The following is a 72,089-nucleotide window of genomic DNA, read 5'->3' on the forward strand; positions in this document are numbered from 1 at the left end:
AGTCCATATGCGTCTCAAAGGGTAAAAGTCCTCATAGGACTTCTGGAGTTCAGCTGTCATTGTGGCCAACATGATACATGCCACTTTGGTAGCATCTCTCTCATGTACCCTAAAGTCAACGATCTCCTCTGGAGTAGCAGTTGACTCATCAATTTCTTTCAGCTCCTTGTCGAGGACATATTCCTTGTCCTCGTAACGCATGACCATCTTGATGTTACTGATCCAATCATTAAAGTTGGAACCATCAAATATGACTCACCCACAAAGGTTCATGAGAGAGAAGGAGTTGGTAGGGTTTAAGCCAGAAGCAGCATTATTGGAAGACATCTGAAAATAAGAAAGACAAGTTTAGATTAGATATAGAATCCTTAATAAGACACCCAAATGTAATATTAAGGATAGTTCCCAACACAGTACTTTATAACTTGGAAGAGGGATGTCGTAATCCAAGCTACAAAATATTTAAAGGTAGGCGAATGACGATTCACCAATTTCCACCATGAAAAACGAAATGAATTATTAGGTTTAATTGGGTTGAAACTCCTAGATTCTTTTGAGATTCATTAAGCTTTTCAATGGCATGTTTAAATCTCGATTGTTCCCTCTCAAGTTTGTGATTGGGATGCCGAGGATCACAAATAAGGTGTGAATAACCATGCAAATTAACTTGGTACCCTTAATCTTTATCACTTAATCGAAATGCGCTCCACCGATCTACGATAAACATTAAGTCACCCTTGCTAGTCCATGTTAGTGTGCCGGTTACCCACACACGCTCCACCAACGACTTGTTAAGGTACAAAGTGTAATTTCATGGGAAAGCACCAATTTCACATTTTCCTAAAGTAACTAATATTGGGAATTTATAAAAGGTTTAGTTACTTTTCATTATACTTTTAATGAGAATTATACTCCTTGTCCTACCCGTTCGACTGAAGACTCTTTATTTTATGTAACCTATAGTTCTTTAATGGATCTTTAAAAGAAATGACTTTTGGTAATCCGTAACTTGAGGACAAAATATGGACTCCATTAAAAACATTTAGATCAAGAATTGAACTAACAAACAATTTGCAAATAATTCATATGATCTACCAAAACTCATAAGTGTATGAAAATTCATATCAACAATTTCAAGAATCATATAAACACACATAAAAACTTGAAATTTTGATAATAACCTTTGAAAATGGATTAGCATAATCATTACCACATCAAAAACAAGTTTTATAAGTCCAAAACAATTTTGGTGTAATGATTCTAGTCCAATTCCAGCTTAAAACCTTGAAAAATTGCACTCCGGGCCTCCTACTCGTCGAGTGCACGAACCTACTCGACGAGTAGGATGAATATACGCTTGGACTCATCGAGTCCCCCCATGGACTCGGCGAGTCCACTTAGTAGATTGCAGATTTTTCGATTTTCTTCAACAATTTGCATCAAGTCTCATGTAAACAAGCCTAGGCTCTGATACCACTTATGGGTTTTGAGCATTCTAACACTTCTATGGTGTACATACAACTCTTGAAACCTTGGATCTATGTTTTCTCTAATATTCATGCAAATTTGATTTTTCCAAGGTTTATATCCTAACTAGCATGGCATGGGGTACTTGTAATATAAAAACTAGTAGAATGACATACCTTTATTGTAGAGTGGATTCCTTAAAATTTTTTGAGCCTAGCACCCCAAATGTGATGTCTGAAATGCTTCACACAACACCACAACTCTTGGAATAACTTAAGAGAAGATCACTTGAGCACAAAATCGGCTAGCCCTCACCTTCTTTAGTCTTAGTGCCAATTTTGCTAGCTATGGGGCTCTTTATATAGTGTGCCACATGTAGGATTACACCATATAAACCCTAATGTGCATGGATTTTCATTTCCCCCATGATCCATCGGTTTTAACCTCCATGGAGCATCCATGGAGCACCCAATGGGTCCTAGCCCAATCTAGTGAATCATGAACCATAAGCCCACTATATAAGAAAGAATGATTTACAAATCAATCCCCATATATTTAATTAGTCTCCTTTGATCCCAAAATTAATTCCAAATTAGTTCTTGATCAATACTAATTAAATATTATTATTATTATATTAGAACTTATAATATATTAACAAACCCTAAGTGTCCTTTTCTCATTTTCTCTATCCAATTGTTGTAAAGCATGCAACCCAAATGGACAATACCAAATCGGGTCAAGTAAATACTAAATATAGTTATGGACTTAGGCGCCTTATCCAACAAGTATGACTCAGGTATTAATAATGACTAGACTTGATACACTTCCCACACATTGCATATGTACCCCTGGCCTCAAGGCGCATTAATGGTGATGAGACAGGAACCTGCTCGGCACACCTTCATCGACATATCCCTAGGCACCTAGTATAAAAGGAATCTAACTTCAAGGAGAAATGGGTACATAATTCTAGCTTTGTCCTCATTCCATATCGAATATTAGCCTATCTTGCTTTCTGACTTTGGCATCGGAGCGTTCTCCTGGGTTAGAGACCTGGTAAACGTTTAACAGTTTGTTTATCTCTCAGGTTCAGATTACTGAGGACTGAATATAGTTACACCACCTATCCAAACTCCTTATATGAAAAATATGAGAAACAACAATAAACTAGAATATCACCTTTCCATTATTAAATGAAAATTGAAATTCATGTTTATATAATGCATAAAATGAAATTAGGTTTCTAAACATTTCCGAAAAGTAATAGCAAATAACTCAATCTTTCTTAACTCCACTACTAAGCACAATCTCGAAATCCATAATCCTCAAGACATGCGACACTCGTCCATTCCAATGAGTAGGTTTAGCTCTCTATGCTTAAGATTCCTTCTTTCCTTTGTATCCTGTAATTCCATCTAAATATCATTACCACATCATACATCAGGGATTCATGAGTTAGAAGTATTATGGAGTTTGATTATTTAAGTACTTGATGTAGAGTCAAACATTTAAGTTTGCCATCTCCAAGATTTTACAAGTACGTAGAGAAACAACGTTTCCTATGATCTATGTCATTGCATTATGTGCATCTTTCCTCTTTTGAATTATTGTTGTGTAGAATATAGGACACACCAATTCCATTCCCTCATAATAGGAAGCTCTAGCTGAAACCATTCCTTTCCATTTAGGATCTAAACGTTTCATCTTCTTTTTTGGCCTACGTTCAGAAAGGAGACACTTGGAACTGAGCAAGAAGTCTAATCAATCTGGTTTCCGTAGTTTGGAGAAGGTTTAAAAATTCCATTAATGTCTTATCCAAAGAATTCATATGACAAATCAAGTCAAAATTATCATAAGAACTAGTGATAAATCCAAGCACAAGATGTATAGCAAGATTCTTGTCAAGGGAAAAATTGGGATTCTAAAGTTAATCAATGTAGCTCTTATTGAGCACATTCAAAACTCTCTCATTTAGCTTGCATGCAATAAAGAACTTTTTACGATTTTCAAATCACTCTTGCCTAGCCATTTAGTGAAAAATTTCACTCAATTGCAAATTCATTTCATATGTTCATATGTTCAAAAAAGATCCTTTGGAACATCGAGGATATAAAGGCAATGATGCAGGAGACCTTATTTAATAAATCCTCATGTTTATGGGAATAAAAACTTCCTCAAAGTTGACACATTATTGATTTGAGGGATACGTTCATCAAGGACACCTTTCCAATCAAGTTGGATTCAACAAATGAGTTATTCCTGATAGAGAACAGAGAGGAGATATAATTTGAAAATGTGCGAGGAGGTGGGAGACAATTTCCATCTAACCTAAGAAAGAAAGTTTAAAGAAGTTGATTCAATCCTTAATTATTAACCCAATTTTAAATTAATGTTAGGATCCATATTTTTGATTTGTAAAATGAAGAGTGATGTTGTAATCACATCACAAAATATTTTAGGTAGGTAAAGTACTTTATCGATTCCAATGAAAATGAAACTCCTATATCTCTTGAGAATCATTGAACAATCAACGACATGTTAATCTCAGATTATGCTCTTCATTTTGGATACCGAGAATCACAAACACGACGTGAATAACCATGTAAACCCATTAAACACTCTCATTCTCATTTATAATCTCACATTGACGTGCCGTTTAACCATACACGCTCCATCAACAATCAAAAAATCGAGTCGTCTCATCATTTCAACTTTGTAGTCCCAAGTTAGTGTGTTGGTTAACCACACATGCTCCACTAACAACTCACAAAGAAATAATATGTGTTTTCATGGATTAGCGTACATTTTCACATTTTTCCTAAGTAACTAGAGTGGAATTTGAATGTATATTCTAGTACTTATCTTTTATACCTTTAACGATATTAACATCCCATCAGAACCCTTTCAACTAACTACAATCCACCATACATGTTATATACTCTTATAAATATATGCAATGGTGTATTTTAAACTTTTTAAGAATACAAGGTTTAAATCTTATTAATTTAATTAACTTTTGATTAATTAATATTTAAATAACTTAAGATTTAATAATTATCTTTTAATTAAACATTTAATTAATTATATTAAATCTTTTAGGAATTAAATAATTATCTAAATTAAACTTTTAATTAAATAATATTGATTTCTTTTCTTGTTCCTCAATTTTCAAAATGAGGGTTTATCCAATTACCTAGTTTAAAAGTTCACATTTTAAGCAATTAAAATAACAAATAAGATATAGTAATTATCATACCAGATCGATAAAGGCAGCAAAATATAAAACCAGATAGAGGGCAATGTATGACGCACAAAGACAGGGGCGCGGTGCACCTAACAAATAGCCATCTAAATACTTGATTTTTGGTTTATCAAATTTTCACCAATGCGTATATACTAGAAAAACTCAGGCTCTAATACAACTGATTGGTTTTCTAGGTTACATTAAAACATATTTGCACAATGGAATTTACATAAAACAATTTATAGGTACATGCAACATAGAGATCTATGACATTTTTTCATTATAGCAACATAGTATGAAACAACTAATCTAATCTACTATAAAATATTAACCGGATTAGAATACATACCTTTTAGTATAAGCAAATATACTAACTCCTTTGATCTTCAATGGATCATGGAAAACTAGCGTCAATAGTGTGAACGACTCTAATGACCAACACCTAGTACCCAAGAACCCTAGAAATCGAATGGAGAGAGGAGACAAGATGAAAATCAGATTTCATCTTCCTTATAGGTTAGGAACAAAATTGTGATGCCAATGTGTTGTATTTATAGTTGATGAATATCTAAGATAAGCTTTGATTTGAATAATAAAATAATAAGATTTAATTTATACAAATCATTACCATATCAGCAAACAAGAGGCTTTTAGAACCCTTTCAGAACTCCTTCAAAACCATCCACATGATGGAAGTTTCTAGAATGTCTTCTTTGTCCAATAATTAGACATTAGCAATTGAGTCCTTACACATTAAATTAATTCAAATTAATTCTAGATTAATTCTGATTAATAATTAATTAATTCCAACTATTTCTAATTTATTTATTAAATATATAATAAATTAACAAATCATTTTATATCTCTCTTAAAGTTATTTCTAATTATTTCTAGTTATTGAGGGTAACCTAATGACTTTATTTTTAAAATTATACTAATTTAATTATGATCTTGGACAAGTCTTGTGTTTGCCTTTTTTTTTTCAAGAGTGCATGTTGCTTTATATTGTTAGGCATATGTGAATTTTGCCCTAAACATGGTCGGCAATTATGTGTATATGGTTATCATAATGTTTTATATGACATTCTGTCTTTTCATTCGCTGTACGATTATAACTAAGATGTATTAACTTATTATGTCTTGAATGGTTTTACGACCGATCGTGGTTGCCCATTGTACCATAATCTATTGTTTGGTATTTTGATTATAGTAGGAGCAATATACTCTCAATTGGGTTGCTTAGCTTTAAAATTCTGTAAATTCTTTTTAAATTCTCTGCCCAGCGCCTAGGCATTGGTTGCTTAATTGCATTATGCCATTATTATAATTTAAAAAAAAAAAAAAAAAAAAAAAAAAAAAAAAAAAAAACCTTCAGAAGCGTATATGATTAATTTCCTAAAAACCCAATTTCCCAACAAGTTAAGAAACGAAATTTGAAAAACACGTACAACTTTGATATTTGAAAATTTTGATATATCCCAATTGTTTTTGAAAATGATAGAAATAAATATTGCACATTCAGTATTTATCGTTAATAGAAATAGAAAGTGTTATTTAAAGTCAAAATATGCCTAACAACCTTTTGAAACTATTAGACATTCGACGTTGACCTATGCATATGAGCTTTTTAGTCAAGGAGTTATAATATATAAAACTTTTTCTTTCTTGATGAAGTGTAAAACTTTCTTTCCTAATAAGATATAACTTATTAATATTATAGTAAACTGATTAAAAAAACCTTGAAACCAATTGAAAAACTATAATAAAAAGTTATGACTAATTATATATTTATTTCTCAATTGCTTCGTATCCTATGTGTAAGTGGATTAGTATGTATGTACCATCATGTTTTTAACTTTTTCTGTAAGTGGGGAAATACATATGAGACAACGAATTAAAAGAGTAATATATTTTTTGGTTTGTACACATTTAATCATTGAGTTTTTTTTATGTTCATATTTACCCTTTCAACTTATTAAACTGTACACATTTAGTCCTTATGACCGGCTACTCCAGGTTAGCCGGTAAAAATGACTTAATAGGGTAATATATTTTTCACTTTGTACACATTTAGTCCTTAATATATATATATATATATATATATATATATATATATATATATATATATATATATATATATTTTTTTTTTTGCAAAATAAGTCATTTTTATTTTTGTGTTCATTCAATACTTATGAATGATTTTTTAGGTTTTTCTCACGACATCTTGTGTGGAATAGCCATATGGTGGTGGGATAGGTTGAGGTGGTCTTGCTATATGTTGTAGGCCAAGATACCTGGTGTGGGCCGACTATAAGCTATAAGCACGGGGACTTGAGAAAAGCAGTTGGGATTAAGGCGGCATGCCAACAAACCCTGAGTATTTCAGTCTGATGACTGATTTGACCTGTTGCATGTTGGCGTTCCAGTCCGATGACTGATTGGGTCAAGGTATTCCAATCTGATGAGTGTGGGCCCGTTATGCATGATAATACATTTGTTGTATCAAGTATTTTTTGGGAAACTCACTAAACTGTGTGCTTACCCAGTTGTTTATGTTTTCAGGTTCTATCGTTGGTCGTGAGAAGAAAAATGCATGACTGTACACACTCATCAACAATATTGAGAATTCTGCGGTACTTATATTACTCATATTTTCGATAAATGTATTTTGGAATAAACGTTTTTTCTTAATAATGGGTTTATAATTAGGGAGTTTTGTCTTATTTAAAAATGAATTTTTTTTGTGAAAATAAGACATTACACATAAACATCAACAGCCCCACACACTTCATCAATGATTGTCCCACGTAAGATGTCGTGAGCAAAACTCAAACAAAACATTCATAAGTATTGAATGTGTACAAAAACAAAAATAACTTATTTTGAAACAAAAAAATATTAAGGACTAAATATGTAAAAAAATATTAAGGACTAAATGTGTACAAAATTAGAAATATTTACCCTATTAAGCCATTTTTCCCGGCTAACCTGGAAGAACCGGTCATAAGGACTGAATGTGTATAGTTTAACAAATTGAACGGATAAATGTGGACGAAAAAAAAAATTAGTAACCAAATCTATACAAATCGAATAATATATTACCGTTTTTATTCATTATCCCAATACATATACTAGTAATTAAAGTTATCAACCATTCTATTGTTATTTAATTTATAAGTAGATGACAAAATGTAACTTCTTAGTTTCCCGCCTAATTTGTTATGTGAATGCATACCTTCAACCTCGTATTTTTTTTTTTGAACTGGTGAATTATTAAAATAAAATAAAAGCAAGCAAAAGCTAGAAAGTACAAATAATTCAAAGGGCTGTTAAGCTAACTAACCCATGAAATACTAGCTTTTTTATTTCTATTCTTATACCATGAAAAAAAACTCAGAAATAAAATGAAAAATAAGATATCAATGTAGAATTAAAGCACGTTTCATTTCTAAATCATCTAATCACCCAACACATCGTCATCACGATAGTTTCCACCACCTCATTTTATTTTGAAGGGAAAATGACTTAGAAGGGTAACTACCTCTTATTCATGTTCATATATTGGCAACTTCTTCTTTTTTGTACATAATAAAACAACTAACTTGTTTTAACTGTTTTAACTTGTTCTCATCACCCAAGGTTTCAATTGGATGGAAACTTGGAAATCATGCAAGCTGTATAGTATGATGAATGAGAACTTTTAGCTTTGGAAAATTAAGACTAGTTCCTTGTTCACATGTATATGTGAATCAAGCGAAGGACTAAGAGATCGAGTACACATTCTTGTGCATTGATCAAGTCGACCACAAAATATCTATAAGACTATTCATCATGATTTACTAAAGTTTAGTAAATATGGTTACACTTATAAGTTTAAGTGTAATTCTGATACATTGGAAAATTTTCAATGTATGGCAGAGCAAATAAGAATAATCAACTTAGGCAGAAAGATAAAGGTTTCTCAAATCTGAAAGGATGGGTGAGTACTTTAGCATCATGTTTTGTGATCATCTTAATGATTTAAAAATCATGTCAAAATTAGTCCTCTAAAGTCATCATAGTGTATTCTTATGACTAAGAAGAGGAATCTTGAATTGTTGAAATGATTAAATCAAGAAGATGGGTCATGCTTTGTTCCAAAAATAATTCTTAGAGTCATACTCCAAGATTGTAATTTGAGTGACACATCTTAAAGAAGGTTTATTAACACTAGTCAAATGTAAGAGTAAAAGGTTTTCTACTCTTGTACATTTGAAATTGGAAAGTTGTGATGTTCCGGATAAAACAAAGACCAACTTAGGCCAATTGTGTGAAGTGTTTGTGTTGATTAGAATCCACACTATCTCTTGAATATCTGACAAGAAAGGCTTATATGTCAAGAGGACAATGGGAGTCTTAAACGTCTTGAAAGTCTCAAGAACTAATCAATAGTAAAACCTAAAGTTCTTCACTAGCACACGACTTAAGGTTTATAACCTATCGTGTTGACATATCTGTGCCTATTAAAGTTGGCTTTGCATAGGAGTTCTGAGGGTTCTCAAGTGGTTACATAGCTACTTGGAAGCAATGGCAGGCCCTTGAGCTGCCAAATGGAAAGAATTTAAGATTGCACAAGTTTAATCCATATAAGTGTGGCTTTGCAGTAACCTTGTCCTGTGATTATGGTTTTGACAAATTCATATGGGTAGGAAATCATACACCAGAAAAATCTAAGTATCATAAGGTTTTTCTTCAATTAATGAAAAACATGGTAAGGAAACACTTCACTAAGTATATTTTAAGTAGATAGTGATCTTTTCATTCTCAAAGTCGTTAGTAGAGCACACTAACATGGACTTGTGAGAAATAGCAAAGGTCTAAACAATTGAGACAATGATTACTACACCCCTTTTCATAGTTCTGAAACTGTTTAGACACGCCTGTGAGCTATCTAAGAAAATGCGTGTGACTTTGATAACGTCTTATCAACGCAATCTAGTATCATAAATCTGAACTTTGGTAAGAAAGTCAATAAAGTATTGATTTCTAGAAGTCCAGCTGATTTCTGAGTACATGTCAAAGCTAGTGGGAGCATAAGTGTTATGCTAATAATCATCATGTTAGTGGGAGCATGATAATTATGATAAGTATTTCAAGTTAGCATGTTAATTATAGAAAACAAAAGTTTCAATTCGTTGAAAAAGGTGTTTTGCTATAATTAAGGGAGAGGAAATTATACTTCATGTCAATTCTAAAAGGCTTAGAGTGAGATTTTAAGCTTAGATTGAGATTTTAATCATATTTAGTAAAGAATATATATAAATTTCATGTTGGATTGGTTGAACATAAGGAAATTCTATATATTGCGTTCTCAAAATTCGATTATGATTATGACATCCCTCTTCATAGTCAAATCTTGAGAACATGGAAAATAAAAATATTGTAGCAAAAGAGGGAAAAAGGTCTAGAATTGGATTTGACTAAAGTGATTAAGCAATTGTCGAGGACAATCTAAGATTTTACCAAGGATTGGTTGCTGAAGGACAGTTGAAAGTATAGTGTTAACTTTGGAAGGACCATATTGACCTAATCTGAAAAGAGGCAATTCTTGTTCAGAAAGAGTAGTCAAAATTAAAATATGGAGTTGTCTCCATAGGTGGAAGTTATCTATGTAAGAAACTTAATGCAAGAAGAATGTTCAAAGGCAATGAACTTTGAATATGAGACTTCGGTTCCATTGAATTGATCTCCGTTGGAATACTCTGTAATGTTTGTTGACAAGTCTTTGTGACTTTGTGCATAATCGTTACAAGAGGACCAATGCATATAAGTTTAGAATCGAACATATTTCAGTAAAAGGCATGAATTTGGAATTCTTGCATTACCGTAAGGACTTGGGAGTGTGAAATTAGAATCATGGTTCAATTGGTTATTTCACAAAGTAATGACATAGACAAACTTGGTATGCATACATGGAGTATGGCATAACTAATTTTTAGACAAACATAGAGTGCATACTTGGTGTATGGCAAAGCTATTGTTTAGAAAAACATAGTGTACATGCTCAGAGCATGGGACAACTATTGTTTTAATTCAAGAATAAAGTTGATAGCTGAAACAGTATGTAATGAATAATGTATAATCATATGGTGATAAATAAAAAGTGTTTTATTTATATTCATAAGTTCTGAGACCATATTGGATTCAATTATTCTTTTGTTTCATTTTTTCATGTTTTGACTTCCAGAATATCTAGGTCGTTCTTCCCGAAGGACTAAGTTATTCAAACTATCCATAGTCGGTCATATGTTGGAAGTAGATATGAATCAAGACTGTCATGAGTTGGGCTTGTAGAGGTCTAAGATGTTGGACAAGGTGGTGCTACAACACTCATGAGTGCTCATAAGTTTTGAGTATTGGATTCAACCCACGCTCATTGGAATCACTTCATGGATTTTATCACGAGTGATCATGAGACGATAATATCTTATATTCTTCACACCTAGAGATATGAGTTGTTACTATGAGTTGGTTATACATTGATTGCATGAAAACGCATTGGTAACTCGATGTTATAAAACGTGCCTTTGTGTATGATTCAACAAGTAGTAGAACAAGCCATATGAGTCGAAGTTTATCCATTCCTTTTACCTTCGGGATAAAAGCGATATATGTGGGCCCCTCGATGATTTAATGATGATACATGTGAGTGCTTGGCCAAGCCAGGACTGATTTGATCTGTTCAATCAGTCAGTCATTATGAATCGGAAATCGGGAAACAACATATGGACAGAGATAATGATCTACAATCCATGTCTCATTCCATATGATATCTAGAATGGAGGAATATATGATCCCTTATCTAATGGACAAGTCATTGACAAAGGTCAGAGATCATCGGCAAGGTCAGAGTTCAACAGAAGCTTTTGAGAGCTACGATTTCCAGTCGGTTCTTGAAGTCATACGCAATAATAGTTTTAGACTTATCCAAGTGAGAGACTATTGGATTAATGTCTAAGTCCATAACTCTAATTGGTAAGACTTTACCTGACCCGACATGGTCCATTTGGGTTGCCTGGCATCGGGACAATTGGATAGACAAGATGAGGAAAAAGGATACTAGTGATTTTATATTAATATATTATAAGTTCTAATATATTAATATATAATCATATTATTTACTTAGTATTGATCAAAAATTAATTTATAATTAATTAAGTGATCAAAAGGAACTAATTAAATATGGACTCTTAGATATATATGTATGATGGGCCAAGTTCATTTAAGTTGGGCTAAGCTTTCATGGATAGTCCATGGAGTATTTAACCCATGGATCATAAGAAATAAAAGGCCATGGGTATTAGGGTTTAACCCTAATGTCCACACTATATAAAGAGGTCCTTGGTTGGTGAAATTGGCACTAGTATGGGTACACTAAGAGGGCTAGCCAATTTCACTAAAGAGAATCAAAGTATCCTTATTCTCAAGGTTATTCCAAGAGTTCATGGTGTTGTGTGAAGCATTTGAGGTCTCACAGTTGGGGCACTAGGCACTCAAGCTTCATGAAGACAAGCTACATCAAACAAAGGTATGTATTCTATCCATTTGATTACTCAAGTATCAATTATTGTATGCTAGATAAGGTAATACCTTGGAAAGTTCATAATTGCATGTATAATAGAGAAAACATAGATCCAAGGTATTTAGGGTTGCATGTACACTTAGGAGTGCTAGAATGCTCAAAACCCAACATCGCATCCTTGTTAAGAAGGAAGAAAGCCCAAGCGGTTGTATGATTTGAGGATAGTGTTAGAGTGTTGTAAGTCTGTGGGTGTAGCTGTAGCATTCACTAGCAGCCAGATAGTGTTAGAGTGTTGTAGGTCTGCGGGTGTAGCCGTAGCATTCACTAGCAGCCAGATAGTGTTAGAGTGTTGTAAGTCTGCGGGTGTAGTCGTAGCATTCACTAACAGCCAGATAGTGTTAGAGTGTTGTAAGTCTACGGGTGTAGCCGTAGTATTCACTAGCAGCCATATAGTGTTAGAGTGTTGTAAGTATGCGGGAGTAGTCGTAGCATTCACTAGCAGCCAGACAGTGATAGAGTGTTGTAAGTCTGTGGGTGTAGTTGTAGCATTCACTAGGTTGGTAGATAGCGTGAGTGCGTCGTTAAGATGCGGAAGGAGCAGTAGTACCCACAAGTTCGGGTGTAGTAGTAAGGATATGGAAATCCATGGATTGGATTTCAGAATTATCTAGATGGATTAGATCTAGTTGAGCCAGTGATAGGACTGTAGGGACGCCACTACAGTTTCGAGACCGAGTAAGCAATGAATTGCTAAAGGTTTCTTGTTATACAAGGCTACAATTGGTCATGTAGCAATCGCATTTAGTTGTGGGTTGGTAACCTCAGGATTCGACGTGTGGAATCGATTAGTTAGATTAAAAGGCCATTAGGGCCACAGTGACAAGATAACTAGTAGCTGTTAGTTTCAGAGAAGGATTTAGTTCATAAGTTGTGTGAGGCGACTAAGTAGGGAGTCCTTTGGCTCCGCAGTCGAGTTGGAGCCCGATAATGCAGATGATTGTCGATCGAATTGAGGCCAGGAAGGTTTCAGTAGATTTTGGAAGCAGGCATATGGCAACATACTACTTCAGGCAGTTCAGTGTTCGGGCAGTTTACGTGTTGGGCAATCCTGGTTATTGTGCCCTAAGTTGCAAGTACAAACAGGATAGCTAGTTATTGGGAAGTGACAAGTCACTCATAGCGGAAATAACTAAGCATTGGCCAAGTATAAGGGATCTACAGGGATAATTAGGTTTGTGAACCTGTTTTGTAGTGGGAATTTCGAGCTAGCAGGATGTTGAGGGGTCAGTTGAGAGATAACCAGGTTGGTGTCATCGATAATGATTTAGTATGAGTGGTCTGTTAGGGGATCAGGCCATCTCAAGGCAACAGATATTAGACAGAGTAAATGTAGACTGTTGTGAGTAATCCGATCACCAGTGGAATTTAAGGCTTTGCAAGGTTGGTCATTGCTACCCTGAGAAGGCTAGGGTGTGCCCAGGATGGTGACCATCTCACTATAGTGCTTGGGTGTACAAGGAATGGTAAGAAATGATTTCGAGGATGAAATCTAATTTAAGTGGGGGAGAGTTGTAACGCCCCGTTTATTTAAATAAATTAATAAATGTAAGTCCCAGACTGATTTGCGAAGAATTTTAGAAGTTAAGGGTTAAAAGTGGAAGTTTCGGACTCATTTATAATTATTAATGAAAACATGGGGCTCTGTGGTAATTATTTGGAATTAATTTGGAAGAAAAGAGAGGGGAGACTGATTATGTCATAATTGAAAGATGGGTGCTAAAAAGGTAAATTTTGGATTAGTTTTGTGAAGATTTTAGAAGATGGGGCTGTTTTAGTAAAATCCGAATTTAATTTGTAAAGGATTTACAGGGAGGAGGTTTAAATGGTAAGTTATGGCCTAACTATGAAAGGAACTTGGATGGGAGGGGCCTATCTTGCCATTATGGCAAACTTATGAATGGAGGCGGGTATTAAGGATCCGCAAACCCTAACCATAGCCAACCATTTTTCAGCTGCCACACCTCTCCACCTTATGCCTCCCTCTTCGTCTCCGGCACCTCCATTGCTGAGGTTGAAGTCGCCAAGCCACAACACCGCTGCGACGACTATGATTTTATTATTAAATTAAAACGAAAATTTTAGACTGTATTTTTGAGATGTTACATAAAACCACAACCAATCTTATTGTAAGTACCTAATGTAACTATGGAATCATCAATTACATTCCATGTTTCCTAAATTTCCATTTGGGCCAAAACAATCACTAGGGCTAAAACTTTACTAGAATCCCTACATGTTTATGTTTCAATATCATCTATAGAGTGTCGATTCAGATACATGAATGTCATCTACTTCTTGGTTATAAATCTTTATGTAGTAAACCATATATTTCCCAAAATACCCTTATGATCAATTATTCCATATATCAATCTAGGAATCAAGCAACATCTTATAATTTAAATTCAAATCACTCCATGAGTATTTGTTCGTGATTATGAACTTCATTTACCCATAAATTGTTCAACTACTAAGGACCCTATTAATTTTATTATAATGTCCCCAAATCCATTTCAAGATAACTTACACATGATTCTACCATCATGGACGTGTTTAAGTATTCTAATTCGCTTCATTTTCATCCCTAATTTGGTTTTCTAGGGTTCATGTGGATTTTCACCCAAATCATCAAATTCATCAATATAGTGATTGGATTGAGATTGGAACCATCAAAAATACTCAAGGGAAATTAGACACGAAAATCCTAAACATTTGTTTGAAATAAAAACAAAATTGGGGTTTTACCCAAACCTTAAAATCGAAAATGGAGCAAGAGGAAGAGATTTTATACCTTGTAAACCTTTGTCCCTTCCTTTATTTGCTTGGATGTTCAATTCCTCACTTAAATTAAGCTTAGATGGAGAAGGGATCAAGAATCATTAGAGAGGGTTTTTGAAGCTCAAACTCGTTCGTCTTCTATAAGGGAAGAGTGGATGCATCTTATTTCCCACTTTTTCACATTTGGTCCCTAAAGTTTACATCTTTTAGCCAAAACACATCAACTTCAAAATTTTTGTTTTAATTTTAAGTTTTGACATAATAATTCCTCCTCCATACATTATATAACTTTTATAGTCCATCCCATTAATTCATTCGACCCTTTGGTCAACTCACTTTGCTAACTTGATACTTTTGGTCTCTCCTTGCAAAAGCTCTTTCAAAGTGATTCCAAACTGACTTAGAAGATTCAATGAACTTCCAAAATTGTCCTTTTCCATCCTAATATTCACAAACTTAGTCCAAGTTATTAAGTTGGTCAAATATCTAGTCGAACCTAAGTCTCACCCGATTATCACAAATGACCCTTTAACTCTTAGATTGTTATATTTTTTTAACTTTCTAAACTTCATATCAAATAATGATATGATTATTACTTGATGATTTAAATACATAAACCATATTTAATTTATTTACTTTATTAGTCAACCAGTGATAAACCACTCATAAGGAATCTAGTAACTGTGGTCAGTTGTTAGCATGTTAGTAGGTTTATCTTTAAGATATATGCTAATGTACCCAGTTATATTTTTATTTTTAAGATTCATAATGCATATCATTTATATAGTGATTAGTTGTCTTGATTACTCTGTAGGCTTTAGGCTTATAGTTGCTACTTCATATTTTTAGTTGCAGCTCCTTCTGCTCGAAGGGCAAGGAGCTAACACTCTTGGGAAATATGAACATTCTAAAAAGGGTATGGCATCTAGTTTAACCATTCTACGTTACGTTTTGGTTTTAAAAAGAAAACTTTGATTTTGTATTTTTACTATGAATATGTTGATGTGACATGTTAAAGATGATTTTATGAGTTACTAATGAATACAATTGAAACCTTTTTGTAAAACCTAGACTCTGATTTTCAAAATTTTATGGTTAGACTTTTGGGATGTTACAAGTTGGTATCGTGAGGTTATTACCCAATGGATAGGTGGTGTCATGACGTTTTGTGAACAATCAGATATGCGATCTATGTGGCTTGAAACCATTAGGTTTAAATCATGTGTGTTCATGGATATTTTGTGTTAGGTTGTCCGTATATAGGATGGACAAGGATTTGTATGCTTGAGCATGATAGACCCTTCGAGGGTAGTGGTCTAGGCCTGGAAGATCATGATAGACTCTACAAGAATAATTATCAATTCCCAATATGGAATTTATTGAGATAGACCTTTTGGGAAAATTGTATGCTATGTATAATTGTTATGAGCAGTATATGTTAGTAATGTATTCGTTAGTGGAAACATGCTTTTTCCAAGAGTTATGAACAACAAGGTTCATAGTTGTACCTTGGGTGATCTTTTGGCAAAGATGTACTACTAATCCGGATAAGGATTCAGATACAAAAAGAGATTAAGCTTTCGCTCAGTTCTATGTTTAGGATCAGCGGCATTGTGGTAACTTTTTGGGAGGTCAACTGAGCATTAGGAGTCATTATGGGCATGGTTCTTAGATTTGGGAAGTTTGTTGAGCTGTTAGCCAAAATGGTTTTATGTATTCTCTTCGTTTTATGGGTGTGTTTGTTGGTGAGAGCAGTTATTTGAGGTAGTTTTGGGAATTTATTGTTGGTATTATAGAATGACTGTTGGAGTTTCATACGGATATATTTTTGGCATTGTACGGATTGTTGTTTAGTTATTTTTGAGGTTTCTAGTTTGATTGGTTTGCAAGGTAACCCAATGAATCGTCAATATTTAGGACGGTAAGTATTAAAATTCCTGGTAGTTCGATGGATGGGTAAAAGAACAATGACGTATGATTTTTGAGTGGCCTCTAAAACTCTTTTGGGATTCGTTGATTCAGCGAGTTGATTTGAGAAAAGAGTGAAGGATATACCTTAGAATTGTTTTCTGCATTATAGCCAAGGCGGATTTTGGGAATGAAATATATTTAAGTGGGGGAGAATTTTGACACTCACTTGAAAGGAAAAAGTGGTGTTTTGTGAGTCTTTGAGCTTTCAAGCAATCCAACTCCATCATTTCAATCATCTCCTGGACTTATTGGCCCGAGGAAATGTTAGTTCCATGTAGTTGTTGTATGAATTACCTTATCAGTCACTCAAGTGAGTTCTCACGATCTTACTTACTACACATACTATATATATGTTATATGCGAGCTAGACTAGAGATAGTCGTCTTGGAGGGAATCTAGTGGAATAAGGACCATAACATACCTCTCTGGGGAAGTGGTCAAGACCATGATAGGAAAGTGGTCAATACGAGGTTAACTACAGATAGACCACTCAGAGGGAATCTAGTGATCGTGTTTAGTTATGTTAGCATGCTAGTTGGTCTGTGTTTCAGTTATATTCTTTTTTGCTCAGTTATATGTTTAAGTGTATGATTCAGAATGCATATCACTTATATAGTGATTAATTATCGTGATTACTCAGTAATCTTTAGGATTACAATTGCTACTTCATGTTTTTAGTGCTGGCCCTTCCACTCGAAGGGAAAGGAGCTAGCATGATTGGATATATGGCAATTCTCGGAAGGGCAAGCCATATAGTTTAACCGTTCTATATTACGTTATGTTTTACAAAACAAAACTTAGCGTCTATATTTTTTCAATACATATGTTTATGTGACATGTCAAAGATGATTTTATGAATTAGTAATGAATACAAATGAAAACTTTTTGTAAAACCTATACTCTAATTTTCAAAATTTTATGGTTAGAATTTGGGGATGTTACTATTTCGCATCAGCAAGACATCATCAACATAAAATAAGTGAGAAATAGGTAAATTATTTATACCTACTTTGTTACCTTGGAAAATATTACCAGCTACCTCATCCTCAATAGCAACGTGGAGGCCATCTATAGTAATAATAAATCAATATAGAGAAAGAGGATCTCCCTGATGGAACCTTATTTGAAGCAGAAACTCTTTTGTAGGACTACCATTAACAAAAATGAAACATCTAGATGAAAAATAAATCCATTGATCTAACCTATCCATCCTTCCCTATGACCTATAAAATGTAGAATCCGAAAGAAATAATCCAAACTCAAGGAATCATAAGCTTTTCGAAATCTATATTAAATAATAACGTCTTTTTTCTTCTTTTCTTATACCATTGAATAATCTCATTAATAATTAGGGGCCCATCTAAAATTTGTCCGCCTTTAACGAATGCAGATTGGTCAATGCTAACTAGATCATTGATCGCACTTGAAAGATGATTAACTAACCACTTAGCTAAAAGTTTATAATGCAATCATATTAAACTTATAAGACGATAATAATTTATGAGCATAGGATTTTGGATCTTTGTAATTAAAGTAACCAATGAAGCGTAGCAGTTGAATGTAATTTTTGTTGTATGAAAAAAAATCCAAAACATATTTTATGACAACCGTCAATTTCTGGTCAAGTCAAAGTCAACAAGTCAAACCGGTCAACACAACTAGTGCTTGTATGTTAGAGCTTACTCTATGTTTACTAATGTACAACTCTTTATCTTAATAAAAAGTGTCACTCGGAAGTTTCAAATGTTCAGAAAACCTAAACTCTAAATTGGGTGAGTGATGTCACGACTCGATAAAACATTATTACGTACCCTTCGGGGGTGAATAAAACTCATAACAAGGCATAGTGGGGTCTATAAAACCTTGCATTATGGGGCCAAACACTAACAAAGGCTACAAACAAAGTCTCTCTTAATCTCTCTCGCTATATCTCTCTATCTCCTAAATCTCTCCCAAATCTCTCTCAACTTTTTCATAAACATATGTGCCATCTCGACCCTTCAATTGGTTCAAAATAACTCGAGATGAGAAGATAATACGAAAAAATCCCTTTGGGTGCAAACCCTCTCATGAGTATGAAACCCCCCTTAAATACGAGACCTCTCGGACCGAACTTCCAGACTTTTGCATCGAACCTCGGTTTGTATCCGCTCCTCTCGCAGCAAAGCTACTTTCGCATTCGCACCGGAAGCTGCTGACTCTCACATCTGGCCGAGAACTTTCACTATGAGCCCAACCTTCGCAGCCTCCTTCCAAGGTTCGCATCCGAGTAGCAGCCTTCACTGCGAACCCACTTTTGGATCTAACCTTGCACCTTCGCATTTCCCTCCCAGTTTTTTTACTACTTTTGCATTTTAAGCCCGTTTTTGACGTGCGATTTTCACCCAACTCATATTTTTATCATCTTAGACCCTCTAAACTCATAATTTATCCTCATTTTGAAGATTTATCTAATATAAAGCATATTTTGCTTAGGATAATATCAAAAGTACATAAATGTACTCTTTGACTTTTCCATAAAGTTATGACACCAAGCCATACCCACACCCACTTTATGTCACTATTCACATCAAGCTATTCAATTCATTTAGCTTCTTCAACACTCTTCCTATCCAATTAACTTTTATAAACAAATTCAAGAGATTTGTTTCATTTCTCTTCCAAGATTTCACTCTTCCCTCTAAAGCAAACTTTCTCTCTCTCTCTGGAACTCAATTTCCCCAGGAAGTTCTTGAGTTTTCCTTCATTCGTGGTAAGTATATTCGTTCAACTCCTAAATATTCTACACTTCTTCATACAAATCATGAATCATTTACACAAATATCGACATATTTCTTCTTAGGATCTTCAAATCTTCAAGCATCCTTCAAGTGTTCTTGACTTGAAACTCCACTTCTTCAACCTTCCACCTCAGGAAATCACTCAAGGTGATTTCATACCCTATCTTTTCATGTTTTCTTCAAGTTTTAAGGGGGAGAATACAAGTTACAATTCCAAAACATATTTAACTCAAACAACAGCTTTCAACAGAAAAATGTTATGGTCTATTCACGAACTATTTTGACCATCTTAAACGTAATATTTTTCAAAACTGTTCAATATGCAAATAGTTCAGGTTTATACCTTTCTAATGACTACTTGCACACGTTCATATGGTTTTTCAAGAATTTATGGAGATTTCTACAAAATTGTCTATCATTTCAGAAATGATTTCGAACTAGTCTACGAAGATGGACATTTTCACACTGGTTAGCGACCACTAAAAATCATAATAAAAATTATAACAAATTAGACATATTTTCTAAACTCTCAGAGTTTATGGATTCAGTTTTCGACTTACAGTGATTTTTCTATGATTTTTCTAAAAACAGTGATATAAAAGTCAAAACTAGTAAAATAGTTTATAAGTTCATTAACACTTTGTAACATGTTGAGAAAAGCATATAGCAATAAATAGCTACATATTGATTGTTTTTCATGATAGATCACTTTCATGAAACATAAATAGTCATTCACATAAGGGTCTTTCATCATTACAAACTCATATGATAAACTATAATAGGTATAGTTTATGGTACATTAACACTACGAACATACTAAGGAAAGTTTCTTTTACACTACAAAAAGGGTTTTCATTCACACTACACATAAACTCGTTGAATCAAATTTGTGAGACATTACTTCATTGTACTCCTTAGAGTACAAGTTAAAGTCCTGTATTATACCCATAGTCTCTTTTAGGGAGAGGGTGATACTTCTGTATAGATCTATATTGAGACTGACAATCCCGCACCTTGCAACAACTAGACCGGTAGGTCTGGGGTGACAAATGTCAAAACATTCTGATGCCCAAAGTACGTCATAATAGGCTTACTATGTCAATTGCACGGTTATAATAACTCACATAGGGAAACAACGACACATATAGTTTACGTGGATTCTTACATTCATAAGGGTTTTATTTATTTAAAATTGCACTTACTATCATAGTATGAAAAATACTTGTACATTTCGGTCTTTGAGTCTTAAGACTACAAATCATTTTATAAGGAAAATATTGTATTTTTCTTGAACATACACTACAATTACAAAGAAAGGATTTCAACTCTACATACAAAAGCTTACGCACTCACCAACATAATTGTTGAGACTCTTTCAAAATTACTTGTATTCTCAGGTAATCAATAAAAACAGGTAACTACCAGCTTTTGAGGATGGAACGCTACGGCGTCAGACATACCATTTTATCATTATGTTGTAATCGATTTTGAAACATGTAACTCATGAAACCATGTAACTTTCTCGATTATATTTATGATGATTGTATTTACTTTAATCATTATTATACTCGTTGTTATGATACTATACATGAAGTCCTCCACCCCCGAACACTTCCGTCATCCTTGGTTTGGGGGTGTGACATATTCCATAACTTCTGGTTATTAGAAAGAAAAAAACAATCTTTTTTACAAAACAATTTTAAGCGACAATGGAAGCATTAAAAATAACTAGTTTATTTTAAAGACCATTTTAGCAAAACCACCAAAAGGATCCAATTATATGAACTAGAAAGATTATAACAACACATATGATGTTAATAAGACTGTTGGATTAAGGTGTCGAAGGTAGTAACTAAATTGGTATATTCTTGTAATTAGAAGCAAAGTTTTGGTTTACATAGTCTCTTTATCTTATTTCCTTGCAATGACATTAATGAAAGTGTTGGTTATGTTTCTAATAATTGCAATATTAATTGTGGATTTGATTCTTATGTTATCACTTATGCTATTGTCATAATTAACCAAGTGAAAAGAAATCTCATCACCAATTGGACAGATACTTGGTGTCGTACAATTCTTATTCAAAGTATGTTGCAACAATGTGAAGACATAGATCCTTTTAGGTTGCATGTGTCCTTCTTAACTATTTTGTGATTTTCCATATTGAGTATTTTGTTGTAACTAAATGAACCAATCAGTGGTATCATAACTAATTGATGTGTCTAACATCGAAAGCACATTAGTTGAAAAAAACAATTTTTTTATATAAGACTGAGATCACTGCGTGAAATAGGCTCTGTCACGACATGAATACGGCTCAAATCCAGATTTCCGGAATTACTGCCAAATTTCATTTATGTATTTTTACGTGGTAACTATATGTTTTGTTTTTCTTGTCAAAATCGGATTTTGCTTGTGTAAGATAACTGAAATAAAAACCCTAAATATTAGGAGATAATCTTAAACAAGATAAAGATTAATAACGAGATTAATTAATATTATTCAAATGGATCTAAATGATTAATTTAATTATAAGACTAATTAAAGAATAACTGCAATCCATAAATGGTTTAAATGATTAATTAACTAATTAATTAAAGATAATTAATTTTAAAAGTTTAAATATTTAATTAAATAATTAATTAATTAAGATAATTAATCTTAAACCAATTAATTTAAAAGTTTTAAAATACACCCTTATATATATATATATATATATATATATATATATATATATATATATATATATATGTGTGTGTGTGTGTGTGTGTGTGTGTGTGCATGTGTGTATTATAAGATTAATTACTACATGTATAAGAAAAGTCAATCGAATCACTAGTAAGCCTTACTCACGATGCAATGCTATAAAGAGGGTATAAGAAATGGCCTATAAAATGACCGTTGAATCGGTGTCATTTTTACCCACCGCTCTCATGTGTGGTGGAGGTTCGTTAGGTGGATGGGTTCGATATGACATAATCAAATTAAAATTATAATTTGTAAAGTACTAGAACCTTCTTTAAAATCTCACTCTAGCTACTTTAGAAAAAAAAATTTAATTGTTTGCTAATCCATGAAAACGCACATTATTTGTTTGTGAGTCGTTAGTGGAGCGCGTGTGGTTAACCGACATACAATAAAGATGAAATGATGAAACAACTCGTGTTTATGATTGTTAATGGAGCGTGTGTGTTTAACGAGCACATCAATGGGAGATTATAACTCGATCAAGGGTGTTTGAGCGGGTTTGCATGGTTATTCAATTCTTAATTGTGATCCTAGGCATTACAGTTACAATTATTAAGAGGATAATCAAGATTAACACATGCCATTGATAATATTCAACGAATCTCAAAGATCTAGGAGTTTCTTGTGATTGATATTGGTGAGATAACTCTACCTACCTAAAATAGATTCAAATTTTATTATGTTAGTCCTCTTCAAAGTTCGAATCGTAAATATGGATTCTAGCCTTAATTTATATTTATGGGTTAGTAATTAAGGATTAAAATCAACTAACTTGAATTCTCTCTTCTCCCAATTTAGATGTCTTATGAATATAGAAATGGTCTTCCTCGTTCTTGTGGAAATGGTTTTCCTCAACCTTCTAGAGATGGTATTCCACTTTCTAGTCAAGGTCAAAATATCTTCCTTTCCTTAGGAAATAGTGTAACTGGACATCGTCTCTATTCAACTCTTCCACCTTCTCCTCCCGTGTCTCTCCCAAGGTCACATTTTCGTCAAGTTGAAAGATATGAAACAAATCAAGCCTTATTGGCATTTAAACATAAAGACGAAAATTATTTGTGTATGCATGTTCTAAAAATGAAGTCGTACATTGACAAGTTGGAAAGGATGGGTGTCATATTTCCAAAGGAGCAAGCCAATTATTTGGTTCTTCTTTTGCTTCCTAAGTCATATAGTCAGTACATTGAGAACTCTCATATGAGAAATCCCGATGTGACCCTAACTGATCCGACATATATGTTGATGGCTGTTGAATCATAAATGCTCAAGAACACAACTAAAGCATAAATTCTTATAGGTACTAATTCCAAGAATTCCGTGGATATTAACAATGGTAACATTAGTGATCTAGACAGGACTTCTCTTCCAGATCGAAAGGGATTGGCCAAGACCAAACCGTTTGATAAATGGTAAAGAGAAAGGATTATTTTAAAGATCGTTCCCAATATTGAACCCAATGAGTCCAATTTTTTTACTGTCAATTGAAGGAACATTGGAAGCAAAACTGTCTAAACTACCTGAAAGATATTGAAGATGGTAAAGTCAATTTGTATGACTCTACTTTAGGTACATCCATTATCTAACTCAATAAGTTCTTGTTCTTAGTCTCTTAATGCATAATGTGATGGTCACATTTTGATGGTATTGCAGGATCGAAAAGAAAGAAGGAAGATTAGGTCAGGTGAGCTAAATCTGATCGTGAGATATGGACTCTTGTTGCATTGTTCAATTGTCAGAATTTGGAGCTACTACTAGGGAGTTAGGATAATTTAAGGACAAGTTCCAAATTTTCATTTATCTCAATTTAATGACATTAATGAATGTGTTGGTTATTTTCTAATAATATCAACATTAATTGTGGATTTTATTCTTTTGGTGTGACTTGAGGTATTGCCATAATTGACCAAGTGAAAAGAAATATCATCTCCAAGTGGACAGATACTTTGTGTCGTACAATTCATTGGAAAAGTATGATTAAGACGTTTTTCACAACTTTATGTGAGCGCAAGTAATGAACTAATGGATCTTCTATATGTTTATATGTACAATTCAGATCCACCACATGGGACGACAAATCTATGCATCATGATTTAGTGATGCTTCAGTAAATATGATTTTTTTAAAAGATTATGATGGACACATCCTTAATTTCATCCATGCCTAATCCATAAGGCTTCTCAGCCCAATATTCAACTATCACACAATTGACAATTCTAGTCCCCTTTATTTAATTATTGTCTTTTAGCCACATAATTAATTCCTAATTAATTCTTATCTAATATTAATTAAACTATATGATTTCTCTTATAATATATTATTCAGATAATATATTAATAAACCATAATGACCTTTCTCTTCATAAATCATCCTATCAAGTTGCTTTGGTGAAGGCAACCCAAAAGGACCATGCACAACCAGGTCAAGCAGATACCAAATATAGTTACGGGATTAGACACAAATCCAACAGTCTCCCACTTGGATAAGTCTAGTAACTATAGTTTAAGTACAATCCAATTAGCAATCATAGCTCTCAAAGACGTTGTCGAACTCTGATCTTATCACTAACCTGTCCTTTAGATAAGGGATCCTATAGTCCTCCTTTCTAGATATCATGCGGACATGGAACATAGTCATACTTATTGTTCATCAGTTTGTTTCTCGATCTCTGATTTTTATGACATAGAACTTAATTGAACACATCAATTCAGTCATGACCAGGCCCGACACATAAGTCAAACCAAATCATCGAGGGGCCCAGATATCGCTTTTACCCTCTTAGGATAAAAGGAACAAATAAACTTTGACTTATATGTATTTACCATTCACTCATCAAATCATGCACAGCAATGTGTTTTATAACATCAAGTTACTGATGCATTTAAGCATTATCAATGCACAACCAACTTGCAAATAATAAACCATATATCTAGGTTTTAAGACCATATGATATTAACGTCTTGCGATCACTCGCGATAAAGTCCATGAAGTGATGCCAGCAAGCGCGGGTTTAATCCAATACTCAAATCATATTCATAAGCACTCATGAACATTGCAGCAAACATTTGCTATGTCTAATACACTTTAGACAATATACAAACCAATTCATGAGAATCTTCTTTCATACATACTCCCAAAGTATGAGCGACTGTGGAACGTTCGAATAATCTTATTATTCAACAAGTCAAAACATGCAAAGTGAAACAATAGGGAAACAATTAACATAAGACAGTAACTTTACTTATAAATAATACTCCTTTATTTAATCATCAAATGTCAATTACATTTATCTATTACACAATTAGAAGCTATCTAATCTAAACTAATATTGTCCTTCAGCCCGATGCTCCTAGCGTGCTGCAAGTGCTTAACCCTACTCAGTCCCTTTGTAAGGGGATCTGTTGGGTTATCTTCCGATGATACCCTCTTCACTACGAGGAGTCCCTCTTCCACCCAATGTCGAATAAAATGATATTTCCTGTCGATATGTCGAGATCTGCCATGATCTATTGATTCCTTGGTCAAGGCAACCACTCCTTCATTATCATAGAAAATTTCCATGGGCTCCGTTATGGCTGGCAGAACTCCAAGGTCTCCAATGAAGTTCATCAACCATATCGCCTCCTTTGATTTTTGCTCGCCGCTATATACTATGATTCGCACGTTGAATTAGCTACGGTCTCCTGCTTGGAACTCTTCCAGGTTACTGCTCCTCCATTAAGGGTAAAGACCCAGCCCGACTGCGAACGATAGTTGTCCCTGTCGGTCTGAAAATTGGCGTCACTATACCCTCGCACCCTTAAGTCATCACTCCCACCAAGGACTAGAAACCATTCCTTGGTCCTCTGAACGTACTTAAGAATATTCTTAACTATGGTCCAATGTGCTTTGCCAAGGTTCCCTTGATATCTGTTGACCATGCTCAAAGCGAAGGCCACATAAGGGCAAGTACAAGTCATAGCATACATAATCGAACCAACTGTGGAAGCATATGGTACACAGCTCTGTTGGATAAGGTGTCTAAGTCCATAACTATTTCTGGTATGTACTTAACCCGACCCGACATGGTCCATTTGGGTTGCATGGCACCATGCAATTGGATAAACTAAATGAGAGAAATAACACATATGGTTTATTCATATATTATAAGTTCTAATATATTAATAATATTATTTAATTAGTTTTGATCAAGAATTAATTTAGAATTAATTAAGTGATCAAAAAGATAACTAATTAAATATATGGGTATTATGTAAATCTTCCATATCTTATATAGTGGGCTAAAAGGCTCCATGGATTATCAAGCACCCATAGGATGCTCCATGGAGTTAACCCATCGATTGAGAAATGAAGAGTCATGTTACATTAGGGTTTTACCTAATGCAACACACTATATAAGGACCATGTCTCTCCCCAAAATCGGTTACACTTAGAGAAACAAGAGGGCTTGGCTGATTTTAAGTGTGTTAGAGTATTCTATCAAGTTTATACTTTGCATTTGGTGTTGTGTGAAGCATTTGAGGCATCACACTTGAGGTGCTAGGCTCACAAGGTTTCAAGGAACACTTTCATCAACAAGGTATGTAGTTCTATCTTTTATACAAAGAAAATTGTTCCCCATGTATGCTAGATAGGTTCATAACCTTGGAAAAACAACTTTTCATGATTATTAATCAAACGTAGATCGAAGGTTATTAGGGCTGCATGTACACTTAGGAAGTGTTAGAATGCTCAAAACCCATCAGTGGTATCAGAGCCTTGGCTTGTTTGTTTGTTATTTGTGCTAAATAGTTGGAAAAAAGTCGGTTTTGTGCAATCTGGCTGATGAACTCACCGAGTCCATGGGGAGACTCGCCGAGTTCATGTGAATCTTCAACCTACTCGCCGAGTAGGTTCATGCACTCGGCGAGTAGGAGGCTCAGAATGCAGTTTTTCGACTTTAGTTACTGGAAATAGACTAGGAACATTACCCTAAACTGTTTTGGTACTTGAAAACTTATTTTAGTTGGTGTAATGTTCATGCTAATCCATTTACAATGACAAGTTATCAAAATTACAAAGTTTTAAGTGTAATTTTTTGATTCATGAAAGTGTTCATGTTCATGTTCTTGATCTTATGATGTTTAAATGATTATAGGAATTGTTTGTAACCTATGTGGTAGATTAATTCATGATCATTATGTGTTTTAATGGAGTCCATAACTTGTCCTCAAGTTATGGAAAACTAAAAGTCACTTTGCTTTAAAACCATTAAAAGAACACATGGGTTATAAAAATGGAGAGTCTTCATTTTTAATACTCTAATTAACTCATAAGTTACAAGAAATGAAAAGTTTTGAAAGTTTACAAAACTTGCCCTCAAGTTTTGGAACAAGTAAAGTCATACTAAAACTTTAGTTCCAACCCTTAGAATTTTAAAAGTTAAAATTCAACCCTTATACTTATAATATTATAAGTTAATATATATATATATATATATATATATATATATATATATATATATATATATGTATAAGATCAAAGTCGTCTTACCGCTAGTACGCCTCATTCATGAAGCCGGTCTATAAGGTGGGTATAAGGTTGTTGCCTATAAAATGGCAACTTAATGGGTGTCCACTCTCACCCACCGCTTGCTTGACTGGTGGAGGGTCGTTAGCTAAATGGGTAGGACAAGGACTTATAAATTCTCATTAGAAGTATAATGATAATTATAAAGTAACTAAATGTTTTATTAAATTCCCAATCTTAGTTACTCTAGGAAAATGTGAATAAGGTGCTAATCCATGAAATTACACTTCACACTTTGCCTAAGTTGTTAGTGGAGCGTGTGTGGTTAACCGGCACACTAACTTGAACTTAACAAGGTAGGTAAAGGGTAACTTAATGTTTATCATAGTATCGGTGGAGCGTGTGTGGTTAACCGGCACATCGATTGAGGGGTAAACATTAAGGGTATCAAGTGATTTGCATGGTTACTTCACACCTCGTTTTGTGATCCTCGGTATCCCAGTCACAAAACTTGGAAGGGACACTCGAGATCGAAACATGCCTTTCAAAAGTTCATTGAATCTCAAAAAGAATCTAGGAATTTCTAAGTACCAAATTAAAACTTAATATTTAATATTTCGTTTTTGGTGGAAATTGGTGAATCGCCATTCACCTACCTTTCAAATATGTTATTACTTAGATTACGGCATACCTCTTCTAAATATAATATATTGTGATTGGGTCCTAGCCTTAATATTACATTTGGGTGTTTTATTAAGGACTATCTCTATATCTAAACTAATCCTTTCTTTCTTCTCTTTTCAGATGTCTGCAAACAACGCTGCTTCTGGCTCTACTCCTAGTGGCTCCTTTTCTCTTATGAACTTGTGTGGGAAAGTCACTTTTGATGGATCCAACTTTAATGAATGGATCAGAAACATCAGAATGATTACTCGCTATGCGGACAAGGAATATGTCCTCGATAAGGAGCTTAAGGAGATTGATGAGACAGTTGATACTCCTCAAGAGATCGCTGACTTTAGGGCACATGAAAGGGATGCCACCAAGGTGGCATGCATCATGATGGCCACTATGACAGCCGATCTCCAAAAATCCTATGAAGATTTCTACCCCTATGAGATGTACCAAGACTTGATGGAAAGATACCATCAAAGTGCTCATCAAGAAAGGTATGAAATCATCTCCTCTATGATAACAACCCGAATGAAGGATGGTGAACCCATCACGGGCCACATGCAGAAAATGCAAAGATTTGTGGACCGTTTGCTGAAGCTTAATGTGAACTTCCCCGAGGAGCTTGCAATAGATATCATTTTGCACTCCTTACCTTCATGTTATGATCAATTTCGCATGACATACCATATGAACAAGGAAGAGGTCACTCTCAGCAAACTTCAAGGACTCCTAAAGACCACGGAAAGTGGTCTTAAGGGTAAGGCAATTGTTACTACTCCTACTCCTACCAACTCCGCCCTTGTGTTGGAAATCGGGAAAGGAAGAGGGAAGAAGAGAAATAGTTCTTCAAAGGGTACCAAGGCTAGGACCCTTGATAGCTCTTCTTTAAGTGGAACCAAGAAAGGTTTCATCACTCCTTCTTCTGACCCAAATGAGGCTGAATGCTTCTACTATCATGAAAAGGCACATTGGAAACGGAACTGCCCAAAGTACCAGCAAGATGTGAAGGATGGGAAAGTTAAACCCAACCATGCAGGTATTTACACTATCTTATCTAATAACTCACCCCATTCTAACTCATGGGTCCTTGATACCGGTTGTGGTATTCATATCTGTTCTGATTTTCAGGGACTAAGAAGAAGTGAGAATGTGGAGCAAGGAAGAATCAACTTGATCATGGGAAACAGGAAAGCTTCACATGTCACCAAGATTGGATTTTATACTTTATCGCTAAGTAGTGGATTTAGTTTAGATTTGAATAAATGTTGTTATTCTCCAGAAATGGCAAGAAATATTATTTCCATTCATGCATTGTATAAACAAGGTTTTACCTTTTCATTTGATAATGAAGTTGGTTTGATTAATGTTTTCTTTAATAATGTTCTTTATTTTAAAGCATTACCTTGTGATGGTGTGTATGAAACTGTATCTGTGATTGATAACTTAGGAAATAATGTTTTGTGTATTGATTCTGTTAATAATAATAACTTGGATAAAGCATCATTATGGCATTGTCGTCTTGGACATATAAGCAAGAAACGCATAGGCCAACTCCAAAAGGATGGAGTCTTGGAGTCATTTGACCTAAAGTCAGATGATAGTTGCGAATCATGCTTACTTGGAAAAATGACAAAGTCACCCTTCACTGGTTCATGTGAAAGGGGTGAAGGTTTGTTGGATCTTGTACATACGGATGTGTGCGGACCCTTCAAACATGCCACAAGGGATGCTAATCGTTATTATTTGACTTTTACTGATGATTACAATAGATATGGATATGTCTACTTAATCAAGCATAAGTTAGAGACTTTCGAAAGGTTTAAGGAATTTAAACAGGAAGTCGAGAATCAATTGGGCAGGAACATTATGATGCTTCGATCCGATGGAGGTGGTGAGTATCTTAGTTCAGAGTTCCTCGACTATCTTAGGGAATGTGGGATTGTCTCACAATTGACACCTCCCAGGACACCGCAGTTGAATGGTGTAGCTGAGAGGCGTAATCAAACCTTGTTGGATATGGTTCGTTCCATGATGAGTCGAGCTTTGCTACCAATCTCATTTTGGGGGTATGCCTTGGAGACTGCCGCCCATATCCTTAACCGAGTCCCTAAAAAGAAAGTTGCCAAAACTCCTCACGAGATGTGGACTGGTAAAGTACCCAAACTAGACCACATCAAGATTTGGGGTTGTGAAGCTTTCGTGAGACGTGAGACTCATGATAAGCTTGAACCTTGAAGCGAGAGGTGTATTTTCATCGGCTACCCACAAAGATCCTTTGGTTACCTCTTATACAGACCTAGTGATAATGTGGTCTTTGTAGCAAGAAGAGGAGTCTTTTGTGAGAGAGAATTCATAAGCCAAGGAGACAGTGGGAGGCAAATTGACCTTGAAGAAATTCAAGAGTCAAGTGGTGAAGGAACTTCAAACCCTAGCCCTCAACTTGAGGAGGAAACTCCTGTTGAGCCAATTGACGAGTCTGTACCTCTGAGGCGTTCCACGAGAGTTAGGAATGCACCTGAGCATTACTATGGTTTCCATATTACTGCGGAAGGTGCGACACTTATTAGTGATGAGACACTAGTAGGTCTGGATGAACCTAACAGTTACGCGGAAGCCATGGCAGGCCCCGAGTCTGCTAAATGGAAAGAGGCTATGGATAGCGAGATACAATCCATGTATGACAATCAAGTTTGGAACTTGGTTGAGAATGTACCAGGTCGTAAGACTATAGGGTGCAAATGGATCTTCAAGAAGAAGATCGACATGGATGGTAATGTACACACTTATAAGGCTCGACTAGTTGCAAAGGGTTTCTCTCAAATTCCTAGAGTGGATTATGATGAGACCTTTTCTCCAGTAGCCAAGATTAAGTCTATTAGGGTTATGTTAGCCATAGCTGCATTTCATGACTATGAAATTTGGCAAATGGATGTCAAAATCGCTTTCCTTAATGGAAAGTTGACTAAAGATGTTTACATGAGTCAGCTAGAAGGTTTTTTCAGCAACGAGTACCCTAATAGAGTGTGTAAGCTTGAGAAATCCATTTATGGATTAAAGCAAGCACCTCGCAAATGGAATCTTTGCTTTGATGAAAAGATCAAGGAATTTGGCTTTTTTAGGAGTGAAGATGAATTTTGTGTTTATGTCAAGGCTAGTGGGAGTATAGTTGGCTTTTTGGTATTGTATGTGGATGACATACTACTCATAGGAAATGACATCCCAACTCTGCAGGAAGTTAAGTCCTGGCTTGGGAAGTGTTTCGCTATGAAGGACCTAGGAGAAGCTGCCTATATTCTAGGGATAAGGATTTTGAGAGACCGGAGTAAAAGACTAATTGGACTTAGTCAAAGTACCTACTTGGACAAGATGCTGAAGAGATTCAGCATGGAGAACTCCAAGAAAGGAGAATTACGTATCCAGAGTAACGCCAGATTGAGTAATGCTCAGAGCCCAAGTACTAAGGCTGAGATAGCAGATATGAGTCGAGTGCCTTATGCTTCAGCAATAGGCTAGATCATGTATGTTATGACTTGTACTCGACCTGATGTAGCCTTTGCTTTGAGCATGGTTAGCAGGTATCAGGGGAACCCTGGCAAGGCTCACTGGACTGCAGTAAAGAATATTCTCAAGTACCTGCGGAGGACTAAGGATTGGGTCCTTACCCTCAGTGGGAGTAATGACTTGAGAGTTGTTGGGTATTGTGATGTTGGCTTCCAGACTAATAGGGACAATTTCCGCTCCCAGTCGGCTGGGTCTTCACCCTAAACGGAGGAGCAATCACTTGGAAGAGTTCCAAGCAGGAGACAGTGGCTGATTCTACTTGTGAATCAGAGTATCTAGCAGCAAGCGAGGCAGCAAAGCAGGTTATATGGTTGAAGAACTTCATAGGAGACCTTGGAGTAGTACCAGCTATAAAGGAGCCTATGGAAATTTTCTGTGATAGTGAAAGTGTTGTTACCTTAGCCAAGGAACCAAGGGATCACAGGAGATCCAGACACATCGACAAAAAATATCACTTTATCAGACATCGCATAGAAAGGAATCCTCGAGGCAAAGAGGGTATCATCGGATGAGAACCCAGCAGATCCCCTCACGAAGGCACTAAGTAGGGTTATGCATCTCCAGCATGCTCGGAACATAGGGCTGAAGGATGATATTAGTTTTAGTAGTTAGATAATTTTTAAATTTGTAAAGTGTAATTGACATTTTATGATGAATAAAAGTTGTGTTTATTTATGAGTAAAGTGTTGCTATCTCTTGTCAATCGTTTACTATAATTTCTTTTGCATGTTTTGACTTCTAGAATATTATGTTAAGTTTTACATTTTATTCAAATTTTCCACGGTCGGTCATATATTGGAAGTAGATATGAAGTAAGACTGTCATCAAGTTGGTTGTAGGTGTCAAGATATAAGACAACACTTCATGAGTGCTCATAAGTTCTGAGTATTGGAGTCAACCCACGCTCACTGGAATCACTTCATGGAATTTTATCTCGAGTAATCGTGAGACGGTAATATCATATAAGTCTTCAAACCTAGAGATATGATTTGTTGGCTATGAATTGGTTATGCATTGATTGTACGAAAACGCATTGGTAACTCGATGTTATAAAACGTGCTTTTGTGTATGATTCAACTAATAGTAGAACAAACATATGAGTTGAAGTTTATATGTTCCTTCTTGGATTAGAAGTTGATATATGGGCCCCTCGATGATTTTGTTTTGACCTATGTACCGGGCCCGGTCAGAACCAAATTGATGTGTTCAATTTAGTTCTTTGTCAAACAAATCAGAAATCAGGAAACAAACTGCTGGACAATAAGTAAGACATTGTTCCATGTAATTGTCCGGCTGATATCTAGAACAGAGGATTATATGATCACTTATCTTAAATGGCGTATCAACATCTTCTCAGTTCCGAGAGACCTTGAAATAGCTACGATTGCCGATCGGTTCCTAAAGTATTGCAGTTATAGTTATAAGACTTATCCAAGTGGGAGACTGTCGGATAAGGTATCTAAGTCCATAACTATTTCTGGTATGTACTTGACCCCAACAGGCATGGTCCATTTGGGTAGCATGGCACCATCCAATTGGATAAACTAAATGAGAGAAATAACACATATAGTTTATTAATATATTATAAGTTCTAATATATCAATAATATTATTTAATTAGTTTTGATCAAGAATTAATTTAGAATTAATTAAGTGATCAAAAAGATAACTAATGAAATATATGGGTATTATGTAAATCTTCCATATCTTATATAGTGGGCTAAAAGGCTCCATGGATTATCAAGCACCCATAGGATGCTCCATGGAGTTAACCCATCGATTGAGAAATGAAGAGTCATGTTACATTAGGGTTTTACCTAATGCAACACACTATATAAGGACCATGTCTCTCCCCAAAATCGGTTACACTTAGAGAAACAAGTGGGCTTGGCTGATTTTGAGTGTGTTAGAGTATTCTATCAAGTTTATACTTTGCATTTGGTGTTGTGTGAAGCATTTGAGGCATCACACTTGAGGTGCTAGGCTCACAAGGTTTCAAGGAACACTTTCATCAACAAGGTATGTAGTTCTATTTTTTATACAAAGAAAATTGTTCCCTGTGTATGCTAGATAAGTTCATAACCTTGGAAAAACAACTTTGCATGATTGTTAGACAAACATAGACCCAAGGTTATTAGGGTTGCATGTACATTTAGGAAGTGTTAGAATGCTCAAAACCCATCAAGCTCATCTCTGCTATCTCGACTTCGGTACTTAGGCTTTGAGTCTTACTCAACTTGGCATTACTTTGGATTGGCAATACCCCCTTCTTAGAATTCTCCATACTAAAACGCTTTAGTACCTTGTCCAAGTAAGTATTCTGACTAAGTCCTATTAGTCTTTTACTTCTGTTTCTCACTATCCTTATTCCCAAAATATAGGCAGCCTCTTGGAGGTCCTTCATAGCAAAACACTTCCCAAGTCAGGACTTGACTTCCTGCAGCGTCGAGATGTCGTTTCCTATGAGTAGTATGTCATCGACATACAATACGAGGAAGCTAAGTATACTCCCACCGGCTTTGACATATACACATGATTCATCCTTGCTTCGCAGAAAACCAAACTCTTTGACTTTCTCATGAAAACAAAGATTCCATCCACGAGATGCTTGTTTTAATCCATATATGGAATTCTCAATCTTACACACTCTATTGGGTTGCTTCACATCGACAAAATCCTCTGGCTGACTCATGTAAACATCCTCAGCCAACTTCTCATTAAGGAAAGAGGTTTTGACATACATTTTCCATATCTCATAGTCATGAAATGCAGCAATGGCTAGCATCACCCTAATAGACTTTATCTTTGCAACTGGTGAGAAGGTCTCATTATAGTCAACTCTGGGAGTTTCATTGAAACCCTTCGCAACCAATCGCGCCTTATAGATGTGTACCTTTCCATCCATGTCAGTCTTCTTCTTGAAGATCCACTTGCACCTGACCGTCTTACGACCTGACATATTGTCAACCAAATTCCAAACTTGGTTTTCATACATGGACTGAATCTCACTGTCCATAGCCTCTCTCCATTTTGTAGACTTTGGGCCTGCCATGGCTTCCTTGTAGCTGTTAGGTTCATCGAAATTTATTAATGTACTATCACAAATAAACGTATCGTCCTCACTTGTTATATGAAAACCATACAACACAGGTGGAGCACTAACTCTACTAGAACGTCTAAGAGGTAAGGATTCGTCAATCGGTTCAACCGGAGTTTCCTCCTTGGGTTGAGTGCCAGTGTTAGAGGTTCCTTCATCGCTCGACTCTTGCAGCTCTTCAAGATCGATTTGTCTCCCATTGTCCCCTTGGCTTATGATTTCTTGCTCTCGGAATACCCCTATCCTTGCAACGAATACAACATTGTTACTCGGTCTATAGAAGAGATATCCAAAGGACTTCTGTGGGTAGCCGATTAAAATACACCGCTCACTATGAGGCTTGAGCTTGTCATGAGTCTCTCGTCTTATGAAAGCCTCGCAACCCCAAACCTTGATATGTGCCAACAAGGGAGCTTTCCCTATCCACATCTCGTGAGGTGTTTTGGCAACCTTCTTCGTAGGGACTACGCTAAGGATATGGGCGGCAGTCTCTACGACATACCCCCAGAATGATATAGGTAGCTGTGACAACCCGAAATTTTCATTTGTACGAACTCTATAGTCAAACACTTCATATTCATTTCTGCTAATTTTTAGCGTGGTTTAAAGTCCGATTGAGTATTTTTAAATTTTTATTCTTCGAAAGGATAAACGAAAGGAAGTATACTTTAGGATTATTTGTTCAACATTTATGTCACAAAACAACAAGATTTAGGAGTTTTCGGCCCAAATAGTGTTTGGACCGAAAACCCTAAAGGGTATATAAATGACACTTAGTCATTTTTACCATTCTTTTTCCATTTTCCAAGTCAAGAACAATTCTGTGTCAAGTATCATCCAAAGAGTTTTCGAGATATTCAAGATTGTAAGTGTTTCCTTCTTTGTTTAGTTGATCTATTCCATTATCTAGTGATCTTACATGATTTCATCCGTGAAATCATTCCATTTTCTTAGATCTTCAAGTGTTCTTCATTTCACCAAGAACACACACTAGTGTTTTGGGCCGAAAACACCCTTCTTTGCTTCCATATTGTAAGTATCTATCTCTTATACTTGTTATCTAGTAAAGATACTTGTTTTAGAGCCTTAAAATCGTCATTTTTTCAAGAACAAAAGAGGTTTTCGGTTAGTACATCTCCTTAAACTGAAAACCCTAAAGAAAAGTGCCTTTAAGACCATAAGCCTTTCCTAACGCTTAGTATTGAGTCTAGAACACTTCTTTGCTTTTTGAAAGCACTTGGAAATCACCTTGCATCAAAGATCATGAGTTTTCGGCCAACCATTTGGACCGAAAACCTTTTTGGACCGAAAACCATATGGACCGAAATCCATATGGACCGAAAACCACAAGAAACATACCACTTAAACTGAATACTCCCTTAAGTAGCTATACAACCCTTATATGCAACCCTTGGTACTTCTAGCACTTGAATCAAAGTGTTTTCCATGTACTAGGGTATCTTAACTTGGTTAATTAATTGCTAAATGATTAATTGGTTACATATATGTGTTATTATATGTTATATAGGATCTGTGTGTGTGCTCAAGTCTTCACTTGACACTTAGCATCCTATACAATCCGTTATTCCAAACCACTCACTATAGGTGAGTTTCATTCCCCTAATCTATCTTTTAAATGATTTTAAATGCTTTTATAGGGGGAGTAAAAATTGAAACATTATAGTTATTATATCAATCACATGTGATTACTACCTATCAAACAAAGGATTTGCTATTCAGTTAGCTGTTTTATAAAACAAATCTACTTCAATGGTTATCAAATGCTTTTACATGTTAAATACTTTTTATTCAAACTCTTTTAAACTTATACTTTTTCAAATTCATATCTATATAGATAAAGTTATATAAGTAGGATTGAAAGGACTTAGGACTGATAGCTCGCCTTGCTTCCTGTTCCTTGTTTGGTTGTGGACTTAGGGTATCGGTTATTCGTCTTAAGGTAGTTTGAATCTTAGTTATATATTATCTATATGTGTATAGATATAAAAGTTCCTTAATTCGGTTCAATACCTTTAGGTAGCAAAGGTATACAAACATGTTCATACATACAAACAACATCGCTAGTAAACTATAATAGGTATAGTTTAGGAAGTTACAATACTATTACTAGAACAATGAAACATACAATGAGTCGGTTCATACATGAGTCAACACATACTATAACGAGAAACAGATAGAGAATACTATGATGAGAAACAAACAATAACATACAGAAAGAACATACATACATTCTACAGATTATACAAGAGAACATACTATTATGAGAAACAGAGAGAACATACATACATACTAGACAGAGAGAGAACATACAATACAACTAGTACATACGTTTACATATAGAAGAACATTACAACAGTTATGTGAGCCATGTAACGGGGCATGGCATCACCTGTCATGGCTCATTTTGTATCCAAAATCTTCTTAAATGGAGAGCGTTGAGTTTGTATATAGATCTATACTGGATTGACTATCCTACACCTGCTGCTCGCTAAAGTGGTACTTGCAAGTCTACGGGTGCCAAATGTCATTTCTTCTAACGTCTTTCATCATCGTGTTTTTAGTCAGTAGCATGGTACAAGCATATCATATGGTACTTTAATTAACAATTGGATTAAGGTAGTTAGTACAACAGTAGTTACCTAATGCAACACTACAATACTATTTTATTTCCCCATTGCATTCACTTGTGATCTTCTCACAATGAACAGTAATGTAAAAACTATATTTTTGGTTAATGATAGTCAGAATTGGGAAAATACATACTCTTACAAGAGATATACATACAAACATTTGATGCCTTGGTAGAAGGCTACTTTTAGTAGAAAACATAGGTTTTTCTAGGAGAGTTCAAATATTTACAAACATTTACAAACTTATACATTAAGTGCATACAAAAACTTTCATACAAACAACGAAACTAAAATACTTATGATCTCACCAACTTTAAAGCTGATCAACTCTTTCAAAATAACTTGTATTCTCTGTTCGTTAGTAGACAAGTACCGATGCTAGGCTTATGAGAGAATATGGAGCTCTTTCAAGACTCATCTCATTTTTTATTTACATTTTTGGTGTCTTATAACTTCTTAGAACACACTTGTATGAAATTATACTATTAATTCAATGGATGATATTGTTTCTTATTTACTACTATGCATTGTTGTGATACTGAACATGACGTCCTCCACCCCCGAACTTTTCCGCCGTTCCAGTTTTGGGGTATGATAAATTGGTATCAGAGCATTCTTTATAGTGAATTGAGTATATCAACCCATAAAAGATATACTAACTATAAACACAATGGGATTAAAATACTCTGACCAAGAGTTTATACTTTTAAATAATAAAATATTTAACTTAGTATACATACCTGTAATCATACTAAAATCAGTGTCACTAGGACAAAACAATAGTATTATGATTGTTGGGCAACTCAATTAGACTTAGAGACATATGGTCAACCCTGGGAAGATATAGCTTGATCAACTATATTATCCGAGGAGTGATTAGCATGTGCCTAAGGGTGGTTGTGAGGTTGCAACAAGTCTAAAAACTTACCAACACTACTACAATGAAAACAATAGAATACAACATAAACTTAAAATACTATAGGAGTATTTTGTGTTACAATAATTACTTATCTTAGAATTAAAGGTCTTTATTAGTAGGTTAATAAGTGCTAAGTGGATACACTAAGGTTATACGTGACTAGGATGTCATAGACTTAGAATCTGTGATCTTTGCTTTTCTTCATGTTCCTTTTTTGGTTGTGGATTTGGAGTTAGGATCACTTATTCGAAGGTCTATCCTGTTTTGCTTTCATATAACTGGTATGCATTAAGCAATTATTGAAGTAACTAATAAAGATCATCTTATAATTATCTAGTTAGTTCGTCTATTAATTATTTCTTTACCCCTTTTCTTGCGTAGATATCATGGCTGGATTCCATCCTCCTGGCGACCCAGACTTCCCAAATCAAGGCAATGTTGGATGGCTTGACTATGAGCCGGAAGATAACCATCCAATCCCTCTGGATGATCACCTCGCAGAAGGCTTTTCTGATAGTTCCGACTATGAGCCAAAAGTCGATAACCTACCCCAAGAGGGTCAAGCCCCAAATCTCAACCCCCGACCCGCATTTCAAGGTGCCACACCTTTGTGGACAACAATCTTGAATCGCTGGAGTGCTGAACATGGTCAACCCTTAAACTACAACGGGGACCGAAGCTTTTACAACATAAGCGAGGGTAGCTCAGCTGACCGAGTCCTGCCTGTCATGGTCCGCAGGATTGCTCAGAATGTCGAGCAAGGTCAAGCAGCCATCGACCGAATCATGGAAATTGATGCTAACTTTGGTGTCAACACGGTCCGCATTCTCCATCTCGAAGAGGCTATGGAAAGGACCAGGAGAACTAACAAGACTCTGTTTCCCGAAGAGGCTATGCAACAGATAGCTGCTTCCCGAGCTGAAGTCATAGAACTTCGAGTTCGCCAGAGTGCTCATGAGCGACACCTTCAAGAAGTGGTTCGTCAACTGGCAGATCTGAGGGTTTGCCCGAGAAATTCCTATCGCCTATAGAAGATGTTTAGTACATCTTTTCTTTTGATTCAAGGATTATCCTTCCCTAACTATGCTCTATGAAGCACTTGTCTGTAAAATATTCCTACTTTCCAAGCACTCTAACTAGGAATCTAAAAACTATCAACTTTTTTCCCTTATGGTATGATGTAAGACCTACTGTTAGGGCATTTTCCCCGAACTTGTTACATCAATAATACCAGTAATTCGATGCGGCATATTCATATTTTAAACTTATAGTTGAAGGATGCCTCCTCGCAAATCAACAAGGCATAATCCTCCGATTACTCCAATTCCAATACCACCACCTCCTCCGCAATTCGATGCGGCAGCTCTAAATGCTACAGTAGTTGCAGCTGTGGCAACAGCCATGGCTCAATATCATTCTTCTGGTTCCACTAGAGGAGGAACACCGGTCCAGTCTACTCATAATGAAATCCCTATGCGCTTGAGAGAGTGCTTCTACAAGGACTTCACCAACTGCAAGCCAATGTCCTTTAAAGGGATTGGTAGAGTCATTGCCCTCTCGCAATGGTTCGAAAAGACGGAGTCGGTCTTCGAGATTTGCTCCTGCCCTGTCGCGAGAAAGGTCAAGTTTGTTGCTTGTACCTTTTAGGAGAAAGCCCTGACATGGTGGAATAGCCATGTCAAGTTACTAACCCTTGTAGTGGCTATTGACATGGTCTAGGAAACTTTGAAATACCTTATGACTGAGGAATGCTGCCTGATAGGCGAAATCCAGAAGTTGGAACAGGAGGTGTGGAGCCTAACCATGATGGGCTCTGACATAGTTTCCTATACCACCAGGTTCAGCGAGCTGGTGGCCCTCTGTCCCAATATGGTTCATATAGAGGGAAAGAAAATAGAGAGGTACATCTGGGGGCTGGTGCCTCCATTTCAGTGGAATGTTTTAGCTTCAAACCCCACTACATACCATAGTGCCAAGCGGTTGGCACAGCGGCTCATTGACCATGGGGTTCGTACCCCGGCCACAACAACGACCCTATCCATCTCAGAACCCTCCAAAACCGCTGAATCCAAGCAGAAGTTCTGGGATGACAAGAAGAAGAAGGCTGCCAAAAAGCAGCAGGTCGTGGCAGTTCATGCTGCGATAGCACCTGCCGCTGCTGCTCCGGTCAAGCAGTACGCTGGAAGCTTGCCTAAGTGCAACAAATGTAACTTCCACCACATTGGTGCCTACCGAGAAATACAGTGTTCAAACTGCAACAGGAAGGGGCACACAACGTGTTTCTGCAAAGCACCGGCGAGGCCTATCAACCAACTCCCCGACGCAGGAGTAGGCCAAGCTTGCTACGGTTGTGGCGAGGTGGGCCACTACAAGAGGAACTTCCTTAAGTCAGGGAATTTCGATGGAGTAGGAAGGGTTCTGGCTAAAGGCCATAAGAAAGCGGTTGCCGAACCCACAGTGGTCACTAGTACGTTTCTCCTCGATAACTCTTATGCATGCATTCTCTTTGATAGTGGAGCGGAGAGGAGTTTCATGAACCAAAAATTTGCTCATTTACTTAACCGAAAATCATGAGCACTTAAAGAACTGTTCACTGTAGAAATGGCTAACAGAAAGACAGAGAGCACTAGCTGCATTTACCTAGGTTGTACCCAAACTCTACGTAGCCATTCATTTTCGATCGACCTCATGCCGGTCTCAATTAAAAATTTCGACGTCTTTATCGGCATGGATTGGTTGAGTCTTCATCATGCCGAAATCATGTGTTATGAAAAGGTTGTTTGCCTTAATCTACCGTCTAGCGAAACTCTAGTAATCTACAGCGACAAACCCGACACTAACCTTCATATCATCTCAAGCATTCAAGCCCAGAAATTCTTGCGAAAGGAATGTCGCGCATTCCTTGCGCATGTTGTCGATGTGAGCCAAGAAACGAAACCCATTAAAAAGATTCTAGTAGTACGAAATTTTCCCGATAGATTTCCAGAAGAACTCCCAGGATTACCTCCACAACGTCAAGTCGAGTTCAGAATCGACTTAGTTCCAGGGGCTACCCCAGTTGCCAAATCACGTTATCGTCTAGAACCTGTAGAGATGCAAGAACTGTCCATTCAACTTAACGAACTGCTCAGCAAGGGCTTTATAAGACCAAGATTATCACCATGGGGAGCTCCAATCTTGTTAGTCAAGAAGAAAGACGGAACATTTTGTATGTGCATCGACTACAGGGAGCTCAACAAACTGACCGTCAAAAATCATTATCCTCTGCCTCGTATAGATGATTTATTTGAACAACTTCAAGGGGCGAACTTCTTTTCAAAAATTGATCTAAGATCCGGATATCACCAACTACGAGTGCTAGGGGAGGATGTTCCGAAGACAGCCTTCTAAACTCGTTATCGGCACTACAAATTCGTAGTGATGCCATTCGGATTAAAAAACGCGCCCGCAGTATTCATGGATTTAATGAATAAGGTGTGTCGTCCTTACATGGATCAGTTCGTCATCGTCTTCATCGATTTCATACTTATCTACTCTCGCAGTAAGGCGGAGCATAGTCAACATCTACGTCAAGTCTTAGAAACGCTACGCTCGGAGAAGCTCTATGCGAAGTTCTCAAAATGCGATTTTTTGATCTAAAGAGTCGAATTCTTAGGGCACATGGTTAGCGAAGAGGGAATACACATGGACCCTTCCAAAATCAAATCCATTGAGAGCTGGTCAGCACCAAAGACGCCTACATAAATTCGTCAATTTCTAGGCCTCGCTGGCTAATCTCGTAGGTTCATTCAAAACTTCTCTTAATTTGCAAAACCTGTTAGAACACTGACCCAGAAGGGCGTGGCCTTTGACTCAGAGGTGAAGTAGGAGAGAGCGTTCGAAACGCTTAAGCGAGGCTTGTGCACCACACCAATATTATCCCTCCCCGAAGGGATAGAAGACTGTTTTGTCTAGTGCGATGCGTCAAATCAGGGGCTTGGTTGTGTTCTAATGCAACGAGGTAAGGTCATCGTCAATTACACCACTCCGAAGATCTGGAGACACTAACTGTATGGTACAAAAAGCACTATCTTTACAGACCAAAAAAGCCTACAACATATATTCGACCAGAAGGAGCTCAACATGAGACAACGACGGGGGGTCAAGCTACTTAGTGATTACGAATGTGAAATTCGTTATCATCCGGGTAAAGCCAACGTAGTAGCTGATGCCCTAAGTCGGAAAGAATACTCTGGTCGTAGAGTCAAATCATTGACTATGACTATCCATTCACACTTGTCCACACAGATTAAGGAGGCTCAGCTCGATGCTTTGAAACCTGAAAATGTGGCGAGTGAATCCCTGAGAGGGATGGATAAGAACTTGGAAGTCAAAGGTGGCAGAGCCTTATATTTCATGGATTAGATCTGGACACCGAAGCACGGTGGTTTCAGCAACTTGGTCATGACCGAGGCGCACAACACTCGTTATTCCATCCACCCAGGTTCAGATAAGATGTATCTGGATCTTAAAAAGCTATACTGGTGGCCTAACATGAAAGCAGAGATTGCTACCTTCGTGAGTAAATGCCTTACTTGCACAAAGGTCAAGGTCCAATACCAGAAACCCACAGGTCTACTACAACAACCAGAGATACCATAATGGAAGTGGGAGAAGATCACTATGGACTTCATAACCAAGGTGCCCAAGACAACGGGTGGACTTGATACCATATGGGTCATCGTCAACAGATTGACCAATTCCGCACACTTCCTTCCTATCAAAGAAACAAACAAGATGGAGAAGCTTACAAGAACCTACATACCAGAGATTATACGAATGCACGGTGTTCCCATATCCATTATCTCGGACACAGATAGTAGATTCACTTCGAGGTTTTGGCAGTCGCTACAAAGCTCCCTAAAAACTAGGTTGGACATGAGTACAACCTATCATCCACACACCGACGGACAAAGTGAGAGGACTATCCAAACCTTAGAAGATATGTTGCGAGCCTGTGTGATCGACTTTGGGAAAGCATGGGATACTCATTTACCCCTGGTCGAATTTTCCTACAACAACAGTTATCACACGAGCATAAAGGCTGCTCCATTCGAGGCCCTCTATGGCCGAACGTGCAGATCCCCTTTGTGTTGGGCTGAGGTGGGTGATACCGAGTTAGCTAAAGGACGAGTTCCTGACAGCACTCTGATAGGTCCGGAGATCATACGGGAAACGACGGAGAAGATCGTTCAGATCCGTGAACGATTGAAAGCCTCCAGAGACCAATAGAAAAGCTACGCCGATAAATGTAGGAAACCGTTGGAATTCCAGGTGGGTGACTGTGTTCTATTAAAGGTCTCACCCTAGAAGGGCTTGATACGCTTCGGATAGCGTGGAAAGCTAAATCCAAGATACATTGGGCCTTTTGAGATTCTCGCAAGTATCGGCCCTGTAGCTTAGAAACTTAACTTACCGCGCGAACTCAGTAACGTACATTCTACCTTCCACGTATCAAACTTGAAATAGTGTTTGTCCGACGAGACTCTTGTTATCCCACTCGACGAGATCGAGATCAACGAGAGCCTCAACTTCGTGGAGGAACTAGTAGAGATCATGGACCGAGAGGTCAAGAAACGAAACAAAGCCGTATCCCGATAGTGAAGGTTCGCTGGAGCACCAAGCGAGGACCTAAATTCACTTGGGAGCAAGAGGATCAGATGAAACTGAAATATCCTCATCCATTTACGTAGTTATTTGTAACTACTTATTTGCTTAAACTTTTATTTCAGGACGAAATTCCTTCTAACGGGGGGGATGATGTGACAACCCGAAATTTTCATTTGTACGAACTCTACAGTCTTTTTTTTTGAACCGGCAAATAGAGGGTAACCCAACCCGATGGATCAGGAATACCTGGCGGGCCACCAGAGGGGCACCACTCACCACCAAAGGGAACGAAGAATCGAACCCACGCCAATCCAAGGAAAATCCCCCAAATGTGCTCCGCCAAGAGTAGAACTCTTGACCTCACCCGCTGAGGCCTATAACCCAGGATGCATCACAACCAGCTAGGCTGGTGATCACATGCACGAACTCTACAGTCAAACACTTCATATTCATTTCTACTAATTTTTAGCGCAATTTAAAGTCCGATTGGGTATTTTTAAATTTTTATTCTTCGAAAGGATAAACGAAAGGAAGTATACTTTAGGATTATTTGTTCAACATTTATGTCACAAAACTCCAAGAGTTAGGAGTTTTCGGCCCAAATAGTGTTTGGACCAAAAACCCTAAAGGGTATATAAATGACACTTAGTTATTTATACCATTCTTTTTCCATTTTCCAAGTCAAGAACAATTCTCTCTCAAGTATCATCCAAAGATTTTTCGAGATCTTCAAAGTTGTAAGTGTTTCCTTCTTTGTTTAGTTGATCTCTGCCATTATCTAGTGATCTTACATGATTTCATCCGTGAAATCATTCCATTTTCTTAGATCTTCAAGTGTTCTTCATTTCACCAAGAACACACACTAGTGTTTTGGGCCGAAAACACCCTTCTTTGCTTCCATATTGTAAGTATCTATCTCTTATACTTGTTATCTAGTAAAGATACTTGTTTTAGAGCCTTAAAATCGTCATTTTTCCAAGAACAAAAGAGGTTTTCGGTTAGTACATCTCCTTAAACCGAAAACCCTAAAGAAAGGTGCCTTTAAGACCTTAAGCCTTTCCTAATGCTTAGTATTGAGTCTAGAACATTTCTTTGCTTGTTGAAGCCTTTGGAAATCACCTTGCATCAAAGATCATGAGTTTTCGGCCAACCATTTGGACCGAAAACATTTTTGGACCGAAAACCACAAGAAACATACCACTTGAACCGAAAACTCCCTTAAGTGGCTATACAACCCTTGGTACTTCTAGCACTTGAATCAAAGTGTTTTTCATGTCCTAGGGTGTCTTAACTTGGTTAATTAATTGCTAAATGATTAATTGGTTACATATATGTGTTATTATACGTTATATAGGAACGTGTGTGTGCTCCAGTCATCACTTGACACTTAGCATCCTATACAATCCGTTCTTCCGAACCACTCACTACAGGTGAGTTTCATACCCCTAATCTATCTTTTAAATGATTTTAAATGTTTTTTTAGGGGGGGGATTACAAGTTGAAACATTATAGTTATTATATCAATCACATGTGATTAATACCTTATCAAACAAAGTTATTGCTATTCAGTTAGCTGTTTTATCAAACAAAACTACTTCAATGGTTATCAAATGCTTTTACATGTTAAATACTTTTTGTTCAAACTGTTTTAAACTTATACTTTGTCAAATGCATATCTATATAGATATAGTTATACAAGTATGATTGAAAGGACTTAGGACTGATAACTCGCCTTGTTTCCTGTTCATTGTTTGGTTGTGGACATCGGGTATCAGTTATTTGTCCGAAGGTCGTTTGAATCTTAGTTATATATTATGTATATGTGTATAGATATAAAAGTTCCTTAATTCGATTCAATACGTTTAGGTAGAAAAGGTATACAAACATGTTCATACATACAAACAACATCGCTAGTAAACTATAATAGGTATAGTTTAGGAAGTTACAATACTATTACTAGAACAATGAAACATACAATGAGTCGGTTCATACATGAGTCAACACATACTATAACGAGAAACAGATAAAGAATACTATGATGAGAAACAAACAATAACATACAGAGAGAACATACATACTATACATTATACAAACATTTGATGCCTTGGTAGAAGGCTACTTTTAGTAGAAAATGATGAGTTGAGAAACTCTTTGATCGTTTAGATCTTCTAACAGGTTAATCACAAAAACGATAAACAGAAATATAAAACACAAGAATGAATAAAAATATGTCGAATGATTCAATAGCTTCAAGCCTCAGCAGAGCTCGATAAAGAACTTCCGTTGTAGAGGCTGTTAGCGTTACAAACGATAAAGAATAAATCTTTTTGATTAATTGTCTTCTCAAATCTTACGACTAGGATGCATGCAAGCACCTATAAATACAAAACCCTATAAAATAAATCACGGATGGACAGGCCCATACCGGAGACTAAATGGACTAAAAAGCGAGCCCAAGACGCAACACCTTCTGGACCTAAAAATCTCCCCTTTTGCGTCAATTGAAGCGAGACTATCTCTTCGGCTTGCTGGGTCCAGCTGCAGGAACTCTCTTAGTGGTATCAAACAGACGTGGGATGAGAGCAAGGATGGTCTGTCTGAAGCGAATGTACCACTGGATCATGTCATTGAAGTACTTCTTGTCGTCTGCTGAATTCTGCTTGCATCGATGAATGACACCTAGACCATGTTCCAAGCATGCAGTGGTGTAAAGGTGTTTGTCAGCCAAGGCGAACAAGCATTTTTGGCCTTCGTTCCTTGTAAACATGACAGAATTCCGCTTCGGGTCAATTCTTCCCATCTGCATCATGTTTAAATCACTAGCAGAGCCGAAAGGAGAAATAGTAGGCTTTTTCTTGAAGATGCTATCGATCTCCTGATCCATCTTGACAACCTCCATAATGTAGCATACGAGCATCCTTTTGAAGTGATCAATAATTCTACCATACTCAGCTTCGTTGGTGAGGAGGATGTTGTGCAAAATAATCCAGTCATGTGGATTCAGTTTGGGAAGATCAGCAAGTGATATCGCGTGTTCGGTTTTAGCAGAACCCCTCAGCACTTTGAACCGAATGTTCGTGAAGTTCTCCTCACGAAACGGCTTGAGGACCCAAACGTTGACGATCTTCTGAGCGCTCCAAGTTTGATACTGTGGTTGAGCAGACTTCAGATATAATTCAACGAGTTCCCTATCAACCATTGGATGAGGATGAGGGACATCAGCAACGTTATCAAAGGCATGAAAGATGAAGGATTTTCGGGTCAGTGGCATGTCGAACTGAGAATCGACAGAGTTGATACGATCCAATGAAATCACTGGTTCGAGCCACATAATGCTGGGAGTTTCAATAGCCTCTTTCAACAGCTTCTCAAGAGTCCACGGAGGAAAAAGAGTTTTCCTACTCTCAAGAAGGTCATGAGCCTCCTTCATTTTCCTTTCGGTCGCCTCAGCCTCTCTGGCAACACGAGAGCTCATGTCAGCATCTTTATCACGGCCTTGTTTCTTTAAGAGATCTGCAATCGTCTCTTTATCATCATCATCACTGTCTTCAGCAATTTTTTTTCCTTTGTCTTTGACACCCGAACCTGAGGCTTGACCTGCTGGAGGAGGTTCGGTTGCTTTAGTTGCTATAGAAGTGGGAGGCGGTTGGGACTGAGACACATCTTCTCCCCCTTGTTTCGGATTGGACACGAAATCCAGGAGCCCTTCAAGTTTGCTTAAGAAAGCAAGGGCAGGAGCAAGCTTTTCTACAAGAGTGCGTCTCACTGAGTAGTTCAGAACTGGATCATGGGCTTCAATGATGTTGGAAAGGGCGGCGTGGACATCCGAAACACATGAAGAAATAACTTCTCGCTCAGATCGAAGAGATTCAACTTCCTTTTGAGAATAGAAAAGCTGAAGACTCTTGACCTTGAGAGCAGTGGTCTTACAAGCGAGAAGGACCATTACTGAGTTCTCGGCAGCTAGGTCTTCATGTAGCTTAGTCAGGCGCTCCTCAATAGTCGCCTTAAACGATGTGTTGTCATCATTGAGAGTTTGACGAAGACTGGCAAATGACTGCAGTTCTGAGGCAACTGAGGCAGCCAACTTGTTGACAAGAGAGTCAAGCCTCCATGCATTGGAGTCAGCAGTTCCTTGTAAAGACTGTAAAAGAGACGTGGCATTATCAAATAGTTTTTCTACTTTTTCGGTCGCAACAGCACACGCCTTGGTGGAGGCGTCAATAGCGGCAGTGGCTGAGTTGATAGAGGCTTCATGAGCCTTATTAAACGTATCATCAATCCCCTAAATAGCAGCCTCTGAGATGGTAGACTGTGAGGAAGAAGAGGAGGAAGCAATGAGAGAATCAATTTTCTCATGAAGTTCCTTGAGATGCTTCATGGTGACTGGAGCATCATCGTCATCATCACTCTGCATTTGATACGGACTGTAATAGACCGAGTCAAACGTCATGTCCTCTCCTCCAAGAAAAGGTTCTTCATTATCTGCTGAGTGAGCAGGAGATGAGGGTGAGGGTGGAGGCTCGGTTGTGGAAGTGGGTTCGGGTGAGGATGTATGTTCGGTAGTGGGAGTGGTTTTGGGTGCTGAAGTAGGAGCCCCCGTATCAGATACGTTGGTTCTAACTCCAGCAGTGGTTGTTGTTGTAGCTTCAGTAAAAATAGGAGGTGGTACAGGGATAAAGGTGGGTGGTATTTGAGTAGTGGAGGTTATGGGGGGAATGGAAATAGAGATGGAGATTGGGGGAGGAGAGACAGGTCTAGTGGAAACATGTACCTCAGGGGTAGGCGAACGTGGAGGAGTGTTACCACGTAGGTACTCTTCGGAGTTTGAACACTCTTCCTCAGATTCACTGGAGGAGGAGGCAAGAATAAGCTTTCGCCTAGGTTGAGTCTTCCTCTTCTTTGGTGGAGGAGATTGAGCTGCTTTGGAGGGTTTGGGTTTCTTCGGAGAAGGACCTTTCGCTCCTTTGACAACCTTCTTGTCTTTTCCCTTGTCTTTCTTCTTTCCCCTGGGAGCAGGCCAATCAGCATCATGAATTCATTGAATCTGTCAGGAGTGAGCTCTCTAGGACCAGAGCGACGAAACTGCTTGTAAGTTCTGATGATCCGGCTGTCTCTTGGAACATCCCCATACATTGACTCAGGAATTGAGCCAATAAACTGAAACTTAGAGGAATCAGAGACAATTATCTTCGTAGTGTGGAAAGTACCTATCGAAGAAAGTGGAGAATCAGCAACAATTGGAATGTGATACTTGTCCATCACCCACTTTGTGACCAGCGTCTAGAATCTGGCATAGGAGATCTCTGAATGACGAGATGTACACGCTAGACTCTGAATCATCTGCTGCCATAAAACTGACCCATAATCAAGGTTGATGCCGTGATACAACCCATAAAGAATGGTCATAAATAGACGATTCGCCCCGTCTGAACCTGCACTTCATTCTGATAGCCCCTTGAACAAGACGGTGAAGAAGCCGTTCCACTGAGGAGGTAGGCAAGATTTCTTGAATTTGGTCACCGTCATCAGAATTTCAGTGTATCCCATGTTATAAAACATGGAAAACAACTGTCCCACCGGGATGGATTCAGGGTTAACCCTAGATTCATCGGGTTCAAACCCTAAAAGCGAACAAAATTGTTGCTTGGAGATGGAGGCCTTGTAATTAAGAATATCGAAGAAGATTCGATCGACAAACTTGTCATAGTGGGCTGTGGAGAATATTTGCGAGAGACACTCCATTGGAACTGTTTCGACCTTGGTGAGAGCTGGAACCAGTGGTGAATACTTAAGACATTCCATGATTGGAAACATGAGTGCATCGTAAACTTGAGGAGTGAGGTCGATGATCAGGCTTTGTTGAGGACGGATTGGCAGGATGTGAGAAGTAGCATGAACTGAAGATGAATCCGCCATTGAAGAGAAGGATTTGGGAGGGATGATGAACAGTAGAAGAAATAAAGCTTTTCTTGCTCTCTGAATATTTGGTGCAGTAAAGAGGTAAATTATGGTGGAATTTACCTTTTATACCGTGGTGAGAAGAGAGAGAAAAATTTGTTCCCAAATCTTCAAGGGAAATACGAAGAGTTTCCTTAGGTGATTGATGTGTGACAGTTTAGAGCCCCGATGATTATGCAGGAGAGAGATAAACTATCCCGTTTCACACGCCTTCCCATCAGGTGCTGTTTGAAATGTCAAAAACGGTTCCACTTCACACGCCTTCCCATCAAGCGCCGTTTGAAATATCAAACCGATTGGACTTTCGGCTGAGTCAGCAACTTATCCCTTTAGAGTGAGCTGTCATCATAAAGCAAAATAACCACGTGTAACATTGTGAGCCACATCTCTTTTGTAACCTCAAATTCCATAGCGAAAAAAAGCTTGTAAGTAATGAAACCAGAATTATGGAAAATCAAAAAGATTTTCGTGCATAGTGTGTAAAAGAAAAAGATATAAAGCAACACATATGTGGGAAATAGTGATGTCAATAAAGACACGAAACAATGGATCCCGGGCACGAATCTCTTCCTTCAAAGTCAAGAGAGACCTTAAAGTGTTTGTGTGGTTTCCCGTTGAATTAAGATCAAACACTTATTAAGAAGTATTGAAATGCATCTTTTAATAAGGTTAATGTCGGTGGCTTTCGCTTCAGTGCGGAATTCCTGATCTTGACATAAGATAGAAATCGACTGAAGTACTTGTGAGACCAATGTAGTCTGTTGAACAAGTAGGTGTGAAGAGAATTTAAGTGGCATGTGTAAAATACTTTTAGGTGAAATCTCAAGAAAAATTAAAACTGGATTCTAAGGGAAGAAATGTTATGGGATTTAACAATTTCATAAGAATCACACAAAAAGAAAATTTAGAGATTTCAAGGTACAACCCCATGGGTGACTTCGTTAATTCATTAGTGAAAACTAGAGCAAATTTAATTGTTCATCGTCAATGCATAGTAGGTATTGAATTGTGGGTTTTACTTAGCCCGTAGTGGCACGAAGCTAAGATCATAAACACAGAGATTGTGTAACCATAAACCTCAGTGGTAATTGCTGAGAGTCTCAAGGGTTACGTGTATGAAGCGAATAGGATGGAGAAAAATATTGGAGATGGTGTAAAGAACCCAAAGTACCTCTGCTGTAAAATAAGGACCAAGCAGAAAACTCTAATCTCATTTGAGAAGAGAGTAAGGTAGCTCATGATTAGAATAAATATAAAAGCCTAATTGGGAAGACAAGGTTTGTATAGACCAAGTCAGTAAGGCGATTATTCAGAATCAGGTGAGGCTTTGGACAACATACAACAGCATGCTTCTAGGGACACGTAACGATTAAAAACGTGAGAACAAGAATTTCTCCACAATTATCCACAAATAAAAATTAACGAACACAAGCAAACAAAAAAAAACTGTTTTTGGAGTTTTTGATTTAAAGAGAAAAACAAACAAAAATATTTTTGGAGTTTTTGATATTTGGAAAAATAAAACAAGCAACAAAAAAAAAATTTGGAACCGAACACGAAATAGACCGAACGTTCGGTTCATTTCGGTTGCAAAAAAAATTTGAAAAAGAAAAAGACTTGAAAATAAGAGAGACACAGTTGAGAAAAAAAAGGGTACAAAAAAAATTACAACCAAAGAAACTACCGTTAAGTGATAAGAGAAGATAGGTGAATAGGACCGAACCCGAGCGCTCGACTGATTTCGGCACTCAGGTGAACCGAACCGAACGTTCGGTTCATTTCGCTTCCAAATTTTAGTTTTGAGAAGTAGTTCATTTCGAACCCGGAGTTGGCTTTGGATCCAAATCACTTGAGATGTGCAAAAAGCGGCTACAATATATTCTGCTTCGGCTCTGGACAGTGAAACACATGTTTGTTTCTTAGATTGCTAGCTCACCAACTTCCCGTCGAGAAATTGACATCCTCATGTGGTGCTTTTCCTGTCTAAACCACATCCTCCAAGGTCTGCATCTGAGTAGGCTTGAACAAAGAACCCTGAGTTTAAGGGATACCAGAGATCAAGAGAGGTGGTTCGCTTCAGATATCGGAGTATGTTTTTCACTGCTAGCATGGGTGGTTCACGAGGATTCGCCTGAAACCTAGCACAGTAACACACATAAAACATTATATCAGGTCTGCTAGCTGTGAGGTACATCAGGGAACCAATCATTTGGCGATATAGTGTTATATCGACTGCCGGTTTTTCCAAGGATGGTGTGAGCTTGGTGCCGAACGCCATTGGAACTTTGACCTTTGAATCTCCCATCATGCCAAATTTAGCAAGAAGAGTCTTGGTATATGCTTTCTGGTTGATAAAGATGCCTTCGGGTCCCTGTCTAATGTTTAAACCAAGGAAAAAGTTAATCGGACCCATTGAGCTCATTTCAAATTTAGTCTCCATCAACTTTCTGAATTCAGCTATTAAGCTAGGATTCTTTGAGCCAAAGATGATATCATCGACATAGATTTGAACTATCATAAGGTGGTTACCTTCCTTCTTTCTAAAGAAGGTTGGGTCAACCGAACCTTGTTTGAATTTAGACATCTTTAAGAATTTAGTTAGTGTTTCATACCATGCCCTAGGCGCTTGTTTCAGACCATAAACTGCCTTGTCTAGAATGTAGCAGTGATTTGGATGCTTTTCATTCACAAAACCTGGAGGTTGCTCTACGTAAACTGTTTCTTCAAGTTTTCCATTCAGAAAGGCGCATTTCACATCCATTTGGTAGACCTCGAAGTTCTTGTGTGCAGCATAGGCAAGAAATATTCGAATAGATTCCAGCCTTGCTACCGGAGCAAAAGTTTCTTCGTAATCAATTCCTTCTTCTTGGCAGTATCCTTTCACCACAAGACGAGCTTTATTGCAAATCACGTTACCCTCCTTATCCATTTTGTTTCTGAATACCCATTTGAGACCAATGACTGAGGCATCTTTAGGTGTTGGAATGAGACACCAGACCTTATTTCTTTCAAACTCATTGAGTTCATCTTTCATTTCTTGGACCCAATCAGAATGATCAAGAGTAGTATTGACTGTCTTTGGCTCAACTTTGGATACGAAAGAATTATACATGCAGAACTCTACTTTGGAGAATAGGGAGGTTTGCTTTGTCTTCACTTGAGATCGGGTTAGTACTTTTTCAGATACTTTACCCACTATCTGAGATACAGGATGATATCTTGTCCATTTGGTGAGTGGAGGAAAGTTTGGATCATAGGATGGATCCAATTCGGCATTGACCATTTCTTCCACCTCGGATTGAATATCATCATCATAGAACATATCGGAATTCTCCCCCTCGACAGATGATGAATCATTTGGATCTTCAGGTGCAACAGAACTCTCGGGTGTAGTCAGGCTTTCAGGTGCTGCAGGACTTTCGGGTGTAGCTGGGCTTTCGGGTGCTACAGGACTCGCGGGTGTAGCCGGGCTTTCGGGTGCTACAGGACTTTTAGGTGTAGCCGAACTTTCGGGTGCTATAGGAATTTCGGGTGTAGCCTGGCTTTCGGGTGCTACTGGGATTGAATTCTCCCCCTGAAACTGTGAGACCGGTTGATTTGAAGAAAATTGATTCTCCCCCTCAACTGAAGCGTCGTGTTGAGGAGGTTCGTTTCGAACTGATTCACCTTCTCCCATTTGTTTGGCTGCATCTTCGACAATTTGCTTCAGATGATCGATTTTGTTGTCTGCCGCCTTGGCTTCCGAGAGAGTGGCTTTCTCAGGTTCATCGAATAAATCTACGAACTGATCAAATAAATTAGCAATCGTGGCAGTGACTTGACCTGTTTGAGAAAAAATTTCTCCAATCACTTCTTCAGAAGTTTTTAGTTTCTTGACGTAGTTGTCATCGAAAGTCACATAATAGGTTTCTTCAATCTTTTTAGAACACTTATTTAAAACCCGGTATGCCTTTGAGGTAAGAGAGTATCCCAGAAAAATTCCTTCGTCAGCTTTAACATCAAACTTGTTACGATGTTCTTTGGAGTTGAAGATGAAGCACCTTGAACTGAACACATGGAAGAATTTTACATTCGGCTTCCTGTTATTGATGATCTCATAGGGAGTGAGAGAGAAACGCTTGTTGAGATAAGACCTATTCTGCGTAAAACATGTTGCAGCAATAGCATCAGCCCAGAAATATAAGGGAAGAGAAGCAAAACTTAGCATCGTTCGAGCTGCCTCACACAGGGATCGGTTTCGCCTTTCGACAATACCATTCTATTGAGGCGTATAAGGGGCTGAGAAGTTATGACTTGTTCCTTTTTCTACCAAGAATTCTTCGAATTCTTTGTTCTTGAATTCCAGTCCATTGTCGCTCCCTATGAGATCTTCTAACAGGTTAATCACAAAAACGATAAACAGAAATATAAAACACAAGAATGAATCAAAATATGTCGAATGATTCAATAGCTTCAAGCCTCAGCAGAGCTCGATAAAGAACTTCCGCTGTAGAGGCTGTTAGGGTTACAATTGATAAAGAATAAATCTTTTTGAGTAATTGTCTTCTGAAATCTTACGTACTAGGATGCATGCAAGCACCTATAGATAAAAAACCCTATAAAATAACTCACGGATGGACATGACCATACCGGAGACTAAATGGACTAAAAAGCGAGCCCAAGACGCAACACCTTCTAGACCTAACAATCTTCCCCTTCACGTCAATTGGAGCAAGACTATCTCTTCGGCTTGCTGGGTCCAGCTGTAAGAACTTTCTTAGTGGTATCAAACAGACGTGGGATGAGAGCAAGGATGGTCTGTCTGAAGCGAATGTACCACTGGATCATGTCATCGAAGTACTTCTTGTCATCTGCTGAATTCTGCTTATATCGATGAATGATACCTAGAACATGTTCCAAGCATGCAGTGGTGTAAAGGTGTTTGTCAGCCAAGGCGAACAGGAATTTTTGGCCTTCGTTCCTTGTAAACATGACAGAATTCCGCTTCGGGTCAATTCTTCCCATCTGCATCATGTTCAAATCACTAGCATAGCCGACAGGAGAAATAGTAGGCTTTTTCTTGAAGATGCTAGCGATCTCCTGATCCATCTTGACAACCTCCATAATGTAGCATACGAGCATCCTTTTGAAGTGATCAATAATTCGACCATACTCAGCTTCGTTGGTAAGGAGGATGTTGTGCAAAATAATCCAGTCATGTGGATTCAGGTTGGGAAGATCAGCAAGTGATATCGCATCTGCAGTTTTTAGCAGAACCCCTCAGCACTTTGAACCAAACGTTCGTGAAGTTCTCCTCATGAAACGACTTGAGGACCCGAATGTTGACGATCTTCTAAGCGCTCCAAGTTTGATACTATGGTTGAGCAGACTTCAGATAGAATTCAATGAGTTCCCTATCAACCTTTGGATGAGGATGAGGGACGTCAGCAACGTTATCAAAGGCATGAAAGATGAAGGCTTTTCGGGTCAGTGGCATGTCGAACTGAGAATCGACAGAGTTGATACGATCCAATGAAATCACTGGTTTGAGCCACAGAATGCTGGGAGTTTCAATAGCCTCTTTCAAAAGCTTCTCAAGAGTCTACGGAGGAAAAAGAGTTTTCCTACTCTCAAGAAGGTCATGATCCTCCTTCATTTTCCTTTCGGTCACCTCAGCCTCTCTAGCAACACAAGCGCTCATGTCAGCATCTTTATCATGGCCTTGTTTCTTTAAGAGATCTGCAATCGTCTCTTTATCATCATCATCACTGTCTTCAGCAATTTTCTTTCCTTTGTCTTTGACACCCGAACCTGAGGCTTGACCTGCTGTAGGAGGTTCGGTTGCTTTAGTTGCTGTAGAAGTGGGAGGCGGTTGGGACTGAGACACATCTTCTCCCCCTTGTTTCGGATTGGACACAAACTCCAGGAGCCCTTCAAGTTTGCTTAAGAGAGCAAGGGCAGGAGCAAGCTTTTCTGCAAGAGTGCGCCTCACTGAGTAGTTCAGAATTGGATCATGGGCTTCAATGATGTTGGAAAGGGCGGTGTGGACATCCAAAACACATGAAGAAATAACTTCTCGCTCAGATCGAAGAGATTCAACTTCCTTTTGAGAATAGAAAAGCTGAAGACTCTTGACCTTGAGAGCAGTGGTCTTACGAGCGAGAGTGTCCATTACTGAGTTCGCGGCAGCTAGGTCTTCATGGAGCTTAGTCAGGCGCTCTTAATGTTTCGAACGACTTTTCTCAGTTGTACTTCAGCCTACTTGATAAACATCTTTAGCTTTGGAGTGGCCTCAGATTTGTGCTTCAGAAAGAATACCCATGTAAAACGCGAGAAATCATCAACAATAACAAGAATATACTTGCTACCGCCAATGCTCTCGATTGATGGACCACACAAGTCGATGTGAAGCAACTCAAGTGGTTCAACAACTTTTGTGTTTATAATTGATGGGTGACTTTGACGACTTTGTTTCCCCATTTCGCATGCAGCACACAAGTGTTCTCGATCAAACTTGAGCAATGGAAGACCCCGAACATGACCTCCGGTGACAAGCTTGTTGATGTCTTTGAAGTTGAGATGAGAGAGCCTTCGGTGCCACAACTAGCTTTCGTCAGAATGAGATTTGGACAAAAGACATATGGCTGGATTTCCTTTGATTGGTCAGAGATTCAGAGGAAACATTTCACCTTTTCGATCTGATTTGAGAATGACCTTGTTGGATTTCTTCTCTATTATCTCTGAACCTTCATCGTCGAATGATACTTTGAGACCGGTACCACCCACCAGTTGAGATACACTGATGAGATTATGCTGCAATCCTTCTACATATGCCACCTTTCTTATTGTGAAGTCTCCATTGGTTATCATCCCATAACCCTTTATCGTTCCATAGGAGTTGTTGCCGAACTTGACATTGCCACCATTTTGAAGTGATCGAAACTCCCTTAACTCTTCCTTCCTTCCTGTCATGTGACGTGATCAGCCACTGTCAATGTACCATTCTTCGTCAAATTGCTCGTCACTAATAACCTGCAAAAATTAAGCAGATTTAGGAACCCAAAGTTTCTTGGGTCCACGTGAGCCTATCACAGGAACAGGTTTAGTAAGAGAAAATCAACAAGATATGTTCATTTTATTAAGGTTGTTTCATCTTTTCTTTTAATGGTAAACACTTTGATTTTATTAGGATTAGATGCAAGATTTTTGGATTCAGATTCTGCGGTATGGACTTTAGTCTGCTTTCGGTCTTCCTTGGTAGAAGAAATCTTCCTTTTTCCTTTCAAGATCGTTGATGATTTTGAAGAAGATTGAGAATAAGAAGAATTAGAGGAAAAGAAATTAGAATGAGATTCCTTCCTGACTTGGGATTCAAAATGACCCTTTCGTTTGTGGTCATTGGAGGCACCGAACCTGGACCTTCGGTAGCCACTTGATGATGAGCCGAAGTTGGATTTTTGGTTGTTGTTGGCTGGTGGTATGAAACTTGGTCTTTTATTATAAAAGCTTGATGGACTGAAATCAGGTGTTTGCCTGTTATTACTTGGCGGACCGAACCTAGTTTTTCGGTTGCTGTTGCTTTCGGGACCGAACCTATCCTTTTGGTTCTGTTCTTCGTATGGCCCGAAAGTCTCTCTCTGACTTAGAATCTTTATCATGGTAAGAGTAGTGAGGATTTTGAGAGCGCCAAAACTGCTTTCGCTCTGAGAGATTTTTCTTATATCTAAGATTTCTCTGCTGCTTTTGATTTTTCACCTGTTTCGGTTGTCTGTGGATATTAGCTTTTTGTTTCAGCTTCTTGGCAACCGGTTCACTCTTCATCGATGAGGTTTCGCTTGTGGAGGTGACTTCTTCTACATGAATTTCTTTTGTGCCACTTGTACTTGGTACGTCAAAGTTGGTAGGCTTATTCAGTGGCTCGGGCACATATCTACCTTTGGTCTTCCAGGATGTTTGCTCCGACAGACCAACCGTTTCGTCTGCATTGTCTATGGGTGCTGACCAGAAAAACTCATCACAGCCATCTGTATTATCTTCGTTCACTATGGCAGTGAGTTCGGCTGTTTGATGTTCGGTTACTCATGTGACCTTATACACCTGATTGGGAGTAGTTCTAACCTTCTGAAACACAACAAGTTTTTCTTTAAGGGGTGGGGACTTAGTTTTGGACAAACGAGCGAATTCCATAGAATTTTCAGAAATTAGGTTTTTGTGGTTTTCAGGAGCGCTCTTGACAAACTCAGAACAGTTGACTTCAACCTCTACAGAAATTTCACTCATATCATCGTCCTCATTAAGTTCAGATGCGTTTTCAACATCAATTTTGTTTTTTGAACTTAAATTGGTACTCAATGAGTCGAATTTTTGTATGGTTTTGGTCCTGAGTTTTAGCTTATCGTTTTCATCCAAAAGATTTTTAAGCATGTCCTTATGGTCTTTGGACTTAATAAAAGATTCTATCTTGTCCAGACCATACATATAAGTAGGATTAACATCATCGGAAGATACAACACTTTCACAGTTGTATGCTTCGGCATCGATTTCATCCTCCTTAAACTCAAGGAAGGGTAGAATCATGCGATGTATCTTCTGCCCTATTTCACAATTTAGATACAGTTGAGTAATGTTAGCATAAAGCCTTTTAGCGATCAAACAAAAAACATTCCTTTGTTTTAATAATTTCAAATTGTCTCTTTGCAAATAAATATTTTCATCCCTAGACTTAATTAGCACCGACTCCTTCTGCTCAATCCACATCCTTCGCTCCTCACTCTTGGATGACACCCTGCTTATTTGGTCAGTCAGATTAGAATTTGTGACTCGTGTTTGAGTTAAACAACTATCTAGATTTGAGATTCTTGAATTCAAGTTATTTAATTCATTTTCATATGATTTTTGTGGAATTTTAAATGAGACAAAAACAGATTGTACCTTCTTGATCAGTTCCTCAAGTTCACTGATCTGCACACTAAGAGGTTTTGCTGTAAAGCATAAGTCCTCTCGCTCCTTGGCCTCTTCATTTCCACCATCAGTATTGTATCCCCTCATCTGAGATACATCGGTCACCATCAGACATTTTCCACTGCTTTCACCACCTCTTGCGACATAAGCCTTTCCATGAGAAGGCTTTCTCACCTCATCGTCTTCTGAGTCGGTCGACCACACCTATATGCCACCGAACTCGTTATCTTCTGCTGAACCCTGCACAATAAGAGCATTCATAGAGGGATTAGTAGCAGCTTTCTTCCTTTTAATCTCCTCCAGCTTTTTCATTAGAATTGCCTCTTCATCTTTCTCCTCATCTTTCTCTGTCATTTTCTTCAAAACACAATCTTTGGCGTAATGATTCTTTCCCCCCACAGTAATAACAGCTGACACCAGAATCAGCTTCCACCTTCGCCTCTTTCTTTGGTTCTTCAATCTTTGGCTCCTCCTTCACCTTTTCAGAACTGTATCTTCCCTGCCAATTTCGGTTCTTATTGGTAGGGAACTTCTTCTTGATGAACCTTTTGGGATTGGACACCATCATAGCATAATCTTCTGAAGTTAGATCATAGTCCCCCAGGTTCAGATCTTCGTCTTCTACTGCATTCTTACTTTTGGACAAAAGGGCCAAAGACCCCAAGTTTGAGACCTCACTCTTCTCTTGCAACACAATCTTTTCTTGGGATTTCAGAATTCCCATCAGTTTCGCCAGCGAGTAAGATTTGAACTGCTCGTGTGCTTTAACAGTTGACAAAACAGCTCTCCATTCGGATCTTAGACCATTCAGAAAAGTGAACTTATGTTCAATAAGCTTCCTTTCAATATCATGTTTGATTATCTTGCTGAGAAGATGATTGAAGCGATCAAACGTCTGTGTAACAGATTCATCCGGATTTTGCTTGAACTCTCCAAATTCAGACAGGAGCAAGTTTTGAATTGAGTGCTCCAGATCTTCATCTGTAGAATACAACTCTCGCAGTCGATCCCAGATTTCTTTAGCAGTACTGCTGGAACTTACCAATCTAAACGTGTCAGATTGAAGAGCGAATTGAATCAGTCTCAATGCTTTGATGTTGCACTGAAACTTCTCCTTTTCGTCCTGAGCAACATCTTTCACATCTTTTAACAAATCATTATACTCCTTTTGAGTTTTAATAATTATGGATGTTCCTGAATGAGCAAATGGTCCAGATACAATAGCTTCCCATATTAAATACCCATTGTCTTCAAATCCAATGACGTAGTCTTCAAAATGATGTGCCCAAACCTCGTAATCTTGAGTGTAGAGAATTGGAATCTTAGTCGTAGATCCTATACTGTTTGAGATGTTGATAGGATTGGATTGAGAATCGTCCATGCTTGATCGTTTGAGCTATTGTAAGATCAGACTTGTAATACTTAATATTAGGGCAAGATGAATAAATATTGAGATGCGTCAATTATGGAGTGACGGCTCAATAAATATCAGTAAATGCGGAATAAACCCTAATCACTTCTTTCATAGAATAGATGTGTATGAATTGCACAGTCTCCTACTCTGATACCAATTGATGAGTTGAGAAACTCTTTGATCGTTTAGATCTTCTAACAGGTTAATCACAAAAACGATAAACATAAATATAAAACACAAGAATGAATCAAAATATGTCGAATGATTCAATAGCTTCAAGCCTCAGCAGAGCTCGATAAAGAACTTCCGTTGTAGAGGCTGTTAGGGTTACAAACGATAAAGAATAAATCTTTTTGAGTAATTGTCTTCTCAAATCTTACGTACTAGGATGCATGCAAGCACCTATAAATACAAAACCCTATAAAATAACTCACGGATGGACAGGCCCATACCGGAGACTAAATGGACTAAAAAGCGAGCCCAAGACGCAACACCTTCTAGACCTAACAGAAAACATAGGGTTTTCTAGGAGAGTTCAAATATTTACAAACAATATCAAACATTTACAAACTTATACATTAAGTGCATACAAACACTTTCATACAAACAACGACACTAAAATACTTATGATCTCACCAGCTTTAAAGTTGATCAACTCTTTCAAAATAACTTGTATTCTCAGGTCATCAGTAGACAGGTACCGATGTTAATCTTATGAGAGAAGATGGAGCTCTTTCAAGACTCATCTCATTTTTTATTTACATTTTTGGTGTCTTATAACATTACAGAACACACTTGTATGAAATTATACTATTAATGCAATGGATGAGATTGTTGCTTATTTACTACTATGCATTGTTGTGATACTGAACATGATGTCCTCCACCACCGAACGTTTCCGCCGTTCCGGTTTTGGGGTGTGACAGTAGCGAAGCATGACTCATTATGGAACGATCCATGTCTAGCAAGGTTCGATTACGCCTCTCGACCACACCATTAAACAGCGGTATCCTAGGTGGCATAAATTGCAAAACGATTCCGCATTCCTTAAGGTAGTCATGGAATTCAAGACTTAGGTACTCTCCACCTCGATCGGATTGAAGCATCTTGATTTTCCTGCCCAACTGATTCTCCATTTCTTTTTTAAACTCCTTGAACTTTTCTAAGGTTTTTGACTTGTGCTTGATTAAGTAAATATACCCATATCTGCTATAATCATTGGTTAAAGTCACATAGAAGCGGCTCGCATCCCTTGTGATGGATCTAAAGGGCCCACACACATCGGTGTGTATGAGATCCAATAAACCCTTACCCCTTTCACAAGTTCCAGTGAAGGGTGACTTGGTCATCTTTACAAGCAAACAAGACTCGCACCTTCATCGTCCCTAAGGTCGAATGACTCCAACACTCCATCCTTTTAGAGTTGGGCGATACGTTTCTTGTTGACATGTCCAAGACAACAATGCCACAAGCATGCTTTATCCAAACCATTGGAAGAATCAATACACAACACATCATTTCCTAAATTGCCTACAGCCATCAAAGTTTCATATATTCCATTAGAAGGCAATGCTTCAAAATAGAAAACACCATTAAGATAAGCCTTAATAGAACCCTTTTCATTATCAAATGAATATCTAAAACCTTGTCTTTACAAACCATGAAAAGAAATGATGTTTCTTGCCATATCTGGCGAATAGCAACAATTATTTAAATCTAGTCCTAATCCATTACAAAGCACTAAAGAGTAAACTCCAATCTTCGTGACAGGCGACGATCTTATGTTCCCCATGATTAAGTTTATCTTCCCATGCTACACATCCTTATTTCTTCTTAGGCCCTGCAAATCAGAACAAATGTGAAAACCACATCCTATATCAAGTACCCAAGAAATAGCATGTGATGAATCATTAGATTTAATAGTGTAAATACCTACGTAGAATGGCTTGATCTTTCTATACTTGATATCTTGCAGATACTTTGGGCAGCTTCGTTTCCAATGCCCTATTTCGTGGCAGTAATGACACTCTGCATCCTTGGGGTTGGATTTGGTTTAGCAGGACCAGCCTTGGTTCCAATAGAAGAGGTGCCATCATGGGACTTTCCCTTATGGTGGCTCTTTGAGGGAGCCTTCCTCTTCTTACCCTTCCCTTGCCCAATTGCCAAGATTGGGGTAGCAGCAGGAGTAGGGGTTTGTACAACGGACTTGTCTTTGATGTTACTTTCGGCAGTCCTTAATAGACCTTGCAACTTGATCAATGTGACCTCCTCTTTATTTATGTGGTAGGTCATGCGAAACTGGTTGAAGCAGGGTGGCGACGAATGCAGAATGATGTCAATCGCCAGCTCTTCATCGATGTTAACATCTAACTTCAGCAGGCGGTCAACATACCTCTGCATGTTTTGCAGATGAGCAGTGACAGACTCTCTGTCTCTCATCTTGGTCGTTATCATCGAAGTGATGATCTCGTACCTCTCCTGCCTCGCATGGTGATACCTTTCCACTAAGTCCTGATGCATTTCGTAGGGATAGAAGTCCTCGTAGGACTTTTGAAGTTCAGCAGTCATTGTCGCTAACATGATGCAATGGAATTTTGTCACACCCCGCTAAAGTGAAACACGAGGCGTGACAGTATAAAGGGTTTCATAGCAAAAGTTAAAAGACAACACCAACCATAGTATTAAAAATCATTACAATTTTACAATGGGTTTGAACAACTTTTAAAAGATATTACATTGAAAATAGAAATACAACACATGCGAATGCTCCTAAAAGTGAAGTGTCCCTAAGTGCCACTTACTTGATGATTCATGAAAAAGCATGTAAAACGAGCGTCAACTATAAAAATAGTTGGTGAGTACTCACAAGTTTATAACGTAATATAGTTTGAAATTCATGATAATCTGAATATTTATAACAGTTTCCATAAATAAATGTTCATTGCTAAAATAAGTAAATAAGTTTTTGTAAACAAAGTTCGTTGTCATCATGAGAAATAAAGTATGTTGCCCAAAAGAGATGCAACGTTCATATCCTCATGGGAAATAAAGTTTGATACTAAAATGAGTAAACAAGTTTCATTGCTACAAGGAGAAAACAAGTTTGTTACTATAAGAAGCAACCAAGTTTATTGCTAAAACAAGTAAATAAGTATTTAGTAACAAAAGTTTGTTGTTATAATGAGATACAAAGTCGATTGCTATAATTGATAAACGAGTTTATTGCCATAATAAATAACAAGTTTATTGCTATAATGAGTAACGAGTTTGTATGTGTATGAGCAAACAATGAGTTCTCAACCAAACCTATGACTGAAGCCCTATCAAGATCTATGCTTATCGTTCCATAGATGAATATGGTATCATGCACTCCAGCAATAGGGCGAGTGAGGAGTTGTCAATTCCTAATAGCATTATCCATAATGACCATTGGCTCAAAGAGTTAATGGTTAGAGATAAGGGAAGGGCCTTAATATGATAAGTTCTCATGTTCCGTGTTGCATAGACATACATAGAGAGATATAGCAATAAAATAGCAATCATGTTTGATACAAATTAATTTAAATGCAACATTCAATTAATAGTTTTTCGGGACATGCTTTTCCACCCCAAAACATTTAAAAACCGAAAATAAGGGATTGGTGAATACTCACATTATGCATTGACATGATGCAAATGGTGCCTTGATTATGCTCCACTCGTACCACTGTCGATTTCTACAATAATGGTATTCACTAGTGAGTCTATAATCGAAATCTAACACTAGTATACTTACTACTACAGTAGAATTATGCCAACAGTGTGTCAAAATTTAATATTGATAAGTTATAAACATTTTTCTGTGAAAATTTAATTTCAATGAATCAATTGTTATATAACAATTTAATTGGAAAATTCACATTATTGAAATGCTAATATTTAACATTTTAAGAGGTGTTCCAATGATTTAATATTCAAAAACTAAATCAGTTTAGTTCTAAAATTTCCCAAACTTTGCATTTCAGTTTTAATTGAAGTCAAAGACCTCAAGATAAATTTTCTTGAATTTCTGATTTGTCTAACTATTTTTCACCATTTTAGTTTCTTGAATAACCATAAAATCATGAAAAATAGTAAACAGTTAATAAAAATTACCAAACTTCAGATTTTGGTTCTAAATGTACTAACAGACTTCCAGATAAATTTTCATGGATTATAGATATGCCTAGCCATTTTTCTTGTATTAAATTCTCTAAATTGATAAAAATTCATGAAAAATAGAAGTCAGTTAAGAAAATTCCCCAAACTTTTTATAATACTGACACTATACATAATTACGCTGAAACAAATATAAAAATGGATTTCCAAACTATTTAACCCAATTTTATGATTTTTAAGCATTTATTCTAATAAAAATGGGTATAAATAGAAACCAGTTTCCAAAATTACCCAAACTTTTGATAATATTTTTACTACACATTATTAACCTGGGAAAAATATAAAAATAGATTTCCAAACTACTTAACCAAATTTTATGATTTTTGAGCATTTATTTTAATAAAAATTGAAATAAATAGAAAATAGTTTCCAAAATTGCCCAAAATTTTGTTAACACTTTTATTAGTCATTATTAAGCTAGGAAAAATATAAAAATGAATTTCTAAACTGCTTATCCCTATTTTATGATTTTTGTGTATTTATTCTAATAAAAATTGGGTTTAAGTGTATTTAATCTTGGGAAAATAGACGAACAATAGTATACGGAAATGAAAAATTATCAAAAGTTTTATGTAGCATCCTAATGTACTACAAGGTGTTATGGTAAATTTTCATAATTTTTGGATGAGTAAAACTATTTTTCCTAATTTTAGTTCATTATAAATACAAAAATCGGAGAAAAAATAGGAATACATTATGAAAAATTCTGAAAATATTTTTATAAGTCTTCCAAAAAGATTATAAGCTGAGAAAATTGTTATGTTCCCATTTCACCTTCTCTAAAGTGGTTTTATGATTTATTGAATCTAAACAAAAAGAAATTTCAAAAACATGTTAAATAGTAACAAAAATCGATGAACTTTAATGTGAAGTCATTATGTAGTATAGGGGTTATCCACGAGTTTAACTAGGATTTATAGACCTCATAAAGTATTTAATATGATTTATTGCCCTATTTTGTTGTAATAATTATAGTAATTCGAGAAAAATGAATTATTTTCTGGAAATTTACAGAGCATCTTATTTTGTTGACGGGAATCTGGGAAAAATCGGATTTGGTCAGAAAAGGATTTTTAGATATTTATTTGGAAATAAATCCTTCATGAACATATTTGAAAGCTTTTAACAACATACTTTGATGATCTAGCATCTAAGCTTGAAGATCATCACATGCATATTGGTTTAAAGATCATTCATGAGTTTCAAATGTTCAAAAATCGTTTTTAAAAGAAAACTTAGAGTGCATGTGGTGATTTTCCACCAAAACTTGTAGAAAAGTGCATTTTCATGATCTTGACTTAGGTTTAGGTCCTTGGATTTCACCATTAACAACATGCATGTTGTTTTTGGGTGAAATCCGACCACCATCATCATCAAAACCGTGAGTTTGTGTGTGTATCTTTATGTGTTCATGATCTTTCATTAGAATGGTGTAGAAGAACAAAGAAATGCAAGAAAATCCATGAAAACTTGAAGGAAAATGAAAGGAAATCGTGTTCTACCTTAATGAACACCATTAGATGATGAAGATTTTGAGTATCTTGAGTGTTCTTGGACATTTTGGCTGTAAAATTTCGTGGTTCATAGTGGGAGGAAGAGAGAAAATGTGTATGAGAGTGTGAGAGAGAAATGAGAGAGAATGAGGGAAGATGGTGTGTGAGAGAGAAGAAGAATGATTTTGTGTTGGGAAGAGGAGAGACATGGGGAGGGAAATCCAAATTTTCAATGAGGAGAGAGACTCCCCACCTCTTCCATTTATTTTATATAATTTTCCCTCTATTTTTATAAAATTTCCCATTTTTTTATAAAGTATGCATTAAGCCATGATTTGTTTTATTAAATTATTGATTTAACTTGTTAATTAGGAAAAAATGTTGATAGTTTAAATTTTATTTTCCTTGAATTCATTTTCATAATTTTAATTATTATAAGATAATATTAGAAGCCTCATAATTATTTTCATATAATTTTTAAGGTTAAAGTTTATAAATATGAGTTTTTATGGCTTTTAGGGTTTTGGAGTTTAATAAACTTTGAGTATCAAAATAAATAGAATATTTGAGACTTTGAATTATCTTATGGTATTATAACTCTTTTATAGTTATAAATAATGTTTGTAATTTATTTTTATCGGTTTATTGGCATTCTATGTAGTGGTTCCGAGATTCAAGTGAAATTAAGGAATCAAGTATACTAGTCCTAGTCTTCAACTTTGACTTAAGTTTCTATGTGACTTTGACCTAATTTCTACTACTAGGTCAAGTGCATGATGTGTGTATATGACTCATGAAATGTTGTTCGAGTCAAAGGGTGACCCAAATATGGATAGTCACTACAGCTCAGTAGATGTAGAATTCACATATCAATGTGAAATCTAAGTACACTATCCATTGATTCTAATTGTTTCCAAGTTTCTAGTAGGTCATAACTTAGCTTCTAGTTACTAAGTCTAATATGTGTAGTGCCTATATGTGAAACTAAGTCTATTCAAATCTAGAAACGACTCGAATTTTGATGGTTGTCACAACTTTCGTGGCATCACGCTCATGGGTCTCGAAGGCAGCGGTCTCGAAGGCAGCGATCTCTTCGGGAGTGGCAGTATTCATGTCCACCTCTTTCATCTCCTTATCGAGGACATATTCTTTGTCCTCGTAGCAGGTGACCATTCTTATGTTACGGATCCAATCATTGAAATTGTTTCTTTCAAAGATCCCCCTCCCACACAAGTTCGTGAGTGAGAATAAGTCGGAGGCGTTAGAGCCAGAAGCGTTGTTGTTCAAGTTCGACATCTGAAAAGGAAAAGATACACAATTTGATTAGATAACAATCCCCAATAAATCACCCAAATGAAAAATTAGGGCTAGGATCCAACAACATTATTTACAAATTAGAAGAGGGATGTCGTAATCTAACATGCAAATAAATTGAAGTTAAGTGAATGACGATTCACTAATTTTCCACCACGAAAAACAAATTAAAATTAAGTTTTAAATGTATTGAAAACTTCTAGATTTTTTTGAGATTCATTGAACTTTTCAATGGCATGTTTAAATCTCGATATGCCCCTCAAGTTTGTGACTGAGATGCCGAGGATCACAAAGCGAGTGTGAGTAACCATGAAAATGTACATGGTTCCCTCAATGTTATAGTCACCTATTCGATGTGCCGGTTAACCACAATGCTCCATCGAACTATGACAAACATCGAGTCACCCTTTGTGTAACGCCCGCAGACCCGGGCTAGTCAATTTAGAGACAATAGGGGTCGAAAACGACTTTACGACAAAAGATTATTTAGAATAAATAATCTTAACCAAGTTGTAGAATATGTCACAAGGTTTCCGTACATATAAAGAACGCTGAAATCTGAGTTATAACGAAGAAGTTATGACCCGTCGAAGTTTCGCGACGGAACCGACACGACACCGGGAAGCGTAAATAGTGAATTTACTATAGAGCAAGATTTAGCATTAGTAATCTAAATGAAATTCATAGAATATGTTAAACTAATAACATCGATAAAAAGAACGCCCAAATCTGACTTTGTATGAAGAAGTTATGATTTTTCGAAGTTTCGGATTAGCAGTGTACAGCCCGAAATACGAATATTAGATCGAGTGATTTTTAGCCAACACGACCTAAACGAGAATCGAAGATCTCGTTAAGAGTAGCCTAACGAGAAAAAGATGGGCGAAAACAGACGTCGGATGAAGAAGTTATGAGAATTTAACGGACCAATCCTGTCCCGGCCTGTTAATAATATAAAATTGAAAATCGAGTCAAAATTAGCCAGCAAAATCTAAACAAAAGTTGTAGATTACGTTCCCACCTTCGCGTGTATACAAAGAACGTAAAAAACAGAGCTTGTATGCGAAAGTTACGATTTTTAGAAGTCGAGAGTGAAATTTGCGAAGTCTGTTGCTAAATCGATGACGTGGCAGCACCACAACCGTCCAATGATGGTCTTAGAAGTTGCTTCGGATTGTGACACGCCACCCTCGCATTACGCCCAGCGTCCGAGCTCGGGTACGCGCCGCGTACGCCTTGCACTCCTCGGTCCAGCTTGAGCCACGTCTCCCCATCGAAGCTTCGACATCTGGCAGTCTTATCCGACGAACGCGCAGCGTACAACCTTCGGTACGCCCCGCGTAGACCGAAGGCTCGCACTATAAAAGGCAGCGAAGGCTGCCGACTTTCTTGCACTTTTTCCACTCTCTCTAGATTACTTTCTCTCTCTAAAGCTCCAAACCACCCCTAAGCCCTAGTTAAACCCCTTAGCTCCCGAGGGAAGCCCCGAGGCTTCCGGAGTCCCGATAAAAAGAGCCTTTCGGTTTCGAAACGCTGCTCCAATTAAGTTTCGGGTTTCGATAAAATTCACTATAAGTGTGCTACGCTTACGTAATTTTTAATATAGCTTTCAAATAATTATAGGAATGTTATTAGGTCCTTAAAATAATTATTTGGGCTATTATTTTGAGTTATATTGAGTGTTATTAACGCTTAATAATAGTTAGACTATTAATTTGTCGCAGTTATCATTAGACTAAACCCTAGTGGTATAGGTATTAGGTTTCATCGAAGGAAAATTGTTTTAAGAGTATCGAAGCGCTGTCCGACTACTGAGTCACCACCTACTCAGGTGAGTGCATAGTCCCTTTCATATTACACATAGATATGAAGTATTTTATATAAACTACGTGCTATGTGTGCATATTATCTAAATACTTGCTGTCTATGCCGGATGAATGTTTTATACATGTTTTAAATGATTTAAACTGTATACGTATTTTGTATATACGAATATGTTGGGTATGACATGGGTAGATGAATGATGAGAGATATAAGATGATGAGAGTATACATTGGCAGCTATATACTTAATGCCTATTGGACAAACACCGGTAGCTATGGACTTAGTACCTGTTAGACGTTGGTAGCTATGGATTTAGTACCTCTTAGGAATTGGTAGCTATGGGCTTAGTACCTATTAGTTAGACGCTGGTAGCTATGGACTTAGTACCTGTTAGGAATTGCTAGCTATGGACTTAGTACCTATTAGATAAACACTGGTAGCTATGGATTTAGTACCCGATGAGTAGACTATAGCAGCTATGGAATTAGTGCTTTACGAACGAACATTGGCAGCTATGGATTTGGTGCCAGTCCTATAACCCTGGAAGTAAGGGACTTCGGAATAAACGAATGCAGGATAGATGACTCTTAGGTTAAATCCTTAAGATTAAAGAAGATAATGGGGATGGGTAATTGGGTTGATTGTTTGAGTGTTTAAACATAATAATTATATTATTGTGGGTTGAAAACCCTATGTACTCACCAGGTTTCCCAACCTGACCCACTTAGTTTATTTATATCACAGGTGTTGATACGAAGTCACTTTACACTGAGAGATTAAAGAAATGTAGATCACTAGTGTAAATAAATGTAAGTTCCGTTTATGCTTATGTTTCTGTATTGACGATGACATCCCAAACATTTTAAAATGGATAAAATACGTTTCTTTGAAAATGTTTTGATAACGTATTTATCGTGTTTTTCTGGGAACAAATTCCGCAACATTTTTATGAAATGAAGTACTCTGATTTTTATAAAGCATAAACAAAAAAAAAATCGGTCTTTTCTGGACGTGAAAATTGGGGATGTCACACTTTGCCACCTTTGCTTATAGCCCAATTAGTGTGCCGGTTAACCACGCACGCTCCATTAACGTCTTAGAAAGGGTACAAAGTGTAATTTCATGGAATTGCATCAATTCACTTTTGCCTAAAGTAACTAAGATTGGGAATTTTGTAAAAATATTTTGTTACATTATAAATTCATTATACTTTTAATGAGGAAAGGGTTGCCCTATCCTACCCCCTCGGCTAATGACCCTCCACCAATAAAGGAAGCGGTGGGTGAGAGTGGACACCCAGTAAACGGCCATTTTATAGGTCATAACCTTATACCCCTTATAGATCGGCTTCGTGAATAAGGTCTACTAACGGTAAGACTAGCATTCAAGCTATACATATATAATAATTATTCTTATAATATTATAATAGAATAGGGTGAATTTTAAACTTGTAAAATTCTAGGGTTTGAAATTTAATAATTTCAAATTAAACTTTTAGTTAACAAAATTTAATTCCAAAACTTGAGGGCAAGTTTTGAACTTTTCAAAACACATAGGATCAAATAGAGAATAATTTAAATTAAACATTTATTTTAATGATTATCTAAATTGACCTACTCCATTTTATTCACAAGATAATTCATCAAATAATTCAAATAATCAAATATTATCATATAAGGAATTTATTATTCAATTAATTGGTGATTATCTTTTGTTTAGGTAAGGATACTCACATAATAATAATAAAATTCATATTTTATTAGTCAAAAACAGTTTTGGTAATTATCCTTCAGCAAAACAGCAAGAAATCCCGAGTTTCCCTCTGTCTGACTCCCCGGCTCGCCAAGTCACTAACTGGACTCGCCGAGTTGGTCCGACTCACCGAGTGCAGCAAGTGACTCGCCGAGTCAGGTCGGGCAGAGGGCAGAAAAATGTTTTTCAGCAAGATGAACATACAAGGCATCAATACAATGGAAACCAATCAAGGCTCTGTTACCACTGATGGGTTTTATACAAAAGAACATCCTGTGTGCTCATGCAAACCCTAAAGCTTGGATCTAGGTTTCTCTATTGTACATGAAATTCATCCAAGACTTATGAACCCTAGATCTAGCATACATATTTTGAAATTATCATATAAAATCAAATGTAGATGATTACCTCTTCAAGAATGGCTTGAATCTTCTTCTCTTAGAGCTTAGAGTCATAAATGTCACTCCTCTAATGGCTTACAAACACCACAAGCAAGCGAATGATACTAGAGAGAGGGGAGGAGGCACAATTT

The sequence above is a fragment of the Lactuca serriola genome, chromosome 6 (assembly GCF_051521515.1).
Source record: "Lactuca serriola cultivar US96UC23 chromosome 6, Lser_US96UC23_V15, whole genome shotgun sequence".
Lineage (NCBI taxonomy): Eukaryota > Viridiplantae > Streptophyta > Magnoliopsida > Asterales > Asteraceae > Lactuca > Lactuca serriola.